Source organism: Nyctibius grandis, chromosome 5, assembly GCF_013368605.1.
Source record: "Nyctibius grandis isolate bNycGra1 chromosome 5, bNycGra1.pri, whole genome shotgun sequence".
Classification (NCBI taxonomy): domain Eukaryota; kingdom Metazoa; phylum Chordata; class Aves; order Nyctibiiformes; family Nyctibiidae; genus Nyctibius; species Nyctibius grandis.
In genome coordinates, this window is record NC_090662.1 from 91,903,470 (window position 1) to 91,973,029 (window position 69,560).

At 52.3% G+C, this 69,560-nt stretch overlaps 2 protein-coding genes and 1 long non-coding RNA gene across 4 annotated transcripts; 2 read left to right on the plus strand and 1 right to left on the minus strand.

Annotated features, from left to right (window-relative positions):
- Positions 1-19,943: 19,943 nt before the first annotated feature.
- Positions 19,944-22,243, minus strand: LOC137664235 (relA-associated inhibitor-like). Of its 2 annotated transcripts, XM_068402099.1 has the most exons (4): positions 21,888-22,243; positions 21,401-21,544; positions 20,412-20,611; positions 19,944-20,224 (listed from the first exon to the last, which is right to left on the minus strand). In XM_068402099.1, exons 1-4 carry the CDS (start codon positions 22,093-22,095, stop codon positions 20,186-20,188), a joined length of 591 nt encoding a protein of 196 aa, XP_068258200.1. In that variant the 5' UTR covers positions 22,096-22,243; the 3' UTR covers positions 19,944-20,185. The 2 variants fall into 2 exon arrangements, with proteins under 2 accessions (XP_068258200.1, XP_068258198.1); XM_068402097.1 differs by having other exon boundaries at positions 19,944-20,611.
- Positions 22,244-22,502: 259 nt separating this feature from the next.
- LOC137664272 (uncharacterized) lies at positions 22,503-23,442 on the plus strand. Its single transcript, XR_011048271.1, has 2 exons — positions 22,503-22,563; positions 23,064-23,442. It is a non-coding gene; the product is annotated as an uncharacterized lncRNA (long non-coding RNA).
- Positions 23,443-28,960: 5,518 nt separating this feature from the next.
- On the plus strand, positions 28,961-36,727 carry LOC137664082 (maestro heat-like repeat-containing protein family member 7). The gene is made up of 19 exons (XM_068401810.1): positions 28,961-29,153; positions 29,665-29,744; positions 29,917-30,057; positions 30,196-30,275; positions 30,392-30,512; positions 30,839-30,928; positions 31,329-31,433; positions 31,573-31,750; positions 32,228-32,316; positions 32,758-32,907; positions 33,074-33,228; positions 33,537-33,675; positions 33,757-33,894; positions 34,080-34,256; positions 34,530-34,685; positions 35,618-35,719; positions 35,964-36,066; positions 36,296-36,355; positions 36,615-36,727. The coding sequence occupies exons 1-19, from the start codon at positions 28,961-28,963 to the stop codon at positions 36,725-36,727; spliced, it is 2,370 nt and encodes a 789-aa protein (XP_068257911.1).
- The last annotated feature ends 32,833 nt before the right edge of the window (positions 36,728-69,560 follow it).

A 69,560-nucleotide genomic window follows, 5' to 3' on the forward strand; every position in this document is an offset into this window, starting at 1 on the left:
CAGCCAGGAGCAGCCTGAGGCATAGCGAGGAGGACCACAGAGCCCTGGGAGCAGTGGTAAAGGACTCTGGGGCCCAGGCAGTTTTCTCATCGATCCTCCCGGTCAAAGGGAAGGGCACTAAAAGGGACAGTGGAATTAGGCAAATCAGCACATGGCTACAGGGCTGGTGCCACAGCCAGGGGTTTGGCTACTTAGACCGCGGGACTCGTTTTGAGAAACCCGGTCTTCTGGCAGCCAACGCGGTCCATCTGTCAGAGAAGGGGAAGACCACCTTGGGTCATAGGCTAGCCAAGCTAGTAAAGAGGGCTTTAAATGAGATTTGCCAGGGAGGGTAACCTCAGTCCCTCCCAATTCAGCCAGTCCGATGCCAGGGCCAGCACTAGGTGCCCAGAGCCTGGAGAAGGATGGCAGGGCAGCAGGAGAGCGCCGGAAGAGCTGCGGAAAGGAATTTCAGGCAGCGAGGCAGCTTCGTCAGGGGCTCAACTGAAATGCCTCCGTGCAAACGCACGGAGCATGGGGAACAAACAAGAGGAGCTCGAGACGTGCGCATACCTGCAAGGCTACGACCTGATTGGCATCAGGGAGACACGGTGGGATGACTCTGATGACCGGAGCATTGGAATGGATGGATACAGGCTTTTTAGGAAGGAGAGGCAGGGGAGATGAGGAAGGGGGGTTGCGCGCTATGTCAATGATCAGTTTGAGTGCACGGAGCTCTGTCTGGGGATGGAGGAGGAGCTGACGGAAAGTTTATGGGTCGGCATTAAAGGGTGGGCGGGGACGGGAGACATTATAGTGGGCATCTGCTACAGGCCACCTGGCCAGGAAGACCAAGCAGATGAGGCCCTCTACAGACAGGTAGATGTAGCCTCACTTTCACAGGCCCTAGTCCTTATGGGGGACTTCAACCACCCTGACATCTGTTGGAAGAACAACACAGCTGGGCACAACCAATCCAGGAGGTTCCTGGAATGCGTGGATGACAACTTCCTTCTCCAAGTGATAGAGGAGCTGACGAGGAGAGGTGCCATGCTGGACCTTGTTCTCACTAACAAGGAGGGGCTGGTGGGGGACGTGAAGCTCAAGGGCAGCCTTGGCTGCAGAGACCATGAAATGGTGGAGTTCAAGATCCATAGGGCAGCAAGGAGGGCGCGCAGCCAGCTCACCACCCTGGATTTCAGGAGAGCAGACTTTGACCACTTCAGGGACCTGCTCGGGAAAGTCCCTTGGGATAAATCCCTGGAGGGAAGAGGGGCCGAAGAAAGCTGGTTAGCATTCAAGGACCACCTCCTCCAGGCTCAGGAGCAACGCATCCTGACAGAGAGGAAGGCAGGCACAAATGCCAGGCGGCCGGCATGGATGAACAACGAGCTTCTGGATAAATTCAGGCACAAGAAGGAGGCCTGCAGAGGGTGGAGGCAAGGGCAGGGAGCCCAGGAGGAATACTGGGACACTGGCCGAGCAGGCAGGAACCAGGTTAGGAAAGGTAAAGCCCTGACAGAATTCCCTCTGGCCAGGGATGTCAAGGGCAACAAGAAACGCTTCTAGAGGTGTGTCAGGGGTAAAAGGGAGAGCAGGGAAAATGTGGGCCCTCTGCGGAAGGAAACGGGAGACCTGGTTACCCGGGATTTGGAGAAGGCTGAGGTACTCCATGACGTCTTTGCCTCAGTCTTCACCAGCAGGTGCTCTAGCCTCACCACCCAAGTCACAGAATGCAGAGGCAGGGACTGGAAGGATGAAGAACTGCCCACTGTAGGAGAAGATCAGGTTCGAGACCATCTAAGGAACCTGAAGGTGCACAGGTCCATGAGACCTGATGAGGTGCATCCACGGGCCCTGAGGGAACTGGCAGATGAAGTTGCTAAGCCGCTATCCATCATTTTTGAGAAGTCGTGGCAGTCTGGGGACGTTCCCAGGGACTGGAAAAGGGGAAACATAACCCCCATCTTCAAGAAGGGGAAAAAGGAAGACTCGGGGAGCTACAGGACAGTCAGTCTCACCTCGGTGCCTGGCAAGATCATGGAGCAGATCCTCTTGGAAACTATACTGAGGCACACGGAAATCGAGGATGTGATTGGTGACAGCCAACATGGCTTCACCAAGGGCAAATCATGCATGACAAATTTGGTGGCTTTCTACGACGGGGTTACAGCACTGGTGGACAGGGGAAGAGTGTCTGATGTCATCTAGCTGGACTTGTGCAAAGCATTTGACACTGTCCTGCCTGACATCCTTGTCTCTAAATTGGAGAGACATGGACTTGATGGATGGACCACTCGGTGCATAAAGAACTGGCTGGATGGTCGCGCTCAAAGAGTTACGGTCAACGGCTCGATGTCCCAGTGGACACCAGTGACGAGTGGCGTTCCTCAGGGGTCGGTATTGGGACCGCTCCTTTTTAACATCTTTGTCAGCGACATGGACAGTGGGATTGAGTGTGCCCTTAGCAAGTCTGGGAACAACACCGAGCTGGGTGGTGCGGTCGACACGCTGGAGGGAAGGGATGCCATCCAGAGGGACCTTGACAGGCTGGAGAGGTGGGCCCATGCCAACCGCATGAAGTTCAACAAGACCAAGTGCAAGGTCCTGCACGTGGGTCGGGGCAATCCCAAGCACAAATCCAGGCTGGGCGGAGAAGGGATTGAGAGCAGCCCTGAGGAAAAGGACTTGGGGGTGATGGGTGAGGAGAAGCTCACCATGAGCTGGCAATGTGTGCTCACAGCCCAGAAGGCCAACGGTATCCTGGGCTGCATCCCCAGCAGCGTGGCCAGCAGGCTGAGGGAGGGGATTCTGCCCCTCTGCTCCGCTCTTGTGAGATCCTCCCTGCAGTGCTGTGTCCAGCTCTGGGGCCCCCAACAGAAGGAGGACATGGAGCTGTTGAAGCGAGTCCAGAGGAGGGCACGAAGATGATCAGAGGGCTGGAGCCCCTCTGCTCTGGAGATAGGCTGAGAGAGTTGGACTTGTTCAGCCTGGAGAAGAGAAGGCTCCGGGGAGACCTTCTAGCACCTTCCAGCACCTGAAGGGGCTACAGAAAAGCTGGAGAGGGACTTTAGACAAGGACATGGAGTGATAGGACGAGGGGGAATGGCTTTAAACTGAAAGAGGGGAGATTGAGATGAGATATTAGGAGGACATTCTTTGCTGTGAGGGTGGTGAGACACTGGCCCAGGTTGCCCAGAGAAGCTGTGGCTGCCCCCTCCCTGGCAGGGTTCAAGGCCAGGCTGGATGGGGCTTGGAGCAACGTGGTCTGGTGGAAGGTGTCCCTGCCCGTGGCAGGGGGGTTGGAACTGGATGAGCTTTAAGGTCCCTTCCGACCCAAACCAGTGTGTGATTCCATAAAGAAAAGACTTCCCCGGCTTCTGGGGAAGGGGAAAGGACAAACCAGCCTGGGGCCGGGGTGTGCTGAGGTGGGGGCTGTCCTGCAGGCAGTGGGAGATGCCAGGAGTGACTCTGTCTGCTCAGCACACTCAGGGTGCTGCACAGCTGAAGGACACCACGGGTTGGGGCTGCTGCTTCCAGCTTTATTCAAATAGAGCCATTTTTTTTCTAAGGAGAGCTGCTCCTCTGCCTGACACAGGGGAAACACCAGCACAGCGCTCACAGGATCCAGCATGGTCTTGGCTGCACCCGTTGAGTGCTCAGGGTGTCGATGACACAAGCGGCCCAGAAACGGACTACGATGTCGCTGTCTTTTCTGAAGGGCTCAAGGGCTGTGACAGAAATAAAGAGAGCCGAGGTGAACCCCCATGTGTGCAGAGACCCCCAGGCATCCCCTCAGCCCAAGCCAGCCCCACCGCCTCTTTCCCTGGCCAGGAGAGAGCTGCTGCACAGCAATGCCCCAAATGCCCCTGCCACGTTCCCCTGCCCCTGAGGCGTTTCCCTGGAGCAGGGCAAGGCACGGCAGCACTCTGCCCAGGCTCTGTCCCCTGCCCCACCAGCCCCGGCCAGCACAGCACTGCCCCGACTCACCGCTGATGATCTCAGACAGCTTCTGCTGGTTTCGGAGCTGGTGTCGCGCGGCAAGCCCTAGGCACAGAGCGTCGTCAGCCCCCCTGCTCCCCAGCGTGCTCCCCGCAGCACAAACCCCCCCAGCTGCACGCCCTCCTCCCCCCCATCAGGGCTGACCCCAGGTAAGGCCAGTAGCCGCAGGGGCCACCAAGGGGCTCTGGCAGCCCCAGGGCTGCTCCTCGCTGCCAGGGCAGCGGCGGGGACTGGGCCCAGGCTGCCAAAGGAGGGACCGCGGGGGCGGTGCCTCACCGATGAACCTGATGGCTGCCTCTCGCAAGGTGGCCTGAGCGTCCTCCAGGTACGGCAGGCTCTGATCCAGGTATTCTTCAGCCCTCCTCCTGCCCTGCGCCAGCTGGAGAGAGCACAAGGGTATGAGCATGGCACAGTCCCTCCCCAGTTGGCCAAGCAGCCCCTCCTCCCAGCACCCCCCATGCCCCTTCCCCCCCAGGCCATTCCCATCTCCCAGCCAGGAGCCCCCTGGGGCTGAGGTTGAGAGAGAGCCACAGGCAGAGGGGTCCCAGGGGTGCTGAGACCCCTCCACCCCGCCGCAAGGCCCACATGGGCCGGGGTCTACAGGCCCTGGGGCTTGTCCTCACCAAGCACTCTCCAATCCTCCATGGCTGCTCTCTCTGCACCAGTTCCTTGAGCAGTTTCCACTGGAGGAGCTCTGCTGCAGCAAGGAGGGCTTCCCTGGAGACCTGCAGGACAGCAGAAGCTGGGAGGTGGCACCACGGCCTGGGGAAGGAGACCTGGCGTCCCCCTCCTTTGGCTTTGTTCCTGGGGTGATTCTGCCCTTAGGAAGGTGGGACATGCCCTGGCCCTAACATAGATTCATAGAATCACAGAATCCGTGGGTTGGAAAGGATCTTTAAGATCCTCGAGTCCAACCGTCAACCCAACACTGCCAAGTCCACCACTAAACCATCTCCTTCCGCACCACATCTACATGGCTTTTAGTTACCCACAGGGATGGGGACTCCGCCACTGCCCTGGGCAGCCTGTGCCAGTGCTTTACAACCCTTTCCATGAAGACATTGTTCCTGATCTCCAATTTAAACCTCCCCTGGTGCAACTTGAGGCTGTTTCCTCTTGTCCTGTTGATTGTTACTTGGGAGAAGAGACTGACCCCACCTCGCAACCCTCCTTTCAGGTAGTTGTAGAGAGTGAGAAGGTCTCCCCTCAGCCTCCTTTTCTCCACACTAAACACCCCCAGGTCCCTCAGTGCTCCTCATCACACTTGTGCTCTAGACCCTTCACCAGCTTCATTACCCTTCTCTGGACTATTCTTTGGACATCTGGGGGTCTCTTGGGCACAGCCCTGGGGGACAGGGATTGAGGCTCAGAGCCCTGGCCTCCAACACCCGAGAAGCCTCTAGGGACGCGCGTGGTCAGGCCTCGGTGGCCACGGGCTGCTGCTGAGCCCTGCTTGGACCAGGGTAGGGCACGTGTTGGAAATGTCCATGGCAGCTTCTCTGCCCCTGCTCGCACTGGTTCTGCAGGGACCCCTCCTCTGGGCTGTGCTGGAGGAGGGGTGCCATTTGCCACCAGCCCTCGCCCCTGATGCCCAAGCCACCCGTGTGGTGTCAGGACGCCCTTCCCCATGTCACTGGCCAGCTTTGAAATCTGTACCTTGGCCACGCTGCGGGTCTGGTCGCTCATGTGAAAGAAGAGCGGGAGCAGGCCCCTTTGCACTTTCTCCTGTATCTTCTCCTTGTCACTCCCCTCCACTGACTCCACCATGTCTCTGAAGAGGCCCATGGAGAGCTCTCGCAGCTGGCTGGACTCCTGGTAGGAAGGAGGAAAGGTGGACTTGAGAAACAGCAACTCCCTGCCCATGATGAGCAGAGGCGTCATCGTGGCTGATGTGAGGGGAGATGCTCCGGGCTCAGGTTCTACAGCAGGGAGAAGCCGTGCTGGGCACCAAAGCCCAGAAGCTATCCCATGAGAGCCCTGGGGAGCAGACCCTGCGCCGAGTGCTGCTCGCAGGGCTGGGCTGAAGGGCAGCGTGTCCTCTCCCAGTGCCCATCTGCGGGGCTCAGGCTCCCACATCAGCCTTACGTTGTCAAAGAGGGGCAGGAGCTCCTCCACCAGCTGCACAGCGATGGCGCTGGCCTCCTTCCTCTCCAGGTGTCTCGTGATGTTTCGGATGACCACCAGGACCTTCATCTTGATATCGGCGTCACTGCCATGGAGCACCTCTGTGATGAGTGGCAGGTGCACCAGCATTTCTCTCGCCTGTATGAAAGTGAGTTTAATTTTTGTGACACGCTCCGTGCTGGAAAGCTCCCCAGGCAGCCCCCAGGCCCCACCGTGGCAGGGAGGGCGTTTGGAGCACTCAGCCCACCCCCTGGCTGCCAGCCAAGGCCAAGGCACCGCCTTACCCCCTGCCCCATGGCTCCCCTTGACAACACCTTGCTCACCATGTCAGGTCTCTCTGACAGCATGATGAGGACTTTGAGGGAATGGGAGACTGTCACCAGGGTCGGATGCCTCTGATCTCTCTCGTCGTGGGACTCACCACCAAAATCCTCTGCCTGAAGCTCCCTGGAGGCTGTGGGCTGAAGCAAACACAGCAGTGAGTTACTGGCAGAGCCTGCAGGGCTCATGGAGAATGACCAAGGCCTCTTCTGGTAACTCACAGCCAAGGGAGTGCTGCAGGTGTCCTCCGTGGCCGAGGTGATCAGGCTGCACGACTGGAGTTGCCTGAGGAGCTCCTTCAAAACGTTCTCCAACGTCTGGGGCGTGGAGAATATCACCTCCCACATGGCCAGGGCAGTGCTGCAATTGGAGCGCTCTGTCAGCAGGGCTGCCTCGGCCACAGCAGCATGGCCTGGGACAACCCTGCAGGATGCAGAGCCTGCCCCTCAGTCGGGATGCCCTGGGCAGCATGAGGCAGGTGATCCTGCTCGTGATCACCTGAGCACGGTGATCATGCTCATGGTGATCACCACCTGCTGAGGTGGTGATCCCCGAGGGGCTGGGAGGAGCGTGGTGGGGGGGCTGTGGGCTGGCTTGGCCAGCTTTGGCTGGAAAGCGTGGTGGGAAGGAGGGCCCTGCTCCTCAGGGGTGTCCTGCAGTATTCCTTGGGTCTGGCAACCCCTCTCCCCACAGGGAACAAGGCCTCATGGCTTTTGGGGCCAGTACCTGTCTCGTGGTGGGGCCATCTTCAACAGGCTCGTAATCACTTGCATGGGGTAATGGTTGGTCAGTAGGAGAAGCAGCGACCCCAAGCTCTGCTGGGCTGGTGCCATGGTGATGCCTTCCAGGGTTTTGTGGATGCAGCCCATGATCTTTGGCACCTGGAGGGGACATGGGTGAGGATGGTGCTGCCCCTGGAGTGCAGCCATTTCCTCAGCTGCCCTTCCCATCCCTCTCTGCTGCCTTCAGGTGGCTTCAGGTGCCTGAGACACCTGCATTGGGAGGGAGGGGTGGAGGAACAGGGCAGTCAAGACACAGGCCACTTACATCCCTCAGCCAGAAGGCCGGGTCTCTCATGAGCACATCCAGCATCGCTCTTACTGCATCCTTCTCAAAGGCGCTGGAGTCTCTCAGCGCCTCGATGGTCACAAGGACGATGTCCGTCCTCTCAGAGGGTTTGAGGTAATTTGCAAACCTCTATGGGAGGAAGGAAGGGAGAGAAGACATGTCACACCGAGTGCCCTCACGGTGCTGCTTAGCTGGGCAGTGCGAGCAGCCCTGGCGAGAGACGCCCGGCAGTGCTGGCGGCAGTGCCCCAGGAGAGCTGGCAGCAGGGGCTGCCGTCACTGCATGGGGGAGGACGAGAAGAGAGGGGCCCCAGGGTGAGGGAGGGAGGTTGGGCTCATGGGCACTGAGTGCTGGTGTGCAGCGAACCAGAGCTTGCTGGTGGCCAGGAGGGCTGGAGCTGCTGCTGGGACACTGGAGCGCAGCCCTCGCATCGTCCCCTGCTCAGGGACAGCAGGAACCCTCTCACCAGGGACAGCCAGATCACGCCAGCATCACTGCTTATGGATGTCTTTGCTCACACAAGTGCCCTGCTGATGCCAGAGAGAAGAGTCCCAGCAAGGGGGGAGCTCATTACCATGTCTGTGGTGGTGGGCAAACCCAGCAAGGAGAGGGTCTCAGGTTCCCAGTGCAGCTGTTCTGCTTCATCCTTTGGCATTGACGTCCCTAAACAGCGGAGGAAGCACAGAAGAGTCAGTAAGACACGGCAGCTCTGCCAGCAAGCTTATCAAAGCGCCCCAAGATCTGCTTGCAAGAAGGCAGGACATAAGCGGTCAAGGAGATTTCTGGAGGGCATCAGGAATAGCTCCTTGCTGCAAGCACCGGAGCGGCCAGGCGGGGTGATGCACAGATGGGTCTGCTCCTCGCTAGCAGGGAAGACGTGGCTTTGGGACATGGTAATCAATGGTAGCGTTGGCTGTGGGATCCACATATCAGCGGGGTTCAAGGTGCTGAAAGGAGGGAGGAAGGAGAGCAGCAGAGAAAAGCTCCTGGACTTCAGGAGAGCACTGAGCTTCTGCAGCAAAATGACAGCTGGGCTGCTATGGCAAGCAGCTGTGAGGGCCAAAGGAGGCCAGGAAGAGAAGCAGAACGATCAGGAGATGGCTGTTTGCAGAGGGATGAAGCCCACCACAACTTCTCTTACTTTTTTGCCCAATGATGAAGCTTTCAAGGAACATTAGAACATCGCAAGGTGGACAGCTTCTCCTTTTCTTGGAAGCTGCAAAAAGGAGACGACGTCCCAGCAGCTGCCCCAGGTCTGGGATCTGAATGTCTTCATAGCAGATGGGAGCGTCCTCGTCTAGTCCAAAGAGGCGCCTGGCCTGGGTGAGGGAGGCAGAAGAGCACAAGGGTTGAGGGCAGGCAGCTGGGGCCAAAGCCCTGAAGCCAAGAGCAGCTGCAGGCTGCTCTGGTGTGCAGGGAGGGGGAGATGGCCTGGCTGGAGGGTGCCTGGCTCCTTACCTCCAGTGTGGGATTCCTGTCCATCAACAAGCGCAGAGTCCTAATGCTGTGCAGGGCTACCTTCTGCACATCCTCCCTCTCAGACTCGGTGCCGTTGATCAGTAGCTGGGAAGAGAGAAGCTGCTGGTGTGCCCCGGGAGCAGACACCCGCTCCAGCAGAAGCAGCACTGCTCAGCTCCTGGGCTGGGCTCGCATAGGCCATCAAGGCTTCCTCTCGTCTTGAGCAAAGCCTGTAGTGGGGTTCCTGTCCCTAAGGTCCCTCTCAGGCTCGGGAGAAATCCCCCGGACCAACCCTGTGGCCAGGCAGGAAGGCAGATGTCACCCCCTAAAGCCACTGTGCTCCAGAAGAGCCCGGTGGGCAGCCCCTGCTTCCCCAAGGCAGTTGGGCACCCTCCCTGCTCTATGCTGTCTCTGCATGGCCCTGGGGTGGGGACCATCCATTCAGGAGGGGACAATACCTTCCCTCCACCATGAGCAACAGCCCCACTCAGTGCATATGTCACACCTGGATGATGTTCTGCACCTCCTCTTTGACTTTCCAGACAGGTGAGTTGGGCAACACCTTATGGAGCATGATGACCATGGCAGTCACGGCCTGCAAGGAGGACAAAGAGTTGTGTCAGTGTTTCCTGCTGTCCCTCCCACCCCCAGGAGACTGATCTGAACTCCCAGAGCCAAGGGAGGACTCCCACGCACCCTCGTGGTGCCTGGGAGAGACCCAGGGGCGGACAATCAGCTGCGTGCAGAGCAGCCTGCAGCCCTGGCCATGGCCAGGCCCACGGGAAGTGGGGAGAGGGATGAGGGTGGGAAAGCAAAGCCGAGCCCCTGCCCTGCCTTGGATCTCTGGTGATACGAGAGCACGGGGTGGCCAGGGAGCAGCCCAGAGGGACGGGGGCCTCCTGTAGCTCAGCCAGCACTTACCTTGCTGTAGAAGTTTCTGTCCACGTACTGCATTTGCTCTTCTGGAGCAAGCAAGAAGACACTCGAGAAGCAGGCTTCTAGGAGGCTTTTCATTTTGCCCTCCAGCGCCTTCTCCACTGAGCTGCAAAGAGAGAGAGGGGCCAGTCAGCCACTGGTGCTGGGAACAGTGCCCCGAGGCCTCGTGCAGGTGGACGTGGAGCTGTGGGGCAGGGGTCTCCAGGAGGGATGGGCAGGTACCTCAAGGCAAAAATGGCATCCATGGCTTCCTCTCGCAATGCTGTGCAAAGTTTGTCCCTGGGCTCATCTTCCAGGAGCACCTGCAGAGCACAACTGGGATGGGACCTGGCAGCTGCCAGCACCCAGTGCCACCAGACCCTTGCCCTGCCCAAGCCCTGTCCTCACAGGGTGCCAGGGGGCCTTACCCCATTCCCCAGAGCTGTTGGGTATACCCTCACCTTGATATTGTCTGCCAGCTCGTATCTGTCAAAGAAGACATCCATGCCCTCTGACAAGCCACGGCACTTTGCAGTTCTGCATATTCTGCAGATGCTCTCAAGAAACTTTTTCTTCTGGCCCTCCTCCAGGAAGCCTGAGGACTGAGAGGCAAACAGGGAGTGTGAGAGGGGGGGATGCACGTCCAGCGGGACCGGAGCACTGGGGGTGCAGTGCCGTGTGGGAGAAGCAGCTCTGCCCGGCCAGCACACCTCCAGCAGCCCGGCAGCAGGCAGCAGAGGCCGGCACAGCTGCGCTCGACATGGCCACGGTTACCTTTCGTGGGCGGCTGACAAAGGCCACGATGAAGTCCACGGCGTCCTGCTCCTCTTTGTACACAGGCAGCCAGCTGGCATCTACCAAAGGGGGAGAGCAGGGAGGGCTGTAGAGAGGGTCCGGTGGCAGGAGAGCAGAGGAAGGAGCCCTGCCCTCCGTCCAGACCCGTGCCCGCTGCCCTGGAACAGCCTTCCCGTGCGTGTCAGGGCTGGAGGGTGCCCGGCAGACGGGCTGTGATGCTGGAGCACAGCGCAACAGGGAAAGACCCCCGTGCACCGGGCTGAGGAACTCGCTCGCAGACGGGCAGGAAAGGTCCTCGTCCCCCAGCATTGCTGCCTCCTGCCAGCCCAGCTGCCTCATGCTGCCTGTGCCCTGGAGCAGCAGCTGGGTCGCCTCTGCTCTCTCCGTCCTTGGGAGAGGCTGTGCTGGGGCCAGCTGCCAGCCCTGAGCAGCCGCAGCATTCGGGCAGCATCACGCCCACCACCCGCGGGACCCCCGCTGCCAGCGAGCCGGGGAATCGTGACCCCGGCGTCGAGCAGAGTGCGCTCGCTGGCCCTAGCCCTGCCCAGACCGACGGGGCCCCTCACTCACCAATCTGCGGTGGCTGCACCGTGGTCACCTCGTGGGGCTGCGATGGAGAGCTGCTCTCCTGGGGAGCCCTGTCCTCCTCCCAAGCCACCCTGGAGCGGCTGGGGGGGCTCCTTTCCATCCTGGTGGACGGAGGAGAGGGCTGCCCTCGAGGGCTTCTCTCCAGCTCCTCGCTCCTGCCCTGTCTCTCCGCCATCCTGCTGGATGGAGTTAAGGGGTAGGAGTAGGGAAGGGGGAAGCTTCAGTGAAACGCCTCGGCTCTGGGGGGCTGCCGGGGGCGGCAGGGAAAGACGTGGGCTGCGCTCGGGTGCTCCTCGCCAGCTCCTCGCTCACGCCCTGTCCCGTCGCCGTCCTGCCGGACACTGTGGGCTGGGGGCCGCAGCCGTGCTGACGACGTGCGGTGCCGGGGGGGTCACCAAGTGAGGTCACAAAGGGCCCCAGTGTGACCCTTGCGTGCACGGGCGTGGCCATACCATCCATGGCAATGCCAACCCCACCTCCTCGCGCTGTGCACGGGACATTCAAGGCAATACTCTGCCAAGTTGATGGTGCCGGCCGTGTTTGGTGGTGGGTCAGTGGGGCTTGCACAGCCTCGAGGCCTTTTCCTTTTCCCACGCTGCCCCCAGAGATTTCATCAAATCATACAATTGTTTCGGTTGGAAGGACCTTTAATATCATCAGGTCCATCAACACAACACTACCAAGTCCACCAATAAACTATATCACTCAGCACAACATCTACTCATCTTTTATATTCCCCCAGGGATGGTGACTCCACCACTGCCCTGGGCAGCCTGTTCCACTGCTTGACAACCCTTTCCGTGAAGACACTGTTCCTGATATCCAATCTATCCCCCAGTTTGGGGGGAACAGGGCTCCCAGTTTAGGAGGGGGTGTCCACGGTGTTCAGACACCCCAGCGTGCCCCCAGGACGTCCCTTTCCTTTCGGCACACCGCAGAGCCCTGCCTTTCCACCCTGACATTAAATGTGTAAGATTCACTCAAGGTTCACAGAAATCCCAGCTTTTGTCACTTCAACTCTTGCCCTGCTCCCAGCAAACAGGAAGAGCTCGTGCAGAAAAGAGGAAAAAGAACATGAAACTTCTTCCATTGAGTTTGCCCTTTGAGGATTTGGAAGCTCCCAGAAATGACGATTCCTGGCTCACCGGTTGTCTTCTCGGCCTGGTTTGTGACCATGATGGAGAACACCCTCTTACAATGACAGCCTTTCCCCCACTCTGAAAAGTCCCTACCAGCACTGGCAATAAAAAAGGTCTTTCCACCTGCTTCTCTCATCTGATTGTGGTTTGGTGTTACAATTGTAGACAGGACTTTATGTGGTTCTTACCGGATGCCACTGAAATAAGAAACTTGAACAAAATTGTCTCTGTTTTCTTCTCTGTCTTAACATCTTTGATTGTTCCCAATGTTTGCACTGTTTAGGGTTTTGTTTTGGCTTTGCCTGGTGCATATGGTTGGACTCGATGATCTTAAAGGTCCTTTCCAACCAAAATGATTCTGTGATTTTATAGATATTTTTCACAATTTCGGAAATAACCAGACTCTCTTTTCATTATTTCATCCAGTCATGGTTCGTTATATCCTTTGCCAGCATTGCTACAGAGGGAGAGAGAGCACTCTGCATAAGTTGGCAGGACGCACTCATCATCTTCATGCTCCACAAACTTCCGTTTCTTAGGCCCAGTCTTAGCTGCTCTCCAGTATTTAGAGTGCAAAACACAACCCACGTCACAAAGAGAAAAACCCCTTAAGATCTACAGTGAACTGTAATATTTATTCTTCAGTGTCTTCAGGCATGTTCACATTCAGGAGGTTTTTGTAGGTCTTCACAAAGTGTTGTTCTTCTGATCAATTTAAAAATGCACGGCCCTGCAATATGCTGTTGGTTGTGGGGGTTTAACTTACAAGTCACGAAGAGTAAAAATACACCTCTCTTCAGAGCAGCCTGCACCTGTATGTAGCCTTTCATTTGACAGGACAGACTTGCACCTTCACAGCCCACTTGTACTAGTTCGCTACTGACACTTTGGCAGAAGCACACACGAAAAATGGATCGCAACCAGCCCTCATAAGTGTTTGAAATCGCATGTTCGATACTGTCGCAGCGAGCAACAAGGGCAAAGACTTTCCTGTTACACAGTGACATGATTTGAGCCACACTGAGCTTTTGCAGATTAAGTAGCTATTAAAAAAAAAAGTGAAGTTTTCTATTTATTGCTAAGGTGCAGCCATATGAAATGCAAGGATCCGCTTAGCTTATTTCTCAAACCACTCCTCCAGCTTACACAGAGCGGGCTCCTTCAGGCCCACAGCACAGGTTCAGCCAGAAGACAGCAAAGCCCCTTCAGTGTAAAGGAATCAGCTCTCGATGGCCACGCAGAAGGAGCTGAACAGCAGCTGCCTTGCCCTTCTCAGCTCCCCTGCTCACAGGGTCCGGCCGTCTGTGTCCCCCAGCTCCGCCCCCGGGGCGGGTTCTTGGGGCTCAGCCCCTCCCTGCTGGCGTCCCTGCCCCCCCCGGGGCCCCCCGAGGAGGTGATCAGAGGTGGGGGTGGGGGGGGGCGGGAGGGGGTGACAATGTCTCTGTGTGTGTGTGTCCCAGTGTCACTGTGGTGTGTCCCCCCCCAGAGCTCTTCCCAGGGGTGTATCTCGGCCCAGAGGGTCCTGAGCATCGTGCAGGGGGGGGCAGGTAAGGGGGACACCCCCCCCAACCCCGGACACCCCCTGATGACGGTGGCACCGCCGCGGCCGGTCCGAGCGATGGGGATGCAGAGTGGTAGGTGACATTGGGGGGGAAGTTGCGGGGGGGGGGGGGGCTGCACCCCAAGGTGCTGACCACCTGCTTCCCCCCCCCAGGCAGCGGCTGGTTCACTACGAGGAGGAGGAGGAGCTGGGGGAGGCCGAGAGCCCCTGGCTGTGCCCTACTGGGCCAGACTGGGAGGCACTGGGTGGGGCTGAGGGGCTCCCTGTGTTCCTTCCCCCCGCCCAGAGCTCTTCGCACACATGTATCTCAGCCCGTGGGTGGGGATCAGCACCGCCCCCGGTGTCACCCCACACCCAAAGCATCACCCCCCCCATGTGTCACACCCCCCTTGGTGTCACCCCTCTGCTGTCATCCCCCCCTCAGTGTCACCCCAACTCTAGTGTCACCCCATCAGTGTCACTCCCCTCCCCCAGGTGTCACTCCCCCCTCGGTGTCACCCCGTGTCCCCCCAGGCTCCGGCAGTGTCCCCACAGGTGGCAGTGGCCAGTAGCAGCACGGTGTCTCCCGGGGGGGCCGGGGGCCGGAGGGGACAGTGAGGGCCCCCCTGGCCCAAGAAGAAATGTGTCAATGGGTTCTTCATGTTCTGCCGCATCCAGCGGGGACCCCTCCGCAGGTGGGGACAGGGGACATGGGGGGGACATGAGAGGGACAGGGGGAGATATGGGGCCATGGGGGGCCATGGGGGACATGGGGAGGAAACAGGGACACTGGGGGACAGGGAGGGGGACATGGGGGGACAGGGGACACGGGGACATGGGGGGACAGAAGGGGGGATGGGGGGACATGGGGACATGTGGAGGACATGGGGACACTGGAGGGGACAGGGGGATGAGTGGAACATGGGGACACGGGGGACAGGAGGACATGGAGATGGGGGACATGGGTACATGGGGGGACAGGGGAGCATGGGGATGGGGGCACATGGGGACATGTAGGGGGACACGGGGACACTGGAGGGGACAGGGGGATGAGTGGAACATGGGGACATGGGGGGGACAGGGGGACATGGGGGGGCACATGGGGACACAGGGACACAGGGACATGAGGGGGACATGGGGACAACGTGGCCCCCCCAGTGGGATGGGGACAGCAGTGGTGGGACACGAGCCCTGGGGGAGGGGGTGTCCCGGGGAGGTGACAGCATGGTGACAGTGACGTGCCAGCATCCACCCGCGCCTGAACCCCACAGAGGCCACGCGGGAGCTGGCCCGGATCTGGCGCCGCCTCAGCCCCGCCCAGCGCCGCCCGTACTGGTACGTACTGGGTTATACTGGTCCCCCCCAGTGTTCCCCCCCTCCGGCCAGCGCGGTGTCCCCCGCCATGTCCCCTCTGTCCCCGCAGCCGGCGCGCGGCGCTTCAGCCGCCTCCACAACCGGGTGCTGCGGCCGGACGGGGACAACGACAGCGACGGGGACAGCGACGGGGACAGCGACCCCTCCGCGCCCCTCCAGCTCCTCCTGGCCGCCCGCGCTGCCACGCCCGGGGGGGACCCTCCGCCACCCTGATGTCCCCTCCTGGCCCCAACCCTGTCCCTGTCCCCAGTTACCCCCATTACTGGTCACCCCGGTTGCACCCCAACAGCCACTGGAAGGCAGCAGAGAGGGATGGGAAGGGCAGCTGAGGAAATGGCTGCACTCCAGGGGCAGCACCATCCTCACCCGTGTCCCCTCCAGGTGCCAAAGATCATGGGCTGCATCCACAAAACCCTGGAAGGCATCACCATGGCACCAGCCCAGCAGAGCATGGGGTCGCTGCTTCTCCTTCTGACTGACCATTACCCCATGCAAGTGGTCACCAGCCTGTTGAAGATGGCCCCACCACGAGACAGGTACTGGCCCCAAAAGCCATGAGGCCTTGTTCTCTGTGGGGAGAGGGGTTGCCAGACCCAAGGAATACTGCAGGACACCCCTGAGGAGCAGGGCCCTCCTTCCCACCATGCTTTCCAGCCAAAGCTGGCCAAGCCAGCCCACAGCCCCCCCACCACACTCCTCCCAGCCCCATGGGGAACACCACCACAGCCCTCTCCTGCTGCCCAGCGCATCCCGACCGAGGGGCAGGCTCTGCGTCCTGCAGGGCTGTCCCAGGCCATGCTGCTGTGGCCGAGGCAGCCCTGCTGACAGAGCGCTCCGATTGCAGCACTGCCCTGGCCATGTGGGAGGTGACGTTCTCCACGCCCGAGACGTTGGAGACCATTTTGCAGGAGCTCCTTGAGATACTCAAGTCACGCAGCCCGATCACCTCGGCCACGGAGGACACCTGCAGCGCTCACTTGGCTGTGAGTTACCAGAAGAGGCCTTGGTCATTCTCCATGAGCCCTGCAGGCTCTGCCAGTAACTCACTGCTGTGTTTGCTTCAGCCGACGGCCTCCAGGGAGCTTCAGGCAGAGGATTTTGGTGGCGAGTCCCACGAGAGAGATCAGAGGCATCCGACCCTGGTGACAGTCTCCCATTCCCTCAAAGTCCTCATCATGCTGACAGAGGGACCTGCCGTGGTGAGCAGGGTGTTGTCAAGGGGAGCCATGGGGCAGGGGGTAAGGCGGTGCCTTGGCCTTGGCTGGGAGCCAGGGGGTGGGCTGAGTGCTCCAAACGCCCTCCCTGCCACGGTGGGGCCTGGGGGCTGCCTGGGGAGCTTTCCAGCACGGAGCGTGTCACAAAAATTAAACTCACTTTCATACAGGCGAGAGAAATGCTGGTGCACCTGCCACTCATCACGAAGGTGCTCCGCAGCGGTGACGCCGATATCAAGATGAAGGTCCTGGTGGTCATCGAAACATCACGAGACACCTGGAGAGGAAGGAGGCCAGCGCCATTGCTGTGCAGCTGGTGGAGGAGCTCCTGCCCCTCTTTGACAACGTAAGGCTGATGTGGGAGCCTGAGCCCCGCAGATGGGCACTGGGAGAGGACACGCTGCCCTTCAGCCCAGCCCTGCGAGCAGCACTCGGCGCAGGGTCTGCTCCCCAGGGCTCTCATGGGATGGCTTCTGGGCTTTGGTGCCCAGCACGGCTTCTCCCTGCTGCAGAACCTGAGCCCGGAGCATCTCCCCTCACGTCAGCCACGATAACGCCCCTGCTCATCATGGGCAGGGAGTTGCCGTTTCTCAAGTCCACCTTTCCCCCTTCCTACCAGGAGTCCAGCCAGCTGCGAGAGCTCTCCATGGGCCTCTTCAGAGACGTGGTGGAGTCAGTGGAGGGGAGTGACAAGAAGAAGATGCAGAAGAAAGTGCAAAGGGGCCTGCTTCCACTCTTCTTTCACAAGGTACAGATTTAAAGCTGGCCAGTGACACGGGGAAGGGTGTCCTGACACCACACAGGTGGCTTGGGCATCAGGGGCGAGGGCTGGTGGCAGCTGGCAGCCCTCCCCCAGCACAGCCCAGAGGACGGGTCCCTGCAGAACCAGTGCGAGCAGGGGCAGAGAAGCTGCCATGGACATTTCCAACACGTGCCCTACCCTGGTCCAAGCAGGGCTCAGCAGCAGCCCGTGGCCACCGAGGCCTGACCACGCACGTCCCTACAGGCTTCTCAGGTGTTGGAGGCCAGGGCTCTGAGCCTCAATCCCTGTCCCCCAGGGCTGTGCCCAAGAGACCCCCAGATGTCCAAAGAATAGTCCAGAGAAGGGCAACGAATCTGGTGAAGGGTCTGGAGAACAAGTGTGATGAGGAGCACTGAGGGACCTGGGGGTGTTTAGTGTGGAGAAAAGGAGGCTGAGGGGAGACCTTCTCGCTCTCTACAACTACCTGAAAGGAGGGTGTAGCGAGGTGGGGTCAGTCTCTTCTCCCAAGTAACAAGCGACAGGACAAAAGGAAAAGGCCTCAAGTTGTGCCAGGGGAGGTTTAGATTGGAGATCAGGAAGAATGTCTTCATGGAAAGTGTTGTCAAGCACTGGAACAGCTACCCAGGGCAGTGGCGGAGTCCCCATCCCTGGGTGGATTTAAAAGCCATGTAGATGTGGTGCTGAGGGACGTGGTTTAGTGGTGGACTTGGCAGTGTTGGGTTGACGGTTGGACTCGAGGATCTTAAAGATCCTTTCCAACCACACGGATTCTGTGATTCTATGATTCCATGTTAGGGCCAGGGCATGTCCCAGCTCCCTAAGGGCAGGATCACCCCAGGAATAAAAACAAAGGAAGGGGACGCCAGGTCTCCTTCCCCAGGCCGTGGTGCCACCTCCCAGCTTCTGCTGTCCTGCAGGTCTCCAGGGAAGCCATCCTTGCTGCAGCAGAGCTCCTCAGGTGGGAACAACTCAAGAAACTGGTGCGGAAAGAGCAGCCATGGAGGATTGGAGAGTGCTTGGTGAGGACAAGGCCCAGGGCCTGGAGACCCCAGCCCATGTGGCCTTGTGGCGGGATGGAGGGGTCTCAGCACCCCTGGGACCCCTCTGCCTGTGGCTCTCTCTCAACCTCAGCCCCAGGGGGCTCCTGGCTGGGAGATGGGAATGGCCTGGGGGGGAAGGGGCATGGGGGGTGCTGGGAGGAGGGGCTGCTTGGCCAACTGGGGAGGGACTGTGCCATGCCCATACCCTTGTGCTCTCTCCAGCTGGCGCAGGGCAGGAGCAGGGCTGAAGAACACCTGGATCAGAGCCTGCCGTACCTGGAGGACGCTCAGGCCACCTTGCGAGAGGCGGCTGTCAGGTTCATCGGTGAGGCACCGCCCCCGCGGTCCCTCCTTTGACAGCCTGGGCCCAGTCCCCGCCACTGCCCTGGCAGCGAGGAGCAGCCCTGGGGCTGCCAGAGCCCCTTGGTGGCCCCTGCGGCTACTGGCCTTCCCTGGGGTCAGCCCTGATGGGGGGGAGGAGGGCGTGCAGCTGGGGGGCTGTGCTGCGGGGAGCACGCTGGGGAGCAGGGGGGCTGACGACGCTCTGTGCCTAGGGCTTGCCGCGCGACACGTGAGGCTCCGAAACCAGCAGAAGCTGTCTGAGATCATCAGCGGTGAGTCGGGGCAGTGCTGTGCTGGCTGGGGCTGGTGGGGCAGGGGACAGGGCCTGGGCAGGGTGCTGCCGTGCCTTGCCCTGCTCCAGGGACACGCTTCAGGGGCAGGGGAACGTGGCAGGGGCATTTGGGGCATTGCTGTGCAGCAGCTCTCTCCTGGCCAGGGAAAGAGGCGGTGGGGCTGGCGTGGGCTGAGGGGATGCCTGGGGGTCTCTGCACACACGGGGGTTCACCTCGGCTCTCTTTATTTCTGTCACAGCCCTTGAGAGAAGACAGCGACCTCTCCATCTGTTCCCTGGCCGCTCAGACCATTGACACCCTGAGCTCTCAACGGGTGCAGCCAAAAGCATGCCGGATCATGTGAGCGCTGTGCTGGTGTTTCCCCTGTGTCAGGCAGAGGAGCAGCTCTCGTCAGAAATAAATGGCTCTATTTGAATAAAGCTGGAAGCAGCAGCCCCAACCCGTGGTGTCCTTCAGCTGTGCAGCACCCTGAGTGTGCTGAGCAGACAGAGTCACTCCTGGCATCTCCCACTGCCTGCAGGACAGTCCCCACCTCAGCACACCCCGGCCCCAGGCTCGTTTGTCCTTTCCCCTTGGGTGAGGCTTTCCCCAGAAGCAGCCGAGTTTGTTCGTCCCCAGGAATGTCTTTTCTTTATGGGCTCATTGAAGGGTGGGCGTGATGCTGCCCCAATGCCGGGGCTGCTCAGGGCTGGCAGCTGGCCCCAGCACAGCCGCTCCCAAGGAGGGAGAGAGCAGAGGGGACCCTCCTGTGTCACCCATCCAGTCCCAAACAAGGTTGCTCCTCCATGTCACCCCCCCGCACTCTGATGCAGGGTGTCCCCACCCTTGTCCTGAGAGGACCGTACACCCCCCTGCAACCCCAGCGATCCCAAGCAGCGGGTCCCCACCTGTGTCCTCCCTCCAGTCCCAAACAAGGTGTCCCCACCCGTGTCACCCTCAATCCCCACAGCCCCCCCGCCCCGTGACGCAGAGGACAGAGACCACAGGGCACAGCCGAAGGCTCTTTACTCCCCAGAGAAGCCAACACCGTGGGGTGACACCCGCTGTCACCAGCTGGGGGAAGGTGACATGATACCACAGGGGCAGGGGGGACACCCCCGTGCCTCGCTTGGACGGGGTGGGATGGCATGGGGGGGGCCAGTGAGGAGGTGCCCAGTGGCAAGGGGCACCCATGCATCCAGCAGGGGGAGGGCTGGCTCAGGCTCCCCCCCATGTTCTCAGGGTCCCCCCTCAGACCTTCTTCCGCTGCGGTCGCACCCTGGGGAAGAGCTGGGGGACACGGAGGGTGTCACGGGGAGGGTGACCCCCCCAGTCCCACAGGACCACAAGCCATGGAGGGGCCAGGGGGGCCATGAGATCCACACCCGGGGCCATGAGAGGGGCTGTGGGGTGGCCATGGGTGCTGTGGGACACCCCCACCCTGGGACCGTGGGTGCTGTGGGACCCCCACACTCACCCCAAAGTAGTTGCGGGGTACGTAGCCCTCGTGGCCGTACAGGGACCCCCACCACCAGTCGAGCTCCTCGGGGGGCTGCCGCCGCAGGATGGTGACGGGCTCGCCCTCGCAGAAGGACAGCTCGTCCCCCAGAGCCGCGCTGTAATCCCACAGCGCGTACACGACCCCGCTGTTCAGCACCCCCATGCCCCGCTCCACCTCTGCGGGGACCAGCACATCAGCACCCCCCAGTACCGCTTCCCAGTACCCATATCCTCCCAGCACCCCTGCCCAGTAGCCATATCCTCCCACTATCCCCTCCCAGAACCCATATCCTCCCACTACCCCCTCAGTGCCCATATCCTACCAGTATCTCCTCCCAGTGCCCATATCCTCCCAGTATCTCCTCCCAGTGCCCATATCCTCCCAGTACCCATATCCTCCCAGTACCCATATCCTCCCAGCACCCATATCCTCCCAGCACCCATATCCTCCCACTACCCCCTCACAGTGCCCATATCCTACCAGTATCTCCTCCCAGTGCCCATATCCTCCCAGTACCCCTCCCAGTACCCATATCCTCCCAGTACCTCCACCCCCCAGCACCCCCGCCCAGTACCCATATCCTCCCAGCACCCCCGCCCAGTACCCATATCCTCCCAGTATCCCCTCACAGTGCTCATATCCTACCAGTACCCCCACCCAGTGCCCACATCCTCCCAGTACCCCCACCCAGTGCCCATATAGCCACAGTACCCATATCCTCCCAGTATCCCCTCCCAGTAGCCATATCCTCCCAGTATCACGTCCCAGTATCCATAACCTGCCCAGTACCCCCTCCCAGTACCCATATTCACCTGATACCCCCTCCCAGTACCTATATCCCCCCTCTCAGTACCCATAACCTGCCCAGTACCCCCTCCCAGTACCCATATACCCACAAAATCCCCTCCCAGCACCAGTACCACCCCATTACCCCTACTCTCCTAGTGCTCCCAGTACCCCCATACCGCTCAGGTAGTTGTAGCAGTCGCCGTAGCCCCCCCGGTAGGGGTCACACTTCTCGACAGCCAGGCTCCCGGCGGTGGCCGTGGCGCACCGGGGCCACGCACACGCCCGTGTCGTTGCAAGAGGCGGCGCAGTGCAGCGGGGTCCTGGGCCCCAAGGGACGGGGGAGGGGGACATTGGAGTGGGGGGGTCAGGGTCCCCTTGCACCCCCTCCAGTGTCCTGGTGATGAGGGACCCCCCTGTCCTCGAAGCCGTGTCTCAGTTACAGGGGGGTTAGTGGGGTCCCCGTCCCCATCACCCCGGGCTCTGGGGGGTTACTGGGGGGTCCCAGGTGTCCCCACCCCTCCATGTCTGTGGGGTCCCCCTGTCCCAGTCCTTGGGCTATACTGGGCCAGACTGGTCATGGTGCTGGTCTCAGGCCTTGGGCTATACTGCGCCAGACTGGTCCCAGGCCCCAACCCGGGTGCCTGCCCCCCCCGCCGCCATTACCGTGTCTCCAGGGCTCCTTGGGCTCCACCGCCCCGGAGACGATATCCTCGTCGGAGGGGAACGTCACCCGCTTTGCACCGGGCCGCAACCGCCCGTCATCGCTTCCCCCGGTGCCTCCGGGCTCGGAGGGTTCAACGGGTGACGAGGGCTCGGTACCGGGCTCGGTGGGGGCGGCCGCCGACCCGCAGCCCTGCCCCGAGGCCTCCATGGCAGAGCTCTCCTAGCTCGCCGCCGCCCCGGGGGCATCGCCCGGTGCTGGGGGGCCGTTAGACGGTGGGGCTGCATGGAGAGGGGGGGGGAGCAGCCGGCACCGAGCACCGGAGCGACACCGCCGCCGCCCGCCAACGCCGCAACGGCACGAGCCTCCGCCGCCGCACTTTCGTCACGGCGCGGGGCGGGGGGGGGAACCGTTAAACCAGGGAAGGGACGGAGAGAAGCGGGGAAAGAAAAAAGGGGGGATGGGGAACAGAGCCCCGCCGGTGCCTTCGGCCGCGACGAAGCCCCGGGAGCGGGGTCGGCGAATCTGCGGAAGCGAATCGTTAAGGGCGGCGGTGGCGAATCTGCGGAAGCGAATGGTGACACGAATCGGCGGCGGCGAAGCGGACCCGCGGGAGTGAGGGACTTCCGGTGCGCGTGAGCGGGAGCCCCCACGCGTGTGCGGGGCCGCGGCCCGGCGGTAGCGGGGGTCCCGTGGGGGGGGGGGGGGGGGGTGGGGCATTGTGTGGGGCTGGGGGCTCCGGAGGGAGCTTGGGGGGCTCTGGAGGGGCCCAGGGGACCCCGGCGGGTCTTGGGGAGCCCTGTGTGGAGCAAGGAAGGTCTTGAGGGGCCCTGCGGGACCTGTTGGGGGGTCTTGGGGGCCCAGTGGACCCGTGGGGGGGTTTTGGGGGGGGGGGGTCATATGGGGCTGGGAGGGTGCTATAGGGTGTCCTAGAGGGTATATGGGGGGCAGGGCTCTGTGAGGGGGCACTCCTAGGGGGCAGGAGAGGTTACTGGGGCGATCGGGGTCTCTGTGGGGCTGGGGGGGATGACGATGGGGGGTCTTTGCAGGTCCTGGGGGGCAGGGGCTGTTTGGGGACCAGGGAGAGCATCCTGGGGGGGTCTTGGGGCTCTGTGGGGGGCAGCAGGGGCTGGGGGAGCTATGGGTGACCCCCCCACACTTTTCTCCCCCCTCCCCAGGAGCCGCCAAGCCGGTGCCGGTGGGGATCCTACGGCTCCCGCAAGGCCCCGACGGCCACAGCTGGGGCTTCAGCTCCAGCTCGCCCCGCTTGCAGGCGCTGCTGGGGGGGACGCGGTGGCGCAGGGGGCGCAGGCCAGGCTGCGGCAGCGGTACCTGCGGGGGCTGGCGGCCGCCCGGGGCCACCCCACCCGCTTTTGGCTCCGCGCCGGCGTGCGGGTCGAGGCCGTTTTCGGCGCCGCCGACGTGGAGGGGGTGGCTGTGCAGGTGGACGCCCTGCGGACCCCGCTGGGGGTGCAAGCGGCCGCTCTGCTGCGCTGCGCCGACGTCCTCGCCTTCTCCTTCCTCCTCGATTAAAAAAACCAACAACAAACCCCCAGACCCCCTTTTTCTGCCCCTTTTTTTACTTGGGGAGAGGGGGACACACGGTGAGGGGGAGGACTGCGTTTTTGCCATCTTTGTTTGCCGTCAGTGCCGGTAGTGAGGGCTGCGGGAGCGGGAACGGGAGCGCCTGCGGAGCGGGGTAGGGAACAGAGAGGGGTGGGTGAGGGCGGGAGGGGGTCCTCCGGGTGGGGACCCCCCCCCCAGCCCGTGGGGACATAGCTGTGGGAGGAGCTGCATTCCCTACCTGCAAGGCAGAGGGGATGCGCTCAGGTGATGCCGCGACCCATTTTCCCGACGCCCTGATTGTCCTGGTTATTCCTCTCTCAGCAATGGGAATGTCACGATTTGTTTTAATAGTCATTATCACAGCAGACCTGAGAGGTTCTGACTGTTTTTCTTTATAGTCTACATTCTTTTCTGTTTTCCTAATTTATTCTTGTTAAAACATGTATATGGATTTAATTGTTAATCTTCCTTGGAATGAAATCCAGAAATGCTTTAAGTCAATGGCAAAATTGTTATTAACTTAAATAAATTTTAGCCTTGTTCTTCACAGGTTTGAAACACGTATAGGCAGCTGTTTTGATGCCAGATGTTCCTGCCTGAATACAAGGAGAGAGAAAAAATTGGTTAGATTCTGCGTGTGTTCTGGATTTCCCTTGAAGAATGTGCCGATGCTCAGTATTTTAGAACCTTGGGTTATGTACAGATAGGTTTCAATATTGTTTTGGGAGCCTATGTTTTGAGACTACTCAAATCACAGAATCACAGAATCACAGAATCAACCAGGTTGGAAGAGACCTCAGGGGTCATCGAGTCCAACCGTTGCCCTGACACCACCCTTTCAACTAGACCATGGCACTAAGTGCCATGTCCAGTCTTTTCTTAAACACCTCCAGAGATGGTGACTCCACCACCTCCCTGGGCAGCCCGTTCCAATGTCTAATGACCCTTGCTGAGAAGAAATGCTTCCTAATGTCCAACCTGACCCTCCTCTGGCGAAGCTTGAGGCTGTGTCCTCTTGTCCTAACGCTAGTTGCCTGGGAGAAGAGGCCGACTCCCACTCCACTACAACCTCCCTTCAGGTAGTTGTAGACTGCACTAAGGTCACCTCTGAGCCTCCTCTTCTCCAGGCTAAACAACCCCAGCTCCCTCAGCCGTTCCTCGTAGGTCAGACCCTCCAGACCCCTCACCAACTTGGTCGCCCTCCTCTGGACTCGCTCCAACACCTCAACATCTTTCGACTTCTGAACTTTCCCTTTTGTTAGGTAAAGGGATGGAACTGGCAAGCCAGACAAAGACAAAGAGAAACCATGAAAGAATCTGGGAGGCAGTACAAATTCAGCTTTTGGGAATCGCGCTGCAAGTTTTTATTTCTACTTGCAGACATACAGAGCAGCACATGGATGAAAAAGAAATCCTAGTGAAAATAAGATGACATTTGAACTGTGAGTAGCCATGGTGGTTTTTCATCAGGCACTCTTCAAACCACTGCAGTTTCACCCCCAGCTCCCACTCGAGGAAGCATTTACACGGGATCATATTGGAATAGTGAAAATTACTCTCGAAGTCCTGAGTTCCCAGCTGTGCAGGTTACAACCATCCAAGCTCTCTCTGCGTTTTCCCTTTCTCGCCTTGCAAGGTTGGCCTCTGGTCTTTCTCAGAGCTTAGCAACTTCCCTGGAAGTCTGAGCCAGGGCTGCGCAGCTTTACTGTCAGAGCTCGGCCTTGGATGACAGACAGCTGGACCCTGTGAGCAGGGGAGCCGAGAAGGGCAAGGCAGCCGCTGTTCAGCTCCTTCTGCGTGGCCATCGAGAGCTGATTCCTTTACACTGAAGGGGCTTTGCTGTCTTCTGGCTGAACCTGTGCTGTGGGCCTGAAGGAGCCCGCTCTGTGTAAGCTGGAGGAGTGGTTTGAGAAATAAGCTAAGCGGATCCTTGCATTTCATATGGCTGCACCTTAGCAATAAATAGAAAACTTCACTGTTTTTTTAATAGCTACTTAATCTGCAAAAGCTCAGTGCGGCTCAAATCATGTCACTGTGTAACAGGAAAGTCTTTGCCCGTGTTGCTCGCTGCGACAGTATCGAACACGCGATTTCAAACACTTATGAGGGCTGGTTGCGATTCATTTTTCGTGTGTGCTTCTGCCAAAGTGTCAGTAGCGAACTAGTACAAGTGGGCTGTGAAGGTGCAAGTCTGTCCTGTCAAATGAAAGGCTACACACAGGTGCAGGCTGCTCTGAAGAGAGGTGTATTTTTACTCTTCGTGACCTGTAAATTAAACCCCCACAACCAACAGCATATTGCAGGGCCGTGCATTTTTAAATTGATCAGAAGAACAACACTTTGTGAAGACCTACAAAAACCTCCTGAATGTGAACATGCCTGAAGACACTGAAGAATAAATATTACAGTTCACTGTAGATCTTAAGGGGTTTTTCTCTTTGTGACGTGGGTTGTGTTTTGCACTCTAAATACTGGAGAGCAGCTAAGGCTGGGCCTAAGAAACGGAAGTTTGTGGAGCATGAAGATTATGAGTGCGTCCTGCCAACTTATGCAGAGTGCTCTCTCTCCCTCTGTAGCAATGCTGGCACAGGCTGGAACAAACCATGACTGGATGAAATAATGAAAAGAGAGTCTGGTTATTTCCGAAATTGTGAAAAATATCTATAAAATCACAGAATCATTTAGGTTGGAAAGGACCTTTAAGATCATTGAGTCCAGACATAAACCCAACACTGCCAAGGCCACACCTAAAACCATGTCCCTCAGTACCACATCTACATGGCTTTTAAATCGCCCCAGGGATGGTGACTCTGCCACTGCCCTGGGCAGCTGTTCTACTTCTTGACAACCCTTTCCGTGAAGGCATTGTTGCTGATCTCCAATCTAAACCTCCCCTGGTGCAACTTGAGGCCATTTCCTGCCATCCTATCACTTGGGAGAAGAGACCGACCCCCAGCTCGCTACAAGCTCTTGTCAGGCAGTTGTAGAGAGCGATAAGGTCTCCCCTCAGCCTCCTTTTCTCCACACTAAACACCCCCCGCCCCCCCCAGTTCCCTCAGCCGCTCCTCAGAAGCTCAGTTCTCTATACCCTTCACCACCTTCGTTGCCCTTCTCTGGACACGCTCCAGCACCTCAATGTCTTTCTTGTAGTGAGGGGCCCAAAACTGAACACAGGATTCGAGGTGCAGCCTCACCAGTGCCGAGCACAGAGGGGACAATCACTACCCTGGTCCTGTTGGCCACACTAGTTCTGACACAAGCCAGGATACTGGTGGCCTTCTTGGCCACCTGGGCACACTGCTGGCTCATATTCAGCCACCATTGGCCAACACACCCAGGTCCTTCTCCAGCCACTCTTCCCCAAGCCTGTAGCGGTGTGTGGGGTTGTTGTGCCCCAAGTGCAAGACCCGACACTTGGCCTTGTTGAACCTCATGCAGCTGGCCTTGGCCCATCGATCCAGCCTGTCCAGATCCCTCTGCAGAGCCTTCCTACCCTGCACCAGATCAACACTCCCGCCCAACTTGGTGTCATCTGCAAACTTACTGAGGGTGCGCTCAATCCCCTCATCCAGATTATTGGGACCAGTTCTGTTCAATATCTTTAGCAATGATCTGCACAAGTGAGCAGCTGCCAACTGGAGTTCACTCTATTCACCACAACTCTTTGGGCCCGGCCATCCAGCCGGTTTTTTACCCAGTGAAACGTTCGCTCGTCCAAGGCATTTGGCTCAGGAGGGCAAGAAGCCAGGAGGGGACTTGGCTGGGACAGATGAGATGGGGCATGTCCCACACCGTGGGACGTCGTGCTCAGCAGCATCCACTTGACTGTCCCCCAGGAAGAAGGAGGAACCTTTGGGTGACAGGGCTTCTCTTCCAAAGCCACCGCTATGTCTGAGGGAGCCCTGCTTCCCAGCAAGCGCTGGCCATCCGCCTGCCAGGGCAAGCGGTGAGCGAGCTCCTCTCTTGGCTTTGCTCGCACACACAGCTTTGCTTCACTTGTTAAACTGTCTTTCTCCTGATCCACGGGGTCACCTCCCCTTTTGCCCATCTGATTCTCTCGCTCATCCCCGCGGCAGAGGAGCGAGCGAGCAGCTGGCTGGGAGCTTAGCTGCTGGCCAGGGTCAGCCCACCACGCAGGTCACGGACTGTTTCAGTTCAGGGAATAATATCATAGAATCATAGAATCATTTTGGTTGGAAAGGACCTTTAAGATCATCGAGTCCAACCATATGCACCAGGCAAAGCCAAAACAAAACCCTAAACAGTGCAAACATTGGGAACAATCAAAGATGTTAAGACAGAGAAGAAAACAGAGACAATTTTGTTCAAGTTTCTTATTTCAGTGGCATCCGGTAAGAACCACATAAAGTCCTGTCTACAATTGTAACACCAAACCACGATCAGATGAGAGAAGCAGGTGGAAAGACCTTTTTTATTGCCAGTGCTGGAAGGGACTTTTCAGAGTGGGGGAAAGGCTGTCATTGTAAGAGGGTGTTCTCCATCATGGTCACAAACCAGGCCGAGAAGACAACCGGTGAGCCAGGAATCGTCATTTCTGGGAGCTTCCAAATCCTCAAAGGGCAAACTCAATGGAAGAAGTTTCATGTTCTTTTTCCTCTTTTCTGCACGAGCTCTTCCTGTTTGCTGGGAGCAGGGCAAGAGTTGAAGTGACAAAAGCTGGGATTTCTGTGAACCTTGAGTGAATCTTACACATTTAATGTCAGGGTGGAAAGGCAGGGCTCTGCGGTGTGCCGAAAGGAAAGGGACGTCCTGGGGGCACGCTGGGGTGTCTGAACACCGTGGACACCCCCTCCTAAACTGGGACCCCCGTTCCCCCCAAACTGGGGGATAGATTGGATATCAGGAACAGTGTCTTCACTGAAAGGGTTGTCAAGCAGTGGAACAGGCTGCCCAGGGCAGTGGTGGAGTCACCATCCCTGGGGGGATATAAAAGATGAGTAGATGTTGTGCTGAGTGATATAGTTTATTGGTGGACTTGGTAGTGTTGTGTTGATGGACCTGATGATCTTAAAGGTCCTTCCAACCGAAACAATTGTATGATTTGATGAAATCTCTGGGGGCAGCGTGGGAAAAGGAAAAGGCCTCGAGGCTGTGCAAGCCCCACTGACCTACCACCAAACACGGCCGGCATCATCAACTTGGCAGAGTGTTGCCTTGAATGGCATGTCCCGTGCACAGCGCGAGCAGGTGGGGTTGGCGTTGCCATGGATGGTATGGCCACGCCCGTGCACGCAAAGGTCACACTGGGGCCCTTTGTGACCTCACTTGGTGACCCCCCCGGCACCGCACGTGGTCAGCACGGCTGCGGCCCCCAGCCTGCAGTGTCCAGCAGGACGGCGACGGGACAGGGCGTGAGCGAGGAGCTGGCGAGGAGCACCCGAGCGCAGCCCACGTCTTTCCTCGCTGCCCCCAGCAGCCCCCCAGAGCCGAGGCGTTTCACTGAAGCTTCCCCCTTCCCTACTCCTACCCATTAACTCCATCCAGCAGGATGGCGGAGAGACAGGGCAGGAGCGAGGAGCTGGAGAGGAGCCCCCAAGGGCAGCCCTCTCCTCTGTCCAGCAGGATGGAAAGGAGCCCCCCCAGCCGCTCCAGCGTGGCTTGGGAGGAGGACAGGGCTCCCCAGGAGAGCAGCTCTCCATCGCAGCTGCACGAGGTGACCGCGGTGCAGCCACTGCAGATTGGTGAGTGAGGGGCCCCGTCGGTCTGGGCAGGGCTAGGGCCAGCGAGCGCACTCTGCTCGACGCCGGGGTCATGATTCCCCGGCTCGCTGGCAGCGGGGGTCCCGCGGGTGGTGGGTGTGATGCTGCCCGAATGCTGCGGCTGCTCAGGGCTGGCAGCTGGCCCCAGCACAGCCTCTCCCAAGGACGGAGAGAGCAGAGGGGACCCAGCTGCTGCTCCAGGGCACAGGCAGCATGAGGCAGCTGGGCTGGCAGGAGGCAGCAATGCTGGGGGACGGGGACCTTTCCTGCCCGTCTGCGAGCGAGTTCCTCAGCCCGGTGCACGGGGGTCTTTCCCTGTTGCGCCGTGCTCCAGCATCACAGCCAGTCTGCCGGGCACCCTCCAGCCCTGACACGCACGGGAAGGCTGTTCCAGGGCAGCGGGCACGGGTCTGGACGGAGGGCAGGGCTCCTTCCTCTGCTCTCCTGCCACCGGACCCTCTCTACAGCCCTCCCTGCTCTCCCCCTTTGGTAGATGCCAGCTGGCTGCCTGTGTACAAAGAGGAGCAGGACGCCGTGGACTTCATCGTGGCCTTTATCAGCTGCCCACGAAAGGTAACCGTGGCCATGTCGAGCGCAGCTGTGCCGGCCTCTGCTGCCTGCTGCCGGGCTGCTGGAGGTGTGCTGGCCGGGCAGAGCTGCTTCTCCCACACGGCACTGCACCCCCAGTGCTCCGGTCCCGCTGGACGTGCATTCCCCCCTCTCACACTCCCTATTTGCCTCTCAGTCCTCAGGCTTCCTGGAGGAGGGCCAGAAGAAAAAGTTTCTTGAGAGCATCTGCAGAATGTGCAGAACTGCAAAGTGCCGTGGCTTGTCAGAGGGCATGGATGTCTTCTTTGACAGATACGAGCTGGCAGACAATATCAAGGTGAGGGTACACCCAACAGCTCTGGGGAATGGGGTAAGGCCCCCTGGCACCCTGTGAGGACAGGGCTTGGGCAGGGCAAGGGTCTGGTGGCACTGGGTGCTGGCAGCTGCCAGGTCCCATCCCAGTTGTGCTCTGCAGGTGCTCCTGGAAGATGAGCCCAGGGACAAACTTTGCACGGCATTGCGAGAGGAAGCCATGGATGCCATTTTCGCCTTGAGGTACCTGCCCATCCCTCCTGGAGAGCCCTGCCCCACAGCTCCACGTCCACCTGCACGAGGCCTCGGGGCACTGCTCCCAGCACCAGTGGCTGACTGGCCCCTCTCTCTCTTTGCAGCTCGGTGGAGAAGGCACTGGAGGGCAAAATGAAAAGCCTCCTAGAAGCCTGCTTCTCGAGTGTCTTCTTGCTTGCTCCAGAAGAGCAAATGCAGTACGTGGACAGAAACTTCTACAGCAAGGTAAGTGCTGGCTGAGCTACAGGAGACCCCCGTCCCTCTGGGCTGCTCCCTGGCCACCCCGTGCTCTCGTATCACCAGAGATCCAAGGCAGGGCAGGGGCTCGGCTTTGCTTTCCCACCCTCATCCCTCTCCCCAATTCCCGTGGGCCTGGCCATGGCCAGGGCTGCAGGCTGCTCTGCACGCAGCTGATTGTCCGCCCCTGGGTCTCTCCCAGGCACCACGAGGGTGCGTGGGAGTCCTCCCTTGGCTCTGGGAGTTCAGATCAGTCTCCTGGGGGTGGGAGGGACAGCAGGAAACACTGACACAACCCTTTGTCCTCCTTGCAGGCCGTGACTGCCATGGTCATCATTCTCCATAAGGTGTTGCCCAACTCACCTGTCTGGAAAGTCAAAGAGGAGGTGCAGAACATCATCCAGGTGTGACATATGCACTGAGTGGGGCTGTTGCACATGGTGGAGGGAAGGGATTGTCCCCTCCTGAATGGATGGTCCCCACCCCAGGGCCATGCAGAGACAGCATAGAGCAGGGAGGGTGCCCACCTGCCTTGGGGAAGCAGGGGCTGCCCACCGGGCTCTTCTGGAGCACAGTGGCTTTAGGGGGTGACATCTGCCTTCCTGCCTGGCCACAGGGTTGGTCCGGGGGATTTCTCCCGAGCCTGAGAGGGACCTTAGGGACAGGAACCCCACTACAGGCTTTGCTCAAGACGAGAGGAAGCCTTGATGGCCTATGCGAGCCCAGCCCAGGAGCTGAGCAGTGCTGCTTCTGCTGGAGCGGGTGTCTGCTCCCGGGGCACACCAGCAGCTTCTCTCTTCCCAGCTACTGATCAACGGCACCGAGTCTGAGAGGGAGGATGTGCAGAAGGTAGCCCTGCACAGCATTAGGACTCTGCGCTTGTTGATGGACAGGAATCCCACACTGGAGGTAAGGAGCCAGGCACCCTCCAGCCAGGCCATCTCCCCCTCCCTGCACACCAGAGCAGCCTGCAGCTGCTCTTGGCTTCAGGGCTTTGGCCCCAGCTGCCTGCCCTCAACCCTTGTGCTCTTCTGCCTCCCTCACCCAGGCCAGGCGCCTCTTTGGACTAGACGAGGACGCTCCCATCTGCTATGAAGACATTCAGATCCCAGACCTGGGGCAGCTGCTGGGACGTCGTCTCCTTTTTGCAGCTTCCAAGAAAAGGAGAAGCTGTCCACCTTGCGATGTTCTAATGTTCCTTGAAAGCTTCATCATTGGGCAAAAAAGTAAGAGAAGTTGTGGTGGGCTTCATCCCTCTGCAAACAGCCATCTCCTGATCGTTCTGCTTCTCTTCCTGGCCTCCTTTGGCCCTCACAGCTGCTTGCCATAGCAGCCCAGCTGTCATTTTGCTGCAGAAGCTCAGTGCTCTCCTGAAGTCCAGGAGCTTTTCTCTGCTGCTCTCCTTCCTCCCTCCTTTCAGCACCTTGAACCCCGCTGATATGTGGATCCCACAGCCAACACTACCATTGATTACCATGTCCCAAAGCCACGTCTTCCCTGCTAGCGAGGAGCAGACCCATCTGTGCATACCCCGCCTGGCCGCTCCGGTTCTTGCAGCAAGGAGCTATTCCTGATGCCCTCCAGAAATCTCCTTGACCGCTTATGTCCTGCCTTCTTGCAAGCAGATCTTGGGGCGCTTTGATAAGCTTGCTGGCAGAGCTGCCGTGTCTTACTGACTCTTCTGTGCTTCCTCCGCTGTTTAGGGACGTCAATGCCAAAGGATGAAGCAGAACAGCTGCACTGGGAACCTGAGACCCTCTCCTTGCTGGGTTTGCCCACCACCACAGACATGGTAATGAGCTCCCCCCTTGCTGGGACTCTTCTCCCTGGCATCAGCAGGGCACTTGTGTGAGCAAAGACATCCATAAGCAGTGATGCTGGCGTGATCTGGCTGTCCCTGGTGAGAGGGTTCCTGCTGTCCCTGAGCAGGGGACGATGCGAGGGCTGCGCTCCAGTGTCCCAGCAGCAGCTCCAGCCCTCCTCGCCACCAGCAAGCCCTGGTTCGCTGCACACCAGCACTCAGTGCCCATGAGCCCAACCTCCCTCCCTCACCCTGGAGCCCCTCTCTTCTCGTCCTCCCTCATGCAGTGACGGCAGCCCCTGCTGCCAGCTCTCTTGGGGCACTGCTGCCAGCACTGCCGGGCGTCTCTCGCCAGGGCTGCTCGCACTGCCCAGCTAAGCAGCACCGTGAGGGTACTCGGTGTGACATGTCTTCTCTCCCTTCCTCCCATAGAGGTTTGCAAATTACCTCAAACCCTCTGAGAGGACGGACATCGTCCTTGTGACCATCGAGGCGCTGAGAGACTCCAGCGCCTTTGAGAAGGATGCAGTAAGAGCGATGCTGGATGTGCTCATGAGAGACCCGGCCTTCTGGCTGAGGGATGTAAGTGGCCTGTGTCTTGACTGCCCTGTTCCTCCACCCCTCCCTCCCAATGCAGGTGTCTCAGGCACCTGAAGCCACCTGAAGGCAGCAGAGAGGGATGGGAAGGGCAGCTGAGGAAATGGCTGCACTCCAGGGGCAGCACCATCCTCACCCATGTCCCCTCCAGGTGCCAAAGATCATGGGCTGCATCCACAGAACCCTGGAAGGCATCACCATGGCACCAGCCCAGCAGAGCATGGGGTCGCTGCTTCTCCTACTGACCAACCATAACCCCATGCAAGTGGTCACGAGCCTGTTGAAGATGGCCCCACCACGAGACAGGTACTGGCCCCAAAAGCCATGAGGCCTTGTTCCCTGTGGGGAGAGGGGTTGCCAGACCCAAGGAATACTGCAGGACACCCCCGAGGAGCAGGGCCCTCCTTCCCACCATGCTTTCCAGCCAAAGCTGGCCAAGCCAGCCCACAGCCCCCCCACCATGCTCCTCCCAGCCCCTCGGGGATCACCACCTCAGCCCTCTCCTGCTGCCCAGGGCATCCCGACCGAGGGGCAGGCTCTGCGTCCTGCAGGGCTGTCCCAGGCCATGCTGCTGTGGCCGAGGCAGCCCTGCTGACAGAGCGCTCCGATTGCAGCACTGCCCTGGCCATGTGGGAGGTGATATTCTCCACACCCCAGACGTTTGAGAACGTTTTGAAGGAGCTCCTCAGGCAACTCCAGTCGTGCAGCCTGATCACCTCGGCCACGGAGGACACCTGCAGCACTCCCTTGGCTGTGAGTTACCAGAAGAGGCCTTGGTCATTCTCCATGAGCCCTGCAGGCTCTGCCAGTATCTCACTGCTGTGTTTGCTTCAGCCGACGGCCTCCAGGGAGCTTCAGGCAGAGGATTTTGGTGGTGAGTCCCACGACGAGAGAGATCAGAGGCATCCAAGCCTGGTGACAGTCTCCCATTCCCTCAAAGTCCTCATCATGCTGTCAGAGAGACCTGACATGGTGAGCAGGGTGTTGTCAAGGGGAGCCATGGGGCAGGGGGTAAGGCGGTGCCTTGGCCTTGGCTGGGAGCCAGGGGGTGGGCTGAGTGCTCCAAACGCCCTCCCTGCCACGGTGGGGCCTGGGGGCTGCCTGGGGAGCTTTCCAGCACGGAGCGTGTCACAAAAATTAAACTCACTTTCATACAGGCTAGAGAAATGCTGGTGCACCTGCCACTCATCACGGAGGTGCTCCATGGCAGTGACGGCAATATCAAGATGAAGGTCCTGGTGGTCATCCAAAACATCAAGAGACACCTGGAGAGGAAGGAGGCCAGCGCCATCGCTGTGCAGCTGGTGGAGGAGCTCCTGCCCCTCTTTGACAACGTAAGGCTGATGTGGGAGCCTGAGCCCCGCAGATGGGCACTGGGAGAGGACACGCTGCCCTTCAGCCCAGCCCTATGAGCAGCACTCGGCACAGGGTCTGCTCCCCAGGGCTCTCATGGGATGGCTTCTGGGCTTTGGTGCCCAGCACGGCTTCTCCCTGCTGCAGAACCTGAGCCCGTATCATCTCCCCTCACATCAGCCACGATAACGCCCCTGCTCATCATGGGCAGGGAGTTGCTGTTTCTCAAGTCCACCTTTCCTCCTTCCTACCAGGAGTCCAGCCAGCTGCGAGAGCTCTCCATGGGCCTCTTCAGAGACATGGTGGAGTCAGTGGAGGGGAGTGACAAGGAGAAGATACAGGAGAAAGTGCAAAGGGGCCTGCTCCCGCTCTTCTTTCACATGAGCGACCAGATCCGCAGCGTGGCCAAGGTACAGATTTCAAAGCTGGCCAGTGACACGGGGAAGGGCGTCCTGACACCACACGGGTGGCTTGGGCATCAGGGGCGAGGGCTGGTGGCAAATGGCACCCCTCCTCCAGCACAGCCCAGAGGAGGGGTCCCTGCAGCACCAGTGCAAGCAGGGGCAGAGAAGCTGCCATGGACATTTCCAACACGTGCCCTACCCTGGTCCAAGCAGGGCTCAGCAGCAGCCCGTGGCCACCGAGGCCTGACCACGCGCGTCCCTACAGGCTTCTCGGGTGTTGGAGGCCAGGGCTCTGAGCCTCAATCCCTGTCCCCCAGGGCTGTGCCCAAGAGACCCCCAGATGTCCAAAGAATAGTCCAGAGAAGGGTGATGAAGCTGGTGAAGGGTCTAGAGCACAAGTGTGATGAGGAGCACTGAGGGACCTGGGGGTGTTTAGTGTGGAGAAAAGGAGGCTGAGGGGAGACCTTCTCACTCTCTACAACTACCTGAAAGGAGGGTTGCGAGGTGGGGTCAGTCTCTTCTCCCAAGTAACAATCAACAGGACAAGAGGAAACAGCCTCAAGTTGCACCAGGGGAGGTTTAAATTGGAGATCAGGAACAATGTCTTCATGGAAAGGGTTGTAAAGCACTGGCACAGGCTGCCCAGGGCAGTGGCGGAGTCCCCATCCCTGTGGGTAATTAAAAGCCGTGTAGATGTGGTACGGAAGGAGATGGTTTAGTGGTGGACTTGGCAGTGTTGGGTTGACGGTTGGACTCGAGGATCTTAAAGATCCTTTCCAACCACACGGATTCTGTGATTCTATGAATCTATGTTAGGGCCAGGGCATGTCCCAGCTCCCTAAGGGCAGGATCACCCCAGGAACAAAAACAAAGGAAGGAGATGCCAGGTCTCCTTCCCCAGGCCGTGGTGCCACCTCCCAGCTTCTGCTGTCCTGCAGGTCTCCAGGGAAGCCCTCCTTGCTGCAGCAGAGCTCCTCCAGTGGAAACTACTCAAGGAACTGGTGCAGAGAGAGCAGCCATGGAGGATTGGAGAGTGCTTGGTGAGGACAAGCCCCAGGGCCTGTAGACCCCGGCCCATGTTGGCCTTGCGGCGGGGTGGAGGGGTCTCAGCACCCCTGGGACCCCTCTGCCTGTGGCTCTCTCTCAACCTCAGCCCCAGGGGGCTCCTGGCTGGGAGATGGGAATGGCCTGGGGGGGAAGGGGCATGGGGGGTGCTGGGAGGAGGGGCTGCTTGGCCAACTGGGGAGGGACTGTGCCATGCCCATACCCTTGTGCTCTCTCCAGCTGGCGCAGGGCAGGAGCAGGGCTGAAGAACACCTGGATCAGAGCCTGCCGTACCTGGAGGACGCTCAGGCCACCTTGCGAGAGGCAGCCATCAGGTTCATCGGTGAGGCACCGCCCCCACGGTCCCTCCTTTGGCAGCCTGGGCCCAGTCCCCGCCGCTGCCCTGGCAGCGAGGAGCAGCCCTGGGGCTGCCAGAGCCCCTTGGTGGCCCCTGCGGCTACTGGCCTTCCCTGGGGTCAGCCCTGATGGGGGGGAGGAGGGCGTGCAGCTGGGGGGCTGTGCTGCGGGGAGCACGCTGGGGAGCAGGGGGGCTGACGACGCTCTGTGCCTAGGGCTTGCCGCGCGACACGTGAGGCTCCAAAACCAGCAGAAGCTGTCTGAGATCATCAGCGGTGAGTCGGGGCAGTGCTGTGCTGGCCGGGGCTGGTGGGGCAGGGGACAGGGCCTGGGCAGGGTGCTGCCGTGCCTTGCCCTGCTCCAGGGAAACGCCTCAGGGGCAGGGGAACGTGGCAGGGGCATTTGGGGCATTGCTGTGCAGCAGCTCTCTCCTGGCCAGGGAAAGAGGCGGTGGGGCTGGCTTGGGCTGAGGGGATGCCTGGGGGTCTCTACACACACGGGGGTTCACCTCGGCTCTCTTTATTTCTGTCACAGCCCTTGAGCCCTTCAGAAAAGACAGCGACATCGTAGTCCGTTTCTGGGCCGCTTGTGTCATCGACACCCTGAGCTCTCAACGGGTGCAGCCAAGACTATGCTGCATCCTGTGAGCGCTGTGCTGGTGTTTCCCCTGTGTCAGGCAGAGGAGCAGCTCTCCTTAGAAAAAAAATGGCTCTATTTGAATAAAGCTGGAAGCAGCAGCCCCAACCCGTGGTGTCCTTCAGCTGTGCAGCACCCTGAGCGTGCTGAGCAGACAGAGTCACTCCTGGCATCTCCCACTGCCTGCAGGACAGCCCCCACCTCAGCACACCCCGGCCCCAGGCTCGTTTGTCCTTTCCCCTTCCCCAGAAGCCGGGGAAGTCTTTTCTTTATGGAATCACACACTGGTTTGGGTCGGAGGGGACCTTAAAGCTCATCCAGTTCCAACCCCCCTGCCACGGGCAGGGACACCTTCCACCAGACCAGGTTGCTCCAAGCCCCATCCAGCCTGGCCTTGAACCCTGCCAGGGAGGGGGCAGCCACAGCTTCTCTGGGCAACCTGGGCCAGTGTCTCACCACCCTCACAGCAAAGAATGTCCTCCTAATATCTCATCTCAATCTCCCCTCTTTCAGTTTAAAGCCATTCCCCCTCGTCCTATCACTCCATGTCCTTGTCTAAAGTCCCTCTCCAGCTTTTCTGTAGCCCCTTCAGGTGCTGGAAGGTGCTAGAAGGTCTCCCCGGAGCCTTCTCTTCTCCAGGCTGAACAAGTCCAACTCTCTCAGCCTATCTCCAGAGCAGAGGGGCTCCAGCCCTCTGATCATCTTCGTGCCCTCCTCTGGACTCGCTTCAACAGCTCCATGTCCTCCTTCTGTTGGGGCCCCCAGAGCTGGACACAGCACTGCAGGGAGGATCTCACAAGAGCGGAGCAGAGGGGCAGAATCCCCTCCCTCGGCCTGCTGGCCACACTGCTGGGGATGCAGCCCAGGATACCGTTGGCCTTCTGGGCTGTGAGCACACATTGCCAGCTCATGGTGAGCTTCTCCTCACCCATCACCCCCAAGTCCTTTTCCTCAGGGCTGCTCTCAATCCCTTCTCCGCCCAGCCTGGATTTGTGCTTGGGATTGCCCCGACCCACGTGCAGGACCTTGCACTTGGCCTTGTTGAACTTCATGCGGTTGGCATGGGCCCACCTCTCCAGCCTGTCAAGGTCCCTCTGGATGGCATCCCTTCCCTCCAGCGTGTCGACCGCACCACCCAGCTCGGTGTTGTCCCCAGACTTGCTAAGGGCACACTCAATCCCACTGTCCATGTCGCTGACAAAGATGTTAAAAAGGAGCGGTCCCAATACCGACGCCTGAGGAACGCCACTCGTCACTGGTGTCCACTGGGACATCGAGCCGTTGACCGTAACTCTTTGAGCGCGACCATCCAGCCAGTTCTTTATGCACCGAGTGGTCCATCCATCAAGTCCATGTCTCTCCAATTTAGAGACAAGGATGTCAGGCAGGACAGTGTCAAATGCTTTGCACAAGTCCAGCTAGATGACATCAGACACTCTTCCCCTGTCCACCAGTGCTGTAACCCCGTCGTAGAAAGCCACCAAATTTGTCATGCATGATTTGCCCTTGGTGAAGCCATGTTGGCTGTCACCAATCACATCCTCGATTTCTGTGTGCCTCAGTATAGTTTCCAAGAGGATCTGCTCCATGATCTTGCCAGGCACCGAGGTGAGACTGACTGTCCTGTAGCTCCCCGAGTCTTCCTTTTTCCCCTTCTTGAAGATGGGGGTTATGTTTCCCCTTTTCCAGTCCCTGGGAACGTCCCCAGACTGCCACGAATTCTCAAAAATGATAGATAGCGGCTTAGCAACTTCATCTGCCAGTTCCCTCAGGGCCCGTGGATGCACCTCATCAGGTCCCATGGACCTGTGCACCTTCAGGTTCCTTAGATGGTCTCGAACCTGATCTTCTCCTACAGTGGGCAGTTCTTCATCCTTCCAGTCCCTGCCTCTGCCTTCTGTGACTTGGGTGGTGAGGCTAGAGCACCTGCTGGTGAAGACTGAGGCAAAGACGTCATGGAGTACCTCAGCCTTCTCCAAATCCCTGGTAACCAGGTCTCCCGTTTCCTTCCGCAGAGGGCCCACATTTTCCCTGCTCTCCCTTTTACCCCTGACACACCTCTAGAAGCGTTTCTTGTTGCCCTTGACATCCCTGGCCAGAGGGAATTCTGTCAGGGCTTTACCTTTCCTAACCTGGTTCCTGCCTGCTCAGCCAGTGTCCCAGTATTCCTCCCGGGCTCCCTGCCCTTGCCTCCACCCTCTGCAGGCCTCCTTCTTGTGCCTGAATTTATCCAGAAGCTCGTTGTTCATCCATGCCGGCCGCCTGGCATTTGTGCCTGCCTTCCTCTCTGTCAGGATGCGTTGCTCCTGAGCCTGGAGGAGGTGGTCCTTGAATGCTAACCAGCTTTCTTCGGCCCCTCTTCCCTCCAGGGATTTATCCCAAGGGACTTTCCCGAGCAGGTCCCTGAAGTGGTCAAAGTCTGCTCTCCTGAAATCCAGGGTGGTGAGCTGGCTGCGCGCCCTCCTTGCTGCCCTATGGATCTTGAACTCCACCATTTCATGGTCGCTGCAGCCAAGGCTGCCCTTGAGCTTTACGTCCCCCACCAGCCCCCCTCCTTGTTGGTGAGAACAAGGTCCAGCATGGCACCTCTCCTCGTCGGCTCCTCTATCACTTGGAGAAGGAAGTTGTCATCCATGCATTCCAGGAACCTCCTGGATTGGTTGTGCCCAGCTGTGTTGTTCTTCCAACAGATGTCAGGGTGGTTGAAGTCCCCCATGAGGACTAGGGCCTGTGAAAGTGAGGCTACATCTACCTGTCTGTAGAGGGCCTCATCTGCTTGGTCTTCCTGGCCAGGTGGCCTGTAGCAGATGCCCACTATAATGTCTCCCGTCCCCGCCCACCCTTTAATCTCGACCCATAAACTTTCCGTCAGCTCCTCCTCCATCCCCAGACAGAGCTCCGTGCACTCAAACTGATCATTGACATAGCGCGCAACCCCCCCTCCTCGTCTCCCCTGCCTCTCCTTCCTAAAAAGCCTGTATCCATCCATTCCAATGCTCCGGTCATCAGAGTCATCCCACCGTGTCTCCCTGATGCCAATCAGGTCGTAGCCTTGCAGGTATGCGCACGTCTCGAGCTCCTCTTGTTTGTTCCCCATGCTCCGTGCGTTTGCACGGAGGCATTTCAGTTGAGCCCCTGACGAAGCTGCCTCGCTGCCTGAAATTCCTTTCCGCAGCTCTTCTGGCGCTCTCCTGCTGCCCTGCCATCCTTCTCCAGGCTCTGGGCACCTAGTGCTGGCCCTGGCATCGGACTGGCTGAATTGGGAGGGACTGAGGTTACCCTCCCTGGCAAATCTCATTTAAAGCCCTCTTTACTAGCTTGGCTAGCCTATGACCCAAGGTGGTCTTCCCCTTCTCTGACAGATGGACCGCGTTGGCTGCCAGAAGACCGGGTTTCTCAAAACGAGTCCCGCGGTCTAAGTAGCCAAACCCCTGGCTGTGGCACCAGCCCTGTAGCCATGTGCTGATTTGCCTAATTCCACTGTCCCTTTTAGTGCCCTTCCCTTTGACCGGGAGGATCGATGAGAAAACTGCCTGGGCCCCAGAGTCCTTTACCACTGCTCCCAGGGCTCTGTGGTCCTCCTCGCTATGCCTCAGGCTGCTCCTGGCTGTATCACTGGTGCCTACGTGACACAGCAGCAGCGGGGAATAGTCTGAGGGCTGTACCAGGCTCGGCAGTCTCTCCGTGCCGTCCCTGATGCGAACCCCCGGTAAACAGCACAGCTCTCTAGAGAGCGTATCAGGTCGGCAGATGGGTGCCTCTGTGCCCCTCAGTAGAGAGTCACCTCCCACTATCACCCGTCGCTTTTTCTTGGCAGCACTGGTCTTTATACGGGGGGCACGCTGGGCTGCCTTACCGGGCTCCAGTGTCTCTCCTGATGTGACGGGTCTTTCCTCCTCAGACTGCAGAGGACTGAAGCGGTTCTGCAGGGGCATCTCAGCCTTCAGGGGAAGTCTCTTCCTCCTGCTAGTTCTTGTCTTTGCATCCTTCCACTCCTCCTGGGAATGCCTTTGCATCCTTCCATGCCTTTGCATCCTTCCATTCCAATGGCCCCCTGGGTCACCCCAGGGTCCCCAAGGGTCCCCCCAGAGTCCCCCTAGGTCACCCCAGGGTCCCCCCACGGTCCCCAATGCCCCCCTGGGTCACTCCACAGTCCCCAGTGTCCCCCTTAGTCACCCCAGTGTCCTCCCACAGTCCCCAGTGTCCCCCTAGGTCACCCCAGGGTCCCCCCAGGTCACCCCAGTGTCCCCCCACAGTCCCCAATGTCCCCCTGACTCACCCCAGGCTCCCCAAAATGCTCTCTGGGACCTCCAGGGTGTCCCATATCCTCCTGAGTCACCCCCAAAGTGGGCGTCCTCTGGGGTCCCCCTGGGTCCCCGCATGGCCCCCAACGTCCCCATCAATCACTCTAAAGACCCCCCCCAAGGTCCCCAGTGTCCTGCAGGGTCCCCCAAAGTCCCCCTGGCGTCCCCCATCTCCTGCCCTGCTGTGACCCAGTGTCCCCATGATCCCACATGTTCTCTCCCGGCCTCTCCACTGCCCCTGGGGTCTCCAAACACCCTGGGGGTCCTGCTGGGTCCCTTTTGGGGTGCCCCCATGTCCCTCCAGTGCTGTTGGGGTCCCCACTTGATCCCCCTCAGGGACCCTCCCAAACCTCTCCTCCACCTCCTGTCTCTGTCCCCAGCCCTTCAGGGGAGGCTCAACCCCCCTCCCCCAGCCTACTTCGGGGGGGGCCCCCCCCAAATATTTCCGTGTCCCCCCCAGGCACTGTAACACGGTGCTGCAGAACGTGAAGGAGATGTGGACGGAGGTGCCCAAGAGCGGGAAAGGGAAGAAAAACTCCCAGCCCGTCACCAAAGATCGCTGCGTCTCCAAGATGTTCCTGCGCGGCGACTCCGTCATCGTCGTCCTCCGGAACCCCCTCAGCGCTGGGAAGTAGCGGACCCCCCCGTCACCCGGGGACCCCCCCATCACCTGGGGACCACTGGTCACCCTGATCCCCCCCTCAGGATCCCCTGAGAGCCCCCTCGGGGGGGAAAATGTTGACTGTCCATGCTTGTGCAAGCCCACATGCCGGAATCTCTAGCCAGACTTGGGTAGAAGTGTAAGGGGGGATGTCTGGGAAGCAACCACATGTACTTTTCATGGAGGAAGACAGAGTGCCTGCACGGTAGCACTAGGGTAGTTAAAGGAACTGCAGCCAACAGACAGGGCACAGAGAGCTCCTGGGGAAGAATGGCAAGTTTGACAGGCTACAGGCAGGAATTTAGTTGATAACTAAATACATTTTAGTGGTGACAATCCTGTCTGCTGGGAACGATCACATGCTTCGAATCTCAGGAGCTCAACCTTACATTGCAAGAAGTGCAGACACCGTAAGTAGGCAGCACAAGATACATCCCTACCATAATATAATTTGTTATATACTTCAGCTGGCAATCTTTCATGAAGTGGATTTTAAGCTCTTCGATTTTCAAATGCTGAGAAACATTGACATTACAACTATTACCACCTGCATGCCTTTTCCGTGGTGACCTCTTTTCCCCTCTTTCTAAAGAATCAGGTCTTTTATAGTTGATGACTGCAGTGATACAACCTTCACATAAAAAAATGTGTCTCTTCAAATAACAGCTGCCAATGGCTCAGTTCTTTCAGATGTAGCGATGGTCTGGTGGCTGATCTTTGAAAATGGGACAGTCTTAACCATTTCAGGCACCACAGGAGGGAAATTCATGCTGCCTGCATTCTGCTGCCTTCAAAGAGCCTCAATATCTTCCCTTTCCTCTCACCTCTTCCTGGTGTTCTGTGCCACAGCACCCTGTTTTAAGTGGAGTCAAGGGCTGACTTTGAACAGCTTGCAGAATGGCTTCTTTTTCTAGAATAACTCAGTTTATGTGTCAGTTTTCCTAGAGCAAAGCAAAAAAAGTTCACACTTCATAAGAATTTAGTCTTCATGTTCATCTCAGTCCCAAAGCAAAGTGGCTCTTTATGATGTGTTTTTCTTTTGCCCTGCCCAATTTTGTTTTTAAAAGGCTCGGGTACTTTCTTCCTTTTAGCCTGGCAATATTTACCATTGCCAGCCTTTCTGTCCTCTTTTAACATCACATGCCTTATTTCCAAGCTGTGTACCTATGTGTGACACTTGGGGGAAAATGCTTTCATTTTTATACCCTTTAAAATCACCGCGGTATTGTTGTATATTCCTTGCTGTCTTTAATAATTACTGAGCCATACTTTCTACTCCTCAAATCCATTATTTTCTTAATTCTTGTAGTCAAGTGTTAACCTTGACTTTGCAATGGCTGTGCGTTAATACAAGATCCAAAGCTGAGTCTTTGCCGACTGAAAAAAGCTCTGTTGTAGGACAAGAACTGTGAGCCTCCCTCACCACCTGCTGCCTGAGGCACAGGCTGACACCAAACACTCACCAGACCTCAAGACCAGGGACAGACGCCGAACTGCTGTCACTGTACAGATTTGATACTTGGGTTATATATATGGCACTTCGATGGGACTAGCAGTCGAGGCAGATGCTAACCAACCTACCTGCATCCGAAACACGTGGGTTTGAATAAACCTGTGTCCGAGATATTGGCTTCAAATCCAATTTCACAAAAAAGTTTTCTGCGTACTCTTTCTGAACTCAACCCTCAGCAATTATTTTCCTGGATGGAAAAAAAATGTGGGTACCTGAAGAAGCATATTTTCCATTGCTAGTGAATTGTGTTACTTTGAGTAGGTGGAAATAGAGAGTTTAGGCAATTCTGAAATGCCTGAAATCCAAGGATACAGTCACCAGAGTGCAGCTGAACTCTATTCAGAAAACAGAGAGAATCAAATACCTAATAAGGCACTGTAAAAAGAAAAAAAAAGACAAGTAGTAGTCAAAATCTGGAGTGAATGTTGCGATTCCAAGCATCCTGTCCATCCGCAAACTCGAAACTGGATTCTGCTCCTAGTGTATTTCGAATTCTCTAAATATTTAAACAGCTCACTTAACAATAAGAATCCACCAGTGATTTTGCAATGCTGAGAAAAAGTAAAAAGCTTCAACAGCTTGTCACTGATACGTGTTCATTTCAGACCTGCATGGGAAATGTTTTTGTCAATTCTGAAAGTTTTTGAGAGTGAATTTCATGCCAGATCAGAAAACATGTTGCTTGTGAGACCATTTTAATGAAAATAATGATATTTCAGCTTCTTAGTTACCCTTGCGACCAAGAGGTGCTATTGGCGCTTTCCTTTATGCCTGCAGTGTTCCTAGCAGACAGAGCAAGGAGCTGGGTCTCAGAAGAAATGCTTAGCATTCTCACCTTTGCAGCACACATTTTCTTTTGCAGGCGGAGAAGACACCATCCCATGAATGCCAGAACATTTCCTCTTCTACAGATTTCCTGAGGGCTTCTGAACCAGTAGTTTACATTCATCTAAACCAGCATGGTCTGGAGGCACAGATGTCTTGGAGAAGAGCAGAGCTGCTGCTAACCAGCATAGTCTCAGGTATAGTTTTGTTTTTAGTGTTAGTTTAGTTTTCGATATTTGCATTCCTCTCTATGACCGGCTCGGAGCTTCCAAGGAGCTGAATTCTCAAACACCCCATGCTTTTCAATTTTTCACTGTCACCTTATGTTTAAAATAAGAGATTTTTTTTCTCTCATAAACAAGCTTTTTACATATATTTCAATCTGTATACGTGCATAGTACTATGAGTGGACTTAGAAACCATTCTTTTTAATCCTCTGCCTCATTATGAAGGGCAGTCAGCACAGAACAAAAATAATTTCCAGTTGGGGCAGTCCGAATCAGGTCGGTCTCTCATCCAAGATGTAGATTAAGGTAACAGCAGTGTCAGTAGGGTCTCACCTTGCTGCTTGTTGATAAGTGATACAACGCGTTTCTGTCAGTAGGGACGGGAGTAGTCCATTGCCCAGAGCACTGTAGGGATGTGCTTTGGGCTTCCGTTGTGGGCTACAGTGGTGTAAAAGCTCAAAACCTCAGAAGGAAGACCCGTGACTGCTGAACTTTCACGTACACTTAAAGACAGCATTAGCTGATGCTGCAACTGCAAGACGTGGTCCTTGCCCAACCTCTGGCTTCTGTATTTGTGCTGCTCCTGCTTGTGCCAGCATAAGCGTTGTCATGATCACGTGAGGAAACAGGATCAGAGATCTGTCTGTGTTAGCTAATCTAGCAAAAAATACTGATGACGTGGTTGGTTTCAGACTGTAGCTCTTTCCTGATACGGCTTTGCTGTATGACTATGCAAGTGGTTATACCTGCACAGAGTAGGAGGTGTAGCATAGCAAGCAAAATTTTTGGCTCTGGGTCTGTGGGGAAGTCTGGGCTGCTTCTTTTGGCAGCAATGCCAGTTCAGACTGTACATGAAATGATAACATAGGCAAAAGGGATCGTTCAGAAAAAATGGGAACCCTTTTCATTTCCAGTGTGTAGTTAATCTCATTTCACCACCTTGTTCTGGCTGATGGGGCATGCACTTACTTCCCGTTTAGGAATTAAACTTACAGAATTAACATCCTATTTCCCAGAGAAAGCTGAGCATTCTTCTTTGTGCTTCTTACCTTTGACTGTTATCCTGTGTATAGTTTAATACATTGCAGAATGTAGACACGTTTCAGGTAGTTTTATTGTAAGTGACTTATAAATAACAAACTGTGACACTGAAAAAAGCTGAAGGCAGACACTGAAGTGTTCTGAACTGTCTGCTACTTAACTCAGCACAGTAAGTGTTGAAAGTTTCCTACAGCTGTCTATTTTTAACTCTTCTGCAAAACTCCCACTTGTTTCTCATCCCATATCGCTTTTAAGTTATTCAGGTTCAATAGAGAAGATTCTGCATTAAGCTCCTGGATGTTTGTGTGAACTGCATATATGATACCAAGTCTGTGAAGAAACAGAACTGTTCTTTGTTATACTCATTTGTCTTTTACATGGGGTGTTGTTTTGCTACAGGAAGGCACAGTTTACCACTGATCTTAGATTCAGTGAATAGCTTTTCTTTCTTAGTGTCCATATACTGTCCTACTGGGCACTTCTGCTCACCACACTGGATTGTGATGAAGTGCTGGTGATTATGAGTCTCACATTCAGGTGTGATTTCTGGCCTATGTGCTCTGGCTTGCAGGAGTTGAGACATGAGAATCTGATTTGCCTTCAATGGTAGCAGCTCTTCATCCAAGGACCTTCTCTCTGGTTATGTCATATAGAGTTCACTTGTCTTCTACTATCACCCCATGCCACTGCATTTGGACCGTCTGCCTAGCACAGAAGTTAAAGAGAAGGCAAGCAAGCTCCATATTTGAAAACATGCTTGCAATCTTCCTTACAGGGAGCTGCTGACCTCAAACAGTATTTATAAGCTAATAGATTTTCCAAGCCATTAAGTCACTCACAAATTCATCTTGCTCATGAAATAGCATGTCTGGGTAGAGAAGTGTATACCAGGAGACTGCAGGCACCTGCTCTGATGGGAAAAGTCTCTCTTGTATGTCAATATGAAAGACTTAGCTCTACTTTTCACACAGTTCTCATTTAGAGATATTCTGTCCTTGCATTATTCAAGAGTATTTGTCCGTATTCTGTGTTCCTGTGTATCAGGGTCCTGAGGGTGCTAATAGGCCCTAATGGCCCTGACTAGCTTCACCTGGGGCCTCCACCCACACCCTGCCCATGGTCTGGGGCTGTATTTAAGCTCAGCTCAGGGCTCTGCTCAGATATTTGTCATTGAAAATTTCAATGGGTAGAGAGATGTCTCCTTAGACAAGGTAATATTTGCTTTCCAGTAAAACTTCTGCTTTCAAGCAAAAGTTTCTGCTTTCCGTTCTTCGTTGCATCAGTCAGAGGCTTGACATAGTACATAAGTGGGGATGATGAATGTCTGGATTGCCTTAATTATAGTCATGTAAAGACACGGGCTGCTCAGTGCTCTCCTTTAGGTTGCCATGTTACTTAGGATGGTCTTGAAAATTAATGACTTCCTAATGTTGGTAGTTTCTGGAGGATGAACTTGAGGATAAGTTCCCTGATGCTGTTATGAAGTGTATGTGGGACTGTTGGATGCTTTCTCTCTTTCCCAGCATTTGCTCTGATTTAATGGTGTTGGGGAGCTGAACTAGTTCTCCTGTAGCTAAGAGGGAATGTAAGTAAGGAGTTGTATGAATATGGTTCCTTGCTGTGTAAGATGTATGAACAGCATACAGGAGCAAGGTGACAGAGAACAAGCATGCATTCTACGCAGCTGGGTGCACACAAGCCGCGTGCTTGTGGTGCAACTCCAATGGAGAAGGTCTACAGCTATTTTGGCTGGTAGTCAAGCATAGGCTATTATTTCTTGATGGGGAGTGAGATCCTGTATCCCCTGTGTCACAACTGTGCAGCTACAGCTGCTTTCTGATCGTCCTTTTCATTCTTCTGGCTACTGTGGCCATAAGAAGAAGGGCTGCCCTTCTTCCCTTCTGTAGGCTGTAGACAGGCCTACTGTTACACCTGCAAGACCCCTCTTACTGAATTTCTTATGTATTGTCCGGTCTGATTAATCCAGACTGCTTGGATGTTTGTGCAAAGTCCTGTTAAAGGTTGCCTGTGTAAGTTTACCTGTAGGCACATCAGCTGTGGAAAGGTTTTTGTAGTCCCTTGATTAACAGGGGAACTTCATAAGGAACTTTGAATTTTTCATGCTGTTGTTGCTGCTGTTCTTAAGACCAGTCCAAGTGAGACTGGATGTGGTCAAGATACCTACCATGACCTGGTAGAACCAGGTATTCATTTACCTAGGCAGGCTTGTTCTGCCTTAGTAGTTTGAGTGTTTATAGGTCAGAAGCAAGCTAAATGATTCTTGCCACATGAGACACTGGTATCTCTAGTGAAAAGACTAAATTTAAAACCCTTCCTAAAATTTGTGAATAGAACTTACGTGCAGAGTGAGACACCTCCCTTATTCCTCCACCCCAAAGCAGATGCCCTGTAAATATAATTTGGAGCAGATTTGGGGTGGTTTTTTCCTCTCTATCTAGGCAATATAGAAGAAACTATCGCTTTCTGTCTCTTTTCATCTTGGTGAACTTCTGCAGCAAGAGACTTACCTTTGTGCTTTAACGTATTCTGCAGTATGGATGCAGCCCTCCAGAGCTTATCAGGTGACTTGATGTGGGTTTTTTGTCTTAATCCAACCAAGACAGAATCATTATCGATCAGCATGAAGTTCTGTAAAGAGATTAATATTGTGTTAAGGCTCCTGCAAATGCATCTGTCTACAAGTCTTGAACTTACTTGGCCTTTCTTCAGAATCCATTTCTAAAGTAAAATCGTTACTATTTACATGGAGATAATCTACAATTAGGAGCAAGGAGAGGATATCTTCCATGGCACGTATCCCATGTAAACAACTTGCTAAGCTAAGTGCTTGTCCTGCTCAGTCAAATAAAGAGCTGCCAGTTGCAGACTGCTTTTGGGTAATGCTGAGAATCTAATGGACAGTGTAGTTCCAGAATGTGCTTTGGCCGCCTGTGTTAGCGGGGGCAAGAGAAGCCATTGGTACAAAGGGCACTCAGGTTCCCATTTGTGCTCAACACCAGTCAGAGCTACGTTAATACAACATCTGTCTTGCTGCAGCTGTACATATAATCACATTTACTTTGCAGGAGAGCAGTTATTAATGATATATTAATAAAAATCAGTTCTAAGTATTCTTAGCTTCAGGCTCCAGTTTCTTAAATCTCAACATTTATTGAGACAATTTTTGGTAAGTGCAGAAGTTAATTTTAAATGAATAAAAACAATAGTGTGCTTCTGTGGCTGTGAACCAAATCAAGCTCTATTACCCTGGGCTGGTTGTCAGAGCTCAGGTTAATGTCATTTAAGTCTATATGGAGGAGGAGCTGGGGGTGTGTGTGTGTGTGTCAACATGGAGGTGTTGGTGGGGAAAACAGGTATGTGCTGAGGATAGGTCTTGAGGTGATGGGGGCAGCAAGGGACACCCTGTCTGCTCGCTCAGCGTTTATAAGCTTACTAAGGAAAAAGTTCCCAGGAGTAGTGCTCACACAAGGAGGTGAAACTGTATTCCTGGGGGTGGAACTGGAGGTGGTAAGCTCAGGGACAGATCTGTTATGGAGGTATATGGCCAGTGATCTGCTGATATTTTCTGTTTTGAAGACAGGCTCTGTGATCCTGCTGTAAGAGGGACAAACGCCAGCCCTGGACTGCTGCAGAAAGGGGCCATGACTGGCTCATCTTGTCTCCCCATAGGCTCTACTGTGGGGTGAGATGTTTCGGCCTGACGCCATGTGCAAAGCAGAAAGCTGCATGAGGTTCAGAAAAATGTCATTCGTTGGAAATATGCCTTAATGACATAAGAAATACTTTCTTCCAAAAACATTCTAAACTTTATACCCCATCTTAGGAGTAATACAAACTTACTGAACAGTGTACAGAGTCACTGGTTGCCAGGGTAGGAAAACAGAGCACTTCTGAAGCAAATGTTTGCAGAATCTTGAGCAGTAAGAAACATGAGAGCACTGACTGCAGTCCTTGAGGGTTCAGATCAGTTCACATCTTCAGCTGGACACGATCTTTTTTAGTTCTCTTGAAATACTTAATCTTTGCTTTCAGTGCTCTATGTTGGTCTGAGTCTTTTGCTTGTGGGTCATGGACAGGTGACAGAGGGCCTGATGCAAAGCCATGTGGATGGCATGGAAAGACCCAGGCTGGGGCTTGCTATCCACTTTGTCTAGAGCTAGAGTATACTTGCTGTGCTATTAATAAAGGTACTGTGTGGACTTTAAAAATACTTTGATTCCAGCAGCTAATATTACATCCTGATTTCTGTCTGCCAAGTTCACAGGTTAAAGGGCTGTGGTACAAAATCATTGGGAGGAGCAGGGTAGAAAAAGCACTGAGGTGGAGGCTGGGTGTGATCCACTTCACATGTGGCTTTGGGTATTTATAGTTTGAAAGGGTTGATGAAAGGAAGAAAAATCACCTGAGTCTTCTCAAAAGGTAAGAATCAGTCCCAGGTGAGGAATGTATGAAGAGAAGGCTGGGTGAGAAGGGGAAAAAAGTTGATTATGGAATTATAGGTGTTCATTTTGCTGCAGCATTTGCTGGAAGAGGTAGGAAATAATTGTGTTGTATTTTAATTGGGCACAGGCTTTGGATACCTGCATTGCTTACAATGAGATGATAACTTGCTATTTTTCTGCAGAGGAAGCTCAAGAGGCAGCTGTTAATTCTGTAACGTAACCTATGGGAGCAGTTTTACTGTGGCTGCAATGTGTTTTAAGGTAAATATTTTTATTTATGAAAAAGTAGTAAGCAAGTTAAAACTGTGGGTAGGGCTGGGGAAGAACTCAAATAATGCTGTAAGCATAGTGCTTTCTGAGGCAGAGTTAGTGATGTTCCTGGCTTGAGCCACAGTATTTCCCTTTCCCAGTGTTTATTATACCAGAATTAATCATGAATTTAAATTAGGTCTGAACACTGATCTTTGACAGAAAGGTTCTAGCTTTCCTGTCCCAACCAGGCATATCGCCATTTCCCAAAGCCAACTGTTGGGAATGAGGTGCGTATAGGATAACATTTAGTAATTTAATTCTTTCTAAAGGTGATGTTTTCTGAAAAGCAATAAGTCACATTCTCGGAGTCTTGTAACAGAGAAAGCTAATTTGCTGAATAAGCTACTGGTCAGAGATCAAGTGATGGGGAATCTTACATGGGGCATGTAAGTGTCTGCATAACTGATGTTTTTCACTACGCTTGTTTTCCCCTGCAAGCTTGGCATGGAAAGAGGACGCACATCTGAAGTGTAGCAGGAAAGAAAATAAGTGTCTATTTTCCCCTAGACCACACTGATACTAAATATCCCCTTCACAGCTTTCTCTTACAGTACTGCCTTGCTGCAACTGAGATGAGCCTTATTGTAGCAGCTACTTCCTAAGGGCACCGTTCTCACCCCAGATAACTCATGCAAAGATCCTTCAGGAGTTCTAGAAACTTCTTGGGATCTCAAGATCCACAAAGCCCACTGCCTAATATTTAGGTATTTCAGCCTGCTTAGGCATGTTATGTTTTTACTGAAGCACCTTGCACGTATACGAAGCACGGCTGTTCTCGTGCTGGCTGGGACACCATAAATTTGCATTCCTCACAGCCACCTGGTGCAAAGTATTGTGAGACTAAGCACACAATGCTGTATCCTCATATAGACCCTGTAATATGCATGACTAGCTAAGCTGAGAGGAGAAAGGAAGCTAATTTATACTTTACAAATGAGGGAGTGAAAACTTCTCCAGAAAATTTAGTTTTCTAGGAATGACTGAGTGTCACTATAGACAATATCTTCCTGTGTGGGTGCAAGATCCGTTCCTTTCACATTTCCCTTTTGTGAATTTTCCTTTCACATTTCCTGCATACATACTAACGCAAGTATGCAGGTGTGGATGAGCTGGAAGGTGCTTGGATGTTAGAGGGATGAGCATGGCCTAAGAACCTGTATAGCACAGAATATCACCAAGGTCACACAGAATGCAGATAGCAGAGCAGCAGCTTTAATCCATGTAGTCTGAGTTCCAGTCCAGTGCATTATCTGCCTTCTAGAGTTAGTCATCACTTGGCATAAATCTGAACAATTTTGCAAATCTGATTTGTACATGTACAAATGCTCCATTGCTACTCATTATTTTGGGAACACTGACATATAAACATGTATTTGTTACAAATGTAGGCTGTGACTAATTCATTTATTAATTCCCTGAATTATGGCTGGTCATGTTGTATCAAGAGTTCAATTTCTGCATGTAGAAAAGAACCCACTGTGATTTCAAATGCAAATCAGCATGATCTGTGCTCCTAACTGGGAAGCTTTCACAAATCTTATGCAGGAAGTCTATTTCCCATTCTGCCCTCTTAATACTGTAAATCACGGTTAAACTCTGCCAGTGTACAGGTTTGTATCCTGAAGTGGAGAAAACTGCATGGCGAGGTTTTTTGCAATTTTATGAACTTTACAATACTAATTTTTCTACTTTAAAGCTCGAGTGTTTAGATTTTTATAAAAAAAATAATTTCTGACCTTTGCAGTAGAGATGAGAATCCAAAGATCTCAAATAACAGAACCTCGATGCACACTTAAAATGTACTTAAATATGTAAAAACTCATTTTTGTAGCTTGCTGTTTGCTGGACTAAAGTCTTACGAGTAGCACTGAGTATTGTGGACTTCAGACTGAAAAATCTGTCTTGACATGTATGATCCATGTTAAGCGTGCAAGTACAGCGTGCTTAGTGTCTGGAACAGGGAAGTGCTTATTCTGTGTTTTTAAAACAAACAACCCACCTCAGGCTTTAAACACTGAAAATGCTAAGTACTGTCATGGTTCAGTGCTTCCGTCAGTTATTATGGTATCTCTCTTATGGGTATGTATTAACTGAAGCCATTCAAAGCTATGGAACACTTTATAATGTAATTGTTTTAATGAAGACATTTAGAACAGTGGAAGCAAACTATGAACGGTCACTAAGTATTTCTGTAATGTGAACCCTGTAGTTTGTCACTCGCGGAGAAGGTACACAAATTTATACTCACTCCATCTTTAGTTACTCATAAATCTATTGTGATGAGCTGAATCTTTTGCTACATTAAAATCAGATGCCTCTAATAGTAAAGACTAGACACTAAACTGGTTCTAAACCAGAGATGGTTACTAGGCCTTGGTCCTTTGCTCAGTTTACTCATGGTCTGTTATTCCACTTGAGGACTTGGAATATTGTTTATCATGTCACTCAAAACTCATCTGGATGATGACAGGAGGCACAATTTAAAGTGAGGTTAAAAAAAAGGGAAAAAAAAAAAGTCCCTAAAGACTATAGGGGAGATGACTAGCAATGCTTAGGTTTTTGATTTATAGCTAGAGAAAATGCCAAGCTTCACTTGAACTGTGAAGCAAAGTCCATATCTTGTTACCAACAGCAGCCAGCATAAAATAAGAGTTTAAAACATTTACCAGCAGTAAGAACGTCATCAAAAATTGCCTTATATATCAAGTACGTAGTGAAAAATAGTGAACGTCAGCTAGTCTTCACTTTTAAGGTCTGTGGTTTTCCTGCCAGTTTTTAAGTGGCTGAAATATTTTCCTGATGGAAACAGTTGAAGCTTTGCAGTATGTCTCTTCAGTGAAGATGGGCCAGGCATTTATGTAATCCTGTCCTGTTTGTTGTGTTCTGAGACTGAGAGGGACTGCATGATTTTACAGGACTTTTTTTCTAGTTTTTACTTATATGCTGGTGCTCCAGATCACTAATTTGTCTTATGACAGTAGAAGTATAACAATGTCTGTTACCTGTGTGGACTGTGGGAAGCACACTGAGCAGCTCACAGTTTGCTTTCATTTTATAGAAATATTGACGTCCTTGTAGCAAAGGCAATAACCTCTGTAGGGTTGTACTATGTAGTGTACTAGCAGATCAGCTCAAATAAAACTTAAAGATTGCCACCTAAGTATCTGTTTGATTACTGTAGTTACCTGCCTGTAAATATGTAAAAATGCACCTATGAAGGAGAAGGTGTTTGAAACTAGGTTCATGGTTCAAGATGCCCAATGTAAAAGAATCAGCCTTCCATGGAAGCTTTGCACATTGGTACACAGACTTGGGCACAATAATAGTTTGGAATCACTGTAACACTTCTCAGAAAAACCATAGCTAGCAAAAGTGTCTCATCAGCAAGGGTTATTTATGATGACATTAGACTGGAAGCAGACCTGCCGTCGGGATTCTCTAAGGAGGACTACGACGAGACAAATATGCGTTTCTACTGATAGCAGGGAAAGGGACTTCTAATTTTTCTGCTTTTAAAAGTCAGAGGCTTTTAGAAGACTTAAGACTTCTGTATCTAATTTTAAGTGATTGATATAGGATCAAGCACATAGTGATCTTAACATATTATGCAGGGATAAGATACTGTGTCTGTTCTAACAGCCTCTTCTCACTGAGACAAAATAATGCACTGGAAATTTGCAAGTGAAATACTGAAATCAAATGAATTTGTGTAGGAAGTAATGAGCCTTTCCTTGACAAATTCACTCACTCCTCATTATAATCCCAGCAGGACAGTTAACAGGCTAGACTCTGCAGGTATGTTTTAGCTCATGGAAATTACTAGTCTACACTTCCAGGAAAGGAAAGGGAAGAATTTACTTTGGATTCTCTAATGGAAGTAGAAGAATATAAAGCTAGTAATACTTCAGAGCTGCTTGGTGGTCTCATGGACCGAAGTCACTTAGTATAGTCTGTCTGTTTTTTTTTTCCCCACGTTGTGACTGTCTTTGCATCTATCCCAGGTTTAAGGCTCTACATTAAACCGAGTTGTAACAAGTTTAGATAAGCTTTCCTGGATTAGAATACTGAATTCACTTAAGAGGATGCAAATAGGCTGCATATCGCCGCTATGGTATCAGGAATCTCACTCGGCCCTTCTGTCCTCCTGCTAAACAACTTTGGCACACACCTTGTTAGTAGCAGGTTCTGGAAGCTATAAATGGAGGATGATTTATCTTGCAATGAATCCATTGAAAAGGCTTCCAGTATTCTGAATGGAAATGAAAGCAATCGTACGATGTTCATTCTTTCATTTCCTTACCATTACTGTCTTGCACTAGTTAGCTATTCAGTGCATCGTGATTACTATCGGTGACACCTCTAACTTATTTGTTCCAAGCAGTTCTTCTCATTATATGCTCAATTTAGTTTCAGCTATTTTGAAACTAAAAATGCTGATTACAAAATCGGTCTCTGACAGCGTATGACTTTGGCTACTGCTGGATACTGGGTAATGCTACCTCTGTCTTGGTTCTTACAAAAATCAATAGAAAGGCCTGAGGACACCTAATTCAGACTTGAACTGAGCTTTTATACATTTGTCCTTTACTAATCTAAATTCTTTCTATTTAAAACAAGGTAAAATTATATAATCCTCTTACTCATTCAAGTATTACTAACAAAATTCAGTATGTTTTGGCACTTGGAAATGGTGGGCGGCAAGTTTATTCAAATTATGCTTTTACTGGAATAGGGATAGGTGAGGAAAATGAGCCATTATTTTTATTTAATAAAAGTTTAGATTAAATGTAACATAGTTATTTTTCCAGGAATTGCCTAGCATTATCTAAACATATGCTACTCAGTAAAATGTGCCTTTTACTCTGCATGAAATTCTTGCTGTCACGGGTGAATATTTTAATTGCTTCTAATTGGAGGTATGATTCAGTTTTAAAGTCAACTATAAAACTCCAATTACTTTCAAAGGCTTTCTGAAACAAATGTATTTAAGTCAGCCTGTCTGGCTGATTTATGGCTGTCTCCAGCCTATAATACCATGGGAACAAAGGCTGTTATGTACCACTTTTATCAATAAGTGGTAAATAAAATTTCTTTTCCCTTGACATTATGAATGCAATCCCACAACACGTTGGGGTGTGTAGTGGTAATGTTTGCCTGCATTCTGTGTTCTATAGCAGTGTATGGTTTCTCCTTATTTGAGGCACAAGTAAAATGTTCTCTGTTCAGAACTGCGGAGTAAAGAAGGAAACAGAAGAAGAGCGAGTAACTAAGTGAACTCATTTCAGATCACAGTGCAAAACCCATTTGTTTGTTAAACAGTTCCTCTTGTTAGGATTATGAAAGAATCCCAATATGGAGGGACAGCTGAAAGGAGCAGAGAGAAATAGTGTTGTACTCGAGGCAGGAAGGCACTGCTTCAAAGAGCAAGGGTTAAAATGTATGCAGGAAAAGGGAAAGCCAAGGTAATGACTTGCTGAGGCAAAAATGGACGAAAAGGTGATGATATCTTCAGAACAAATCTTTCGAAGTAGACAAAGAGTTTAGAAGGGACGCTGTGGGTTAAGACTCCAGAGACGGTAGTAATCGATGGATGCCCATGTTCTCTTCAGGAAAGAAAGAGACAAAGCAGCAACTGAAATCTGCACTTGTTCCCCTAGTCAGTGAGAGCTCTGCCAAACAGGAACTGCTCTTTTGTAAGATGCCTTGTGAATAGCACTGTTGTTCAGCTGTGCATATAGTCTTATGCTGAGAATTAATTTTAAAGAGGAACACATCAATGAATCTTTTGCATTAATATGTTCTACCTGTACTGGCCTGAGGTATGTACACCACAGTAAACCATAAGGATTCTGCTGGGTGAGTTAAGGTTGGAAACATCATATGCAATAATGAATCAAGATGGACTGGCCTTAGCTCACCTATCTTTAGTCATCTGTTTTACCTAAACTTCAAGCTGGCATCTAGAAAATGGAGAGGGAGAGAGGCCTGTTGTGTTTGTTTCTTTCTTTACTCCATAGTCCTTGTCTAAAACGCAATCCTCTGAAGATAGCTGGGTTCATTTGCCCTCTAGAAATGTGCAATTCTCTTCATGGACTTTCAAGGGGATTGAGGTGACCAGCTTAGTCTGGAAGAATAAGGGTAAAGGATGCAAATAGGCACTAAGAGATCTTATTGCTCATCTTAAAAAGAAGGAGCTCTAGTATTTTTAATTTTAAATTTTTTTTTGTTAGTTTCACTGATTTTTGCTTCAAAACTCTCTTTAAAGTTGTGGTGGTATGGGTTTTTCTTTGTTGCCAGTGCTTAAAGCATCAGTTTAAACTTAAATTCAGTCAACTTTGTTATTGAATCAGTTGTTTTTCCTGCATAATCTCAGGGGCAATCATACTAATCTAATTAACTAATCCAGAAAAGAGTGAATGTATTGATCAGTCCAGAATGAGGGGGAAATTTTCTTTGACATCCATAAGGTCTGTACTTAACTCCACTTAACTTCTTGAAAAGAGATCAACAGTATGAATGTATATTACTGTGCTAGCTTGGCTTGAAGTGTATTTCTTTCACTCATAGATTTGCTGTGTGCTTAAAGATGTATTACCAGACCTATGATCTAATAAACGGCTTCCCCTGCAGTGATGTCTCTCACAGTAATCCATGTGAATGTGTGTTTTCTCAGGGGTGTTTGTGGGTAACATGTTCTTCAGTAGCTGTATATTTCTGACTAATGGATAAATCTACAAGGGGTAAATCGGATAAAACTGAGTGTTTTGTTTGAGCTGTGGGGTCATTCCCTGCACCCTGTTCTATATACAGCACAAATTAGCTAATTAGTACTCAGGAAGATGATTGTTAGTCTTGCTTTCCTACAAAGTTGGGCAGTGAGCTTCCCTGCAGCTCCCAAATACAAGGCTGATGCAAGCTATTGGCAAAAACCATTCTCCTAGTCAGGAAGAGGAGTTGACTGCAGAGCCAGTTCCCTGATGCAGTTATTTATTTGTCTGGGACATTTAATTCCCTATACACTGCAGGTCTCGAACAACAGCAGATGATGTCCCTGCGTTCGTTCTCGCACTCTCTGCAGCTGGCACTTTGCTTTGAGATGTTCCCCTTTCCCTCCTAAGGGTGAGTGACACTATGTGCAACATGTTATCTTCTTGAGGGTCTCAGGCAACTTCTCAGAATTTGCACTCAAACTTCCAAATACATCAGGCACTTTGTATGCCTTTGCCTAAGCTAGGTGTGTTTTGCCACATTCAGGCTTCTTCCTGCTCTTTCTGCTACACCATTATGTGAAGATGCAGAATTCCTTCCCACAGATAACCCTACCAAAATACAAGACAGCAGTTCCATGCCTACTTCCAAGCACCTTCCTTGCTTTTAATCACCCCACCAGTAGTTGCAAACAGAACTGCATAAAGAACATAAATATTAACATCCTTGCTCCAGTGTGTTTGGGTTTTTTTAGATTACAAAATCTGCTGTTCCTTTTGAAAATGAAATCTTAAATTCTGGAAAAAAGCAAACCAATTTTGCCTTCCGTGCTTGTCTAGATAGACTAAATTTTTATGAAATTGATAACACTTTCAAAAACTTGTCAGAAGAACCTACTTATAGGACTCCCATGTTCCTAGTGTAAAATAGTTTAGTCTCAGTTGTCTTGGCTGTATCTAGTCCTATAGCCTTTACATGCTTCTGAAACTTTCAGAGGGTCTTAGGTTTTTCCCTTTTCTAGTAACTACAATTTTTAATATCTCTTATTCTAACAATCCCACTTTTGATTTCTTTGCTTGATATTGCACTCAGTGCTGGGAAATTTTTCTTTAATGTAATCATGTCTTCTCCACTGAATAATAATAGAAAATTGGATAATAGGAGCTAAATGTGGGAATTCTTCAGTACCTGTTACCACTAGTGTGGTTTGGCAGTGTGCAGCAGAGTATGCAAAGACCAGCTGTTATCACAACTGCTAGATTTAACTTTGCCTTTGTTTGGTGACAATACAGAGCAAGGTGAGACACCTACAATGCAATGACATAGCATTCCAAAACTGGTTTTGTGTGCAGATCAGTTCCTTCTAGTCAACCCCCCTGGGATTTATCCTACTAGTTCTTTAGTGGTGCTCGAGAGCTTTTCACTACAATATCATGGTACTCCCAGAATGAGCAGTGGATTCTCAAAAAATAAGTGTACTTTGCATCCTGAAATATCCTCCCCCTCAGATCTGTCATATGATTGAGCCTCTCTGTCTAAAAGCCAAGTGGGAAATGGAACAAAGGAAATAATTGTCATTTTAGAAATCTTCAGAGAACTACTACAAAGCGTTTGTAGTTTTTTTCTCTCACTCCTTTGTAGTGATCTCTTATGGATGACACTTTGAAAACAATGATAGATTATATACTCATGAATAGGTTAAACAAAACTGGCAGAGTTTGGGCAGGCTAGACAAATCCCTTCTCCTGCATAAGCATATGTAATGATAAAGTGAATGATAGTCTGAAGCTTACAACACTCAATATGGTTGGTTATAGATTTATTTAGAAAATCACTTCATATGCTGTGAGTTGTTTAAAAGTTGTTGACTGTGGTCTAATGTCAAAGCAAGGTACAGCTTGGCTCTGCTTCTGACAGGGCAGAAAGTTCTTAATCTAAAACATTAGACTGCCACTGAGTTCAAGAGAAGACAGTAGTTATCTCCCCTGCTGCATCATCTGAAGACAGAACTAGTATTTTCAGTGTGCTGGTTGAACTACTTGAATTATTATACAAAATGTTGAAACCCTGGCCTGATGCATAAGAGCTCCTGTTAAAGGAAATCACCTGGCTATATTATAAATGCAAAGTTTACCCACTCTGTTTCTGCAGTCTGGCCTCTTTATGTATGAGAGAACTGCTTTATAACATCCCGAAGAAGGACATATGTTTTCCACAGGCAGAAATGAACCACCTGCTTGGAGTGATTTCCAAGTCCAAGGTGTCAGGCTGCTCCTGGCGGGGGGGGGGGGGTGGGGGGTGGGGGGCGGGGGGAGTCAGAATTGTAACTTCAATTTATGTGCACACTGTGTATGTATGCCTGTACTGCAGGCAAAAGGCTTTGTACCTAAAGCTTCCTTTTTAGTTTCTCACTTTTAAAAGCCCATTTTAGTGTGTGTACTTTTTCATAAGCACCCATTCTTCCCCTAGATTTCTGTATAAATAAACAATTAGTCATGCTTGACAGATGGGATATTAAATAAACAGATGATCCAATTTGAGTGGACAGCGTGTGGAAAACACTGATGTGTTACTATCTATATACATTCCTCCCCAGTGAGAAATGCTGCCTAAGACTAGAGGTAACTCCTATGCCATAAAAAAACAAGTTCTATAATGATGAGGAAATCTCCATGTGATGTTCCTGAGGCTCTGATTGGTAATACTAACTGGAATTAGAGTGAATGAAAATGTAGTATGGTCATTATCTGCCTGGCAGCAATGCTGGAAAACAGTGGCGAAGGTAGTATCAGGGCTGGGGCGCTGCTGCTGAAGTGGTAGACTGGTACAAAGGAGATATTGATTCTAAACTGGCTGCTGCTTTGTTTTTGGTAATCATAGGCAAGGGAGTCGCTCTGGTTGTATGTCAGCTTACCACACTTGAAAAACAGATAGTAGTACAAACTTCTTTGGGAGTCCAACGTCGCTGGATTTCTATACATGGAAAATGCTCAGTGTTAATGGTGGTATTATTGCAACTAATAATGGCATGGGATATGGCTTGCTGAGAGCTCTACACACACAGGCTATGTGTACTAAAGTAAGGTGGCAATTCATTTTAAGTAGATCAATTTTTAAAGCTATTCCTTGAAGTTATACTCCTCTTAGGGGGCCAATAAAACTATGATTCTTGATGTGTTAGATTACCTCAAATCTAGAGATAATTAGGACACAGCTAGTAGGAACAATTGCCTCTGCTTGCTAGATTTGCTTCCAAACAGATCATTAAAATTTCATTTATGGTCTATCCTGAGACAGCTGTGCCTTTGGGAGTGCAATGAACATGATACAGTATGTCTTGTGACAACACTTTTGGACCTAGGAGAATACCCAGCACCTCTCCACTTCCATGTCTGCATGAGACTCTGTATATCATCTGTTCCCACACCTCTCTTCTTTGAGAAGGAGAGCTGGGTGCACAGGCTGGACAGGAATCTGTGGCATGCTCCAGCCAAGGCTCCAGCTTTGACAAGCAGGATAGCAGGGACCACCAGGCTCAAGATGACTATGTGGAGACTGAAAATTTCCAGTGCAGGAGGAAAGATTCTTCTCTTTCTTACTGGACTAAGTAACAGTGCATCATACCAACATGGAAAAACTTCTTAAGAAAAAAACTATAGGAAGAAGTTTGAGAGGGGGTAGTTTCTGCAATGACACACTTCCCCAAACCACAGGGAAAAGGAGTGACTTGGATTATCCTTCTTAGGTTGAGAACTTTCTGGCTTCTGTGCAAAAGTCTTTCTGCAGCCAGATATAAGAATGGACCAGACCAAATACTGAACTAGTTGACAATTGTCTCCCCTGATGCCAAGTAGCAGAAACTTAGGAAGAGAATGTAAGAAATACAAAGATTAGAGTGTATTCTCTGACAGTACCCAGGATCTGGGATGGATCCCAGACATCATCCCCTTTGCCTTTTTAGCCTACACAGCATGATGGTAATGTCTGTGGGATGAACGGGGTAACACGAATGCTATACCCTGACACCCTTGGCAGCAGTTAGCTCTGGAATTGCTCTTTCCTAACCTAATGTACCCACAGAAAAATAGGGATATTCCCTTTTTGCTAGAGAGGGCTGTAAGAAAGCCGGGCATCCAAGTTCACAGTCTGTTTGTTCATACCTATTCCAGAGATTACTCTTGAGCATTTGCTCTGTGGTTTCAAATTAAGGGATTAAACTTTCTCCTGATGCAAATAGGTTTAGCTGTCTTTGATGGCAGCTGAAACCGCACTGGCTGACCCTCTGGTTGAACTTAGCTCATATGAGTTTTACACACTCAGAGAATATTTTCACCTTTCACCCCCCCACACTGTGATCCCGACGGGCAAATTTGGACAGAACAATTTCCTACAACGCACTTTTATATCTCTTTGGGATGACAGTTAACATGTTATACAGTGTTCTCAGATTTTACATGCAAAAAACTAAAGTAAGCATGGGTGTGAGTGCACCAGTTACATTTCTGAATGCTGTGTAACTACCATGGTCCCTTATTAAGCATGCTGAAAATCCATCTAAAATAAATTAGAGGGCATATTGTGTATTATTTTGGAGTATATCGAAGACTTCAGAGAAAAATACTTTCCCCTGCATCACAACGTTCCCTTAGAAAGGCCTATGAAAGTAAGGTTATTCAATCTTCGACCTCCTTAGACTTCTAGTAATACACCGAATTTTTATTTATAGTAATATACAGAAATACTATCTGTCTATAGTAATCTTCTTGTCTGAAATGGCCATGATGAAAAAGCTCCAACACAGACATAACACCTTTGTTTCTCAGGTATGTTCTCAGTCGTTTACTGAGGACTGTCTACATTTGCCTGCAACCAGAGTAAGCTGCCTTTGTACTTTCCCACAGATAACAGCAGTGAGTAATTTGAGGCCCTTCATGATCAGTATCTTTATGCCCAAGTATTTTTTAGGATTGTCAGTGTTGGGGGCTACGTTCAGAGGGCCTTTTGGCTGCTGAAACTTCTGCTGGAAGCCTGGTTAACTCCAGCTTTCCCTGAGCTATGGGGCTGCAAATATCCATCACTGTACTGAACCTGCTGCAGCTTTTATACAACATTTTTAAGATGATCCACTCCTATTAATGTACATTTTGTGTTCCTTCTGACTCATTTTCCCCCTCTGTGGTACAGGCCAAAGGAGGCAAATGGATGTCTGACAAGAAATCTCATTCTCTGTGTGAAACTGTAGTGCCAGGGAGGTTTAAAGTGCTGTCTGGGATATGACACAGTTTCCATCTCCCACTATGTAAGACCTCTCAGTTTTCATAACTTCCTTTAATACAGCTGCTAGCACTCATCATGTCCATTGTCCTACATTCCTCCCCCCAAAGTCTATCATGATGTATATATATAAAAGCAATTAAACATGCTGCAAACCTTTGACAGAGATATACTAATTAACCTGCTGACTCCTTGATTTCCCTGTTGACATTTTACTGGCTTATTACAATTTACTTTTTCTTTTGAAGAATCACATTTCCAACTTTGAATTGGATCTCTGGGAATAAAGGACAGCCTTGGAGATGGCTTCATGAAGGAGTTACTTAGCACTGTGTTTTCCACAAAGCCACCCTTCATTTTGTGTAGTTAGCCAAGGTTATCAAGTCAAGAATGGCCCAGAGAAAAGTGGTGCTCAGCTTTTTCAACATCTGCTGCATTACCAGTGCCTGGCGTGGCAGCCTGCAAAGCCTGGTGAAGCAAACACCTCCTCCTTCCCTGCCTGGCTGAGGTGTTGCCTGTGTCAGCAACTTCCATCAGGGCATCGCGGCATGGGTGTGCAATCAGAGCCGAGAGGCTGAAGGGGAGAGCTCTACCTTTAACAGAAAGGGATTGTAAATTTCCCCTCTGCAATCTCTCCTAGTAGCTTCAGAGAGGTAAACCTCAGTGCAGAGGCTGGGGCTCAGTGCACGAGAGCAGAGTATTGTGCGTTGCACAAACTGCCATCTCAACTCTGTAAAGGACTCGCTTTTTCGTTTTTTTTTGTTATTCCTGGACTTTGCAAGAGAGAAGAGCCTTTCTACCTGTTGGAACCATGAGTGGCTGTTCAAAGAGATGCAAGCATGGGATTGTCAAACTTGCCCAGGCTTATCACAGGCACTCTCAGCAAAGGTAAGAGAAAATGCTTCAGTCCATGCTGTTCTTTTGTGCTGTTAGCTTTGTGAAGGGAGTTTTGTAGCCTTTAAGGAGGTTTGTGATAGAGCTTATTGTTGTCTCTTCAGAGGTGTTCTGGTTTAATTCTGGGAATCGACTGCTCCGAAAGAAGCTGCTCTGTGTAGTGAAGGTTGGGGCTATGCTGTAAAGCCTTATGTAATTGTTTCTAACTTGTATAGTTTGTAACCTGTATTTGTCTATTTGCCATAGTTTGCAACTGTAGCGGGCTATTTCAGGGTGTTTGGAGATGTGTTTCTGAAAGCAACTGATGTGCAGCTTCAAAAATGTAAAGGCTTCATAACTGTCAGTAATCAGTACAGGGTCATTTTCTACTTCAGTGTTTCTGCTAGTTTGAAGCATGTGTGTACCTTGGTTCAAAATCTAGGTCGCTGCTTATCATATGCATTTGAGTACCTTTTGTTTATCTATGTTTTTCTTGTCACTGGCACCTTGTGTGCCTTACCACATGCAGGTGGAACAGTACCAAGCTTACTTATGCTCTGCTCTTAACTAAAACAGTAAACAAAATAAATCCTCTGTTCTTCTTTGTAAATCTAGTAGTTCCTGTGATGGAATGATGTTGGTCATTCCATTCATAATGATACTTCTCAGCACCACCTATGGCAGCTGATTAAATGAGTATTGGTGACCTGTTTGGGAATTCCTGACAATAGTAAACACTGTTATGCCTGACTGCTGTTTGCTTGTTGAAACGTGGACAACGTTGAGGTGACGGTCAGACTTCTCCAAGTTTTGTGTGTGTGTGTTTGGTTGGAGGGGGGGTGATTTTTGGAATCGATAATGCAGTTCAGACTAAATGATTAGTGGAGAGATTTGTATAAGGCTGAAGAGTCTCTGTTATGATGCGGGGTTTTTTAAATACAAAGTCTGAAGCTTCTTTTAATGTGTTCGTAGTCAAGGAGCAAAAATTAAGCATTTATTTTTCACATAAGTTTAGAATCCTCTGAGGTGTTTGGCTGTCTGGAGCACGTGTGCTCCTGCATGGATTTTAATGTTTGTTTCTTAAGATAAACTAAAGCAGGCTGAGATGGCTTTTAAAATAGCAAATGTGAAAGTGCTAAGAACTCTTAAGTGCAGCTTCCTTTTGTAGAAACTGGGGAAATTTATTAAATCTGTATCTCTAGAAAAGAAATATAGTTCTAAGACAGCTTTTTTATATTAACCTTACTGGTTTTCAAAAGAAATCTGCACAAGAAAGTGTCTGTTTCACATTAAGCATACCAGACAGATTGGTTGTTTTTAAAATCAAGATTGGTTAAAAATTTTATCTTCTTGTATTTAATTCTTCTTTTTCCGCTTTCCCACCCTGTCCCTTCACCCATTGGCTGTCAAACACCAGCAGAGGAAAGATTAAAAACTTGTAAAAGTCTGTCAGAGAAAAGAGCTGTCGGGTGTTGGTTACAATTCATGATTAAAGCCAAGGTGTCTCTTTAATATTAAAAACAAAAGAGAAATTCACAGAGGAAAATAAAGCGAAAGAAATTACTTATTATCATGTGAGGGAAGAGAAAGTAGTGGTAGGATGCTGTCTGCAAGACCTTGTCCTCTGCAGCATGTCAGTATAGTGTATTTTGTCTACTTCATTTGTGCTTTTTTCAGGAGATAACGGAAAATAGGGTGTATACTGCTATATTCGCAAGTGATCAACAATAACATTTGTGCTGTTTGCTTGAGCTCCTCTTAAGACAAGGGCAAACCTGTGTTCTGGTAGTTCTTCCCCATGTGCTTGCATGGAGGAGTTCATCTAATGGGGAGTTTTCAAGTTGTGCTTCTAGTGCTTGCCTTGCTTTGGCAAAGGGATACATCAGCACTTGAATCTGACAGTAGAATAGCACTATACAGAGAGCTAGAAATGAGAGTATAAAATATCCAAGGCTTGCTTCCCCCTCCCCTTCTTCTGAAAGATGCCAGCATTGCGCTATCACCATCTTTGCAGACAATGCAATGGTATCATACAGTTTTACCCACATCTTTCCTATGGCAATGTCTCATTTCAAGCTGCTTGGATTAGATAAGGATTCAAAGAATTTAAAACTCTGATAAACTTTTTTTTCTCAGCTGCTTGTGTTTTGATCTGGAAGAACCAGATTCAGGAAGGAATAAACCATGTGAATGAGTTTGTTGCATCGATATCAAAGACCTGCTATAATTAAAATAAATGTTTCTGTATCATTACCTATGAAACTCATACCTAGAAAGAAAATTATTAGAAATCTTGCTCAAGAGTGTTGATTTTTAAAAAAAAAGTGTTGAAGTTTGTTCGTACACTTATCCCAGAGCTTATAGTTTAGTATTACTTTTCCCGAAACTTCTGCATGTAAAGCCACGAAACTGGTGTATATTGGTATTATTATGTTTTTTTTAACTTACATTATGTGTATGCTCTTCAATATTCAAGCAATATTGCCTGTGTTCCTCATCCCACTCCTGCCTCATGTCATTCATACTGCTCAATGTTTTTTTTCTTTTTAATTTAAACATTTTTTTGCAAGGAAAAGCCTTTCTGAGCAACAAGATCCATTCACTTCTTATGCTTCCATCTTTCTGAGGGTTATTACCGTGGGAGATATTCCACAGTTCAATGAGATGTAATCCTTAGCTAATCTGCCGACGTTCGCATTTTGGAGCCTGGATCTCGGCTCTTTTTTTGGACACATTGTGAAAGGTTTGGATATTTGGGTAGGTAAAGAAGCCCGGAGCCCCATTTTTGTTGGGGCTGTGAAAGGGCTGACATGCGACGATTGCAGGCAGGAAGGGGCTACAGGGCTGGCACCTTTGTTGTGGGAGCAATCTGCGGACGTTCGAATATTGGAGCGTGGCTCTTGGCTATTTCTTTTTTCTTGGACGTAGTGTGAAACGTTTGGACTTTTGGGTAGGTAAAGAAGCCTGGAGCCCCATTGTTGTTTGGGCTGTGAAAGGGCTGACATGGGACGATTGCAGACAGGAATAGCCTACAAGGCTGCCACCTTTGTTGTGGGAGCAGTCTGCGGATGTTCGCATTTTGCAGCTGGCTCTCAGCTACTACTATTTTCTTGGACATAGTGTGAAACGTTTGGACATTTGGGTAGGTAAAGAAGCCCGGAGCCCAGTTGTTGTTGGGACTGTGAAAGGGCTGACATGGGACGATTGCAGCCAGCAATAGCTTTTAAGGCCTGCACCTTTGTTGTGGGAGCAATCTGCGGAAGTTCACATTTTGCAGCCTGGCTCCCGGGTATTACTTTTTTGGTCAGAATGTGTGAAACATTTGGACTTTTGTGTAGGTAAACAAGCCCGGAGCCCCATTGTTGTTGGGGTGTGAAAGGGCTGACATGGGACGATTGCAGGGAGGAATAGCCTACAGGGCTGGCACCTTTGTTGTGGGAGCAATCTGTGGACGTTTGCATTTTGGAGCCTGGCTCTCGGCTCTTTTTCTTGAACATAGTGTGAAATATTTGGAATTTTGTGTAGGTAAAGAAGCCCGGAGCCCCATTGATGTTGAGGCTGCGAAACGGCTGACATGGGACGACTGCAGGCAGGAATAGCCTACAGGGCTGGACCTTTGTTGCGGGATCAGTCTTTGGAAGTTCGAATATTGGAGCCTGGATCTTGGAGATTTTATTTGGACATAATGTAAAATGTTTGGACTTTTGTGTAGGTAAACAAACCCGGAGCCCCATTGTTGCTGGGGTGTGAAAGGGCTGACATGGGACGATTGCAGGCAGGAAGATCCTACAGGGCTGGCACCTTTGTTGTGGGAGCAATCGCAGACATTCGTGTTTTGGAGCCTGAATCTCGGCTATTTTTCTTGGACATAGTGTGAAACGTTTGGTCTTTTGGGTATATAAACAGGCTTTGAGCCCCATTGTTGTTTGGGCTGTGAAAGTGCTGACATGGGACGATTGTAGGCAGGAATAGTCTACAGGGCAGGCACCTTTGTTGTGGGAGCAATCTGGGAACGTTCGCATATTGGAGCCTGGCTCTTGGCTATTTTTTATTGGACATAGTGTGAAATGTTTGGACTTTGGGTAGGTAAAGAAGCCCGGAGCCCCATTGTTGTTGAGGCTCTGAAACGGCTGACATGGGATGATTGCAGGCACGAAGAGCCTACAGGGCTGGACCTTTGTTGTGGGAGCAATCTTTGGAAGTTCGAATATTGGAGCCTGGATCTCACCGATTTTACTTGGACATAGTGTGAAATGTTTGGACTTTTGTGTAGGTAAACAAACCTGGAGCCCCATTGTTGTTGGGGTGTGAAAGGGCTGACATGGGACGATTGCAGGCAGGAAGAGCCTACAGGGCTGGCACCTTTGTTGTGGGAGCAATGTGTGGACGTTCCCATTTTGGAGCCTGACTCTCAGCTATTCCTTTTTTCTTCGACATAGTGTGAAATGTTTGGACTTTAGGGTAGGTAAAAAAGCTCGGAGCCCCATTGTTGTTGGGACTGTGAAAGGGCTGCTATGGGACGATTGCAGCCAGCAATAGCTTTTAAGGCCTGCACCTTTGTTGTGGGAGCAATCTGCGGAAGTTCACATTTTGCAGCCTGGCTCCCGGGTATTACTTTTTTGGTCAGAATGTGTGAAGCATTTGGACTTTTGGGTAGGTAAACAAGTCCGGAGCCCCATTGTTGTTGAGGCTGTGAAAGGGCTGACATGGGACGATTGCAGGGAGGAATAGCCTACAGGGCTGGCACCTTTGTTGTGGGAGCAATCTGCAGACGTTCGTATTTTGCAGCCTGGCCCTCAGCTATTTTTTTTTGATATAGTGTGAAACGTTTGGATTTTTGGGTAGGTAAAGAAGCCCGGAGCCCCATTGTTGTTGAGGCTGTGAAAGGGCTGACATGGAACTATTGCAGGCAGGAAGAACCTACAGGGCTGACACCTTTGTTGTGGGAGGAATCTGCGGACATTCGCATTTTGGAGTCTGGATCTTGGCTCCTTTTGTTGGACATAGTGTGAAACGTTTGTTCTTTTGGGTATATAAAGAAGCTTTGAGCCCCATTGTTGTTGCGGCTGTGAAAGGGCTGACATGGGACGATTGCAGGCAGGAAGAGCCTACAGGGCTGGCACCTTTGTTGTGGGAGCAATCTGCGGACGTTCGCATTTTGGAGTCTGGATCTTGGCTCCTTTTGTTGGACATAGTGTGAAACGTTTGTTCTTTTGGGTATATAAAGAAGCTTTGAGCCCCATTGTTGTTGCGGCTGTGAAAGGGCTGACATGGGACGATTGCAGTCAGGAAGAGCCTACAGTGCTGGCACCTTTGTTGTGGGAGCAATCTGTGGACGTTTGCATTTTGGAGCAGGGCTCTCCGCTCTTTTTCTTGAACATAGTGTGAAATGTTTGTACTTTTGGGTATGTAAATAAGCCCGGAGCCCCATTGTTGTTGAGGCTCTGAAAGGGCTGACATGGGACGATTGCAGGCAATATAGCCTACAGGGCTGGACCTTTGTTGTGGGAGCAATCTTTGTAAGTTCGAATATTGGAGCCTGGATCTCACCGATTTTACTTGGACATAGTGTGAAATGTTTGGACTTTTGTGTAGGTAAACAAACCTGGAGCCCCATTGTTGTTGGGGTGTGAAAGGGCTGACATGGGATGATTGCAGGCCGGAATAGCCTACAGGGCTGGCACCTTTGTTGTGGAAGCAATGTGCGGACGTTCCCATTTTGGAGCCTGGCTCTCAGCTATTTCTTTTTTCTTCGACATAGTGTGAAATGCTTGGACTTTAGCGTAGGTACACAAGCTCGGAGCCCCATTGTTGTTGGGACTAAGAAAGAGCTGACATCGGACGATTGCAGGCAGGAATAGCCTACAAGGCTGGCACATATGTTGTGGGAGCAATATGCGGAAGTTCGAATATTGGAGCCTGGCCCTTGGCTATTTTTTCTTTTTGGATATAGTGTGAAATGTTTGGACTTTTGGGTAGGTAAAGAAGCCCGGAGCGCCGTGGTTGTTGTGGCTGCGAAAGGGCTGACATGGGACGATTGCAGGCAGGAATAGCCTACAGGGCTGGCACCTTTGTTGTGGAGCAATCTGCGGACGTTTGTATTTTGCAGCCTGGCTCTCGGCTATTTTTTTTGGATATAGTGTGAAACGTTTGGATTTTTGGGTAGGTAAAGAAGCCCGGAGCCCCATTGTTGTTGAGGCTGTGAAACAGCTGACATGGGATGATTGCGGGCAGGTATAGCCTACAGGGCTGGACCTTTTTTGTGGGAGCAATCTTTGGAAGTTTGAATATTGGAGCCTGGGTCTCGGCGATTTTACTTGGACATAGAGTGAAATGTTTGGACTTTTGTGTACGTAAACAAACCCGGAGCCCAATTGTTGTTGGGGTGTGAAAGGGCTGACATGGGACGATTGCAGGCAGGAAGATCCTACAGGGCTGGCACCTTTGTTGTGCGAGCAATGGGCGGACGTTCCCATTTTGCAGCCTGGCTTTCAGCTATTTCGTTTTTCTTCGACATATTGTGAAATGTTTGGACTTTAGGGTAGGTAAACAAGCTCGGAGCCCCATTGTTGTTGGGACTGTGAAAGGGCTGACATGGGACGATTGCAGGCAGGTATAGCCTACAGGGCTGGACCTTTTTTGT

Coding starts and splice junctions, on each gene's coding strand:
- LOC137664082 (XM_068401810.1), top strand. CDS start 28,961: ATGGCGGAGAGACAGGGCAGGAGCGAGGAGCTGGAGAGGAGCCCCCAA. Junction 30,513..30,838: donor ACAGAAACTTCTACAGCAAG/GTAAGTGCTGGC, acceptor TCCTCCTTGCAG/GCCGTGACTGCCATGGTCAT. Junction 31,434..31,572: donor ACAGGAATCCCACACTGGAG/GTAAGGAGCCAG, acceptor TCCCTCACCCAG/GCCAGGCGCCTCTTTGGACT.
- LOC137664235 (XM_068402097.1), bottom strand. CDS start 22,095: ATGGAGGCCTCGGGGCAGGGCTGCGGGTCGGCGGCCGCCCCCACCGAG. Junction 21,545..21,887: donor CAAGGAGCCCTGGAGACACG/GTAATGGCGGCG, acceptor CTTGGGGCCCAG/GACCCCGCTGCACTGCGCCG. Junction 20,612..21,400: donor CTGCTACAACTACCTGAGCG/GTATGGGGGTAC, acceptor TGGTCCCCGCAG/AGGTGGAGCGGGGCATGGGG.